This window comes from Tachyglossus aculeatus, chromosome 14, assembly GCF_015852505.1.
Source record: "Tachyglossus aculeatus isolate mTacAcu1 chromosome 14, mTacAcu1.pri, whole genome shotgun sequence".
Lineage (NCBI taxonomy): Eukaryota > Metazoa > Chordata > Mammalia > Monotremata > Tachyglossidae > Tachyglossus > Tachyglossus aculeatus.
Window position 1 is genome coordinate 20,563,436 of NC_052079.1, and position 51,372 is coordinate 20,614,807.

A 51,372-nucleotide genomic window follows, 5' to 3' on the forward strand; every position below is an offset into this window, starting at 1 on the left:
CCCTGCACACAGTAGGCGCTCAATAAATCTGATTGAATGAGTGAGTGAATGAATGAGAAGGGAGGAGAGTACTTTCCAAGCGCTCAGTCCAGTGCCCTGCACACAGTAAGCGCTCAGGAAATATGAATGAGTGAATGAATGAATAGGGACGGGAGTTGCCAACTTGTACTTCCCAAGCGCTTAGTCCAGTGCTCTGCACACAGGGAGTGCTCAATAAATACGGTTGATGATGGGGGGGGGGAGGGGGAGGGTGGAGGGGGGGAGGGGGAGGGAGGGAGAGGGAGGGGGGAGGGAGGGAGAGGGAGGGGGAGAGGGAGAGAGAGAGAGGGAGGGAGAGGGACGGAGGGAGGGAGAGGGAGGGGGAGAGAGAGAGAGAGAGAGGGAGAGAGAGGGAGGGAGGGAGAGAGAGGGAGGGAGGGAGAGGGAGAGGGAGAGGGGGAGAGGGAGAGAGGGAGAGGGAGGGAGAGGGGGAGAGGGAGAGGGAGAGAGAGAGGGAGGGAGAGAGGGAGGGAGAGGGAGAGGGAGAGAGAGAGGGAGGGAGAGAGGGAGGGAGAGGGGGAGAGAGAGCGGGAGGGAGAGAGGGAGGGAGAGTGGGGGAGAGGGAGAGAGGGTGGGGGAGAGGGAGAGGGAGAGAGAGAGGGAGGGAGAGAGGGAGGGAGAGGGGGAGAGAGAGAGAGGGGGAGAGGGAGAGAGGGAGAGAGGGAGGGAGGGAGAGGGAGAGAGGGAGAGGGAGAGAGAGAGGGAGAGAGGGAGAGAGAGAGAGGGGGAGAGGGAGAGAGAGAGAGGGAGAGGGAGAGGGAGGGAGAGAGGGAGAGGGAGAGAGAGAGAGGGAGAGAGAGAGAGGGAGAGAGGGGGAGAGGGAGAGAGGGAGAGGGAGAGGGAGAGAGAGAGAGGGAGAGAGAGAGAGAGAGAGAGGGAGAGAGGGAGAGAGAGAGAGAGAGAGAGAGAGAGAGAGAGAGAGAGAGAGAGAGAGAGAGAGAGAGAGAGAGAGAGAGAGAGAGAGAGAGAGAGAGAGAGCGCATGCGCCGGGCGGGGAGCGGGATGGAGGGCAGGCGCCCTTGATGACGTCACCCGTTGTGGCCCCGCCCCTCCGTGTCTGGTCACCTGACCCCCGGCGCGTGACGTAGGAGGAAGAAGGCGCCATTAGAGGGAGTGGGCGGCCGGGCGGCCCGCAGACCCTCCTCCTCATTCCCTCCTCAGCTCCACAGGGCCGCTCCCCTCTCCGGCCTTTCCTTTATCCGTCCGTCCTTCGGGAGCCTCCCATGTGACGGGGCGGCGGGATGGCGGCGGCGGCGGCGGGAGGAGGAGGAGGAGGAGGCGGCGGCGGCGGCGGAGGAGGAGGCGGCGGCGGCGGCGGCCGGGCCTACTCGTTCAAGGTGGTGCTGCTCGGCGAGGGCTGCGTGGGCAAGACCTCCCTCGTCCTGCGCTACTGCGAGAACAAGTTCAACGACAGGCACATCACCACCCTGCAGGTCGGAGCCGGGGGGCGGGGGCCGGCCGGGGGGAGGGGGGGGCCGAGGGGCAGGGCCCGCCCTTACACTCGGTCACTTGTTGGCTAGGGGCCGTCTCTACAGGTGGCCGGCTTGGCCTTCCCAAGCGCTTAGTCCAGCGCTCTGCACACAGTAAGCGCTCAATAAGTACGATTGAATGAATTCAGTCCTATTGATTGAGCGCTCACTGCGTGCACAGCGCTGGACCGAGCGCCGGGGAACGACTTCTAGTCATTCATTCATTCAATCGTATTGATTGAGCGCTTACTGCGTGCACAGCGCTGGACCGAGCGCCGGGGAACGACTTCTAGTCATTCATTCATTCAATCGTATTGATTGAGCGCTTACTGCGTGCACAGCGCTGGACCGAGCGCCGGGGAAGGACTTCATTCATTCAGTCGTGTTGATTGAGCGCTTACTGCGTGCACAGCGCTGGACCGAGCGCCGGAGAAGGCCTTCTGGTCATTCATTCATTCAATCGTATCGATTGAGCGCTTACTGCCTGCACAGCGCTGGACCGAGCGCCGGGGAACGACTTCTAGTCATTCATTCATCCAATCGTATTGATTGAGCGCTTACTGCGTGCACAGCGCTGGACCAAGCGCCGGGGAAGGACTTCCATTCATTCATTCATTCAGTCGTATTGATTGAGCGCTTACTGCGTGCACAGCGCTGGACTAAGCGCCGGGGAAGGACTTCTAGTCATTCATTCAATCGTATTGATTGAGGGCTTACTGCGTGCACAGCAGTGGACTAAGCGCCGGGGAAGGACAAGTTGGCAACATATAGACTAGACTTCTAGACTGTGAGCCCGCTGTTGGGTAGGGACCGTCTCTCTAGGTTGCCGACTTGGACTTCCCAAGCGCTTAGTACAGTGCTCTGCACACAGTAAGCGCTCAGTAAGTGCGATTGAATGAATTCAGTCCTATTGATTGAGCACTTGCTGCGTGCACAGCGCTGGACTAAGCGCCGGAGAAGGACTTCTAGTCATTCATTCATTCAATCGTATTGATTGAGGGCTTACTGCGTGCACAGCGCTGGACCGAGCGCCGGGGAAGGACTTCTAGTCATTCATTCATTCAATCGTATTGATTGAGCGCTTACTGCGTGCACAGCGCTGGACCGAGCGCCGGGGAAGGACTTCTAGTCATTCATTCATTCAATCGTATTGATTGAGCGCTTACTGCGTGCACAGCGCTGGAGTAAGCACCGGGGAAGGACTTCTAGCCATTCATTCATTCAATCGTATTGATTGAGCGCTTACTGCGTGCACAGCGCTGGACCGAGCGCCGGGGAAGGACTTCTAGTCATTCATTCATTCAATCGTATTGATTGAGCGCTTACTGCGTGCACAGCGCTGGAGTAAGCACCGGGGAAGGACTTCTAGCCATTCATTCATTCAATCGTATTGATTGAGCGCTTACTGCGTGCACAGCACTGGACTAAGCGCCAGAGGACTTCTAGTCATTCATTCATCCAGTCGTATTGATTGAGCGCTTACTGCGTGCACACCGCTGGACTAAGCGCCGGGGAAGGACTTCTAGCCATTCATTCATTCAATCGTATTGATTGAGCGCTTACTGCATGCACAGCGCTGGACTAAGCGCCGGGGAAGGACAAGTTGGCAACATATAGACTAGATTTCTAGACTGTGAGCCCAATGTTGGGTTGGGACCGTCTCTATAGGTTGCCGACTTGGCCTTCCCAAGCGCTTAGTACAGTGCTGTGCACACAGTAAGCGCTCAATAAGTGCGATTGAATGAATTCAGACCTATTGATTGAGCGCTTACTGCGTGCACAGCACTGGACCAAGCGCCGGGGAACGACTTCTAGTCGTTCATTCATTCAGTCACATTGATTGAGCGCTTACTGCGTGCACAGTGCTGGACCAAGCGCCGGGGAAGGACTTCTAGTCATTCATTCATCTGATCGTATTGATTGAGCGCTTACTGCATGCACAGCACTGGACTAATTGCTGGGAAACGACTTCATTCATTCAGTCGTGTTGATTGAGCGCTTACTGCGTGCACAGCGCTGGACCAAGTGCCGGGGAAGGACTTTTAGTCATTCATTCATCTAATCGTATTGATTGAGCGCTTACTGTGTGCACAGCGCTGGACTAAGCGCCGCGGGAAAGACTTCTATTCGTCCATTCATTCAATCGTATTGATTGAGCACTTACTGCGTGCACAGCACTGGACTGAGCGTCGGGGAAGGACTTCTAGTCATTCATTCATTCAATCGTATTGATTGAGCGCTTAGTGCATGCACAGCACTAGACTAAGCGCTTGGGAAGGACAAGTTGGCAACATATAGACTAGACTTCTAGACTGAGCCCACTGTTGGGTAGGGACCGTCTCTCTATGTTGCCAACTTGGACTTCCCAAGAGCTTAGTACAGTGCTCTGCACGCAGTAAGCGCTCAATAAATACGATGGAATGAATGAATGAACGACAAGCAGAGAAGCAGCGTGGCTCAGTGGAAAGAACCCGGGCTTTGGAGTCAGAGGTCATGGGTTCAAATCCCGGCTCTGCCAATTGTCAGCCGGGTGACTTTGTGCAAGCCACTTCACTTCTCTGGGCCTCAGTTCTCTCATCTGTAAAATGGGGATTAAGACTGTGAGCCCTCCGTGGGACAACCTGATCACGTTGTAACCTCCCCAGCGCTTAGAACAGTGCTTTGCACACAGCGCTTAATAAATGCCATTGTTATTATTATTATTATTAAGTCGGCAACATAAGGAGACGGTCCCGACCCAACAACAGGCTCACAGTCTGGAAGAATGAGAGGACGTGGGTTCTCATCCCGGCTCCGTCCTCTCTGCCGTGTGACCATGGCCAAGTCACTTCCCTGGGCCTCAGTTTCCTCATCTGGGAAATGGGGATGGAGGCCCGGAGCCCCACGGGCCGCAGGGACCGCATCCAACCCAAAGTGCTTGTAACCATTCCAGCGCTTAGCACGGTGCCTGGCACATAGTAATAATAACAATAAGGGTTCGGTTAAGTGCTTACCATGTGCTAAGCGCTGGGGTAGATGCAAGGTCATCAGGTTGGCCCACGTGGGGCTCACAGGCTTCATCCCCGTTTTCCAGATGAGGTCACTGAGGCACAGAGAAGTGAAGTGATTTGCCCTAAACCACGCAGCTGACATAGTAAGCTCATAATAAGCACTTAAACGCCGTAACTATTATTACTATTATTATTTTAACTTGGTTTCCATGCGGCCTTCCCTTCCTATCGAATTACGTGGTGGTAATAATAATAATAATGGTATTTGCTAAGCGTTTACTATGTGCAAAGCACTGTTTTCAGCGCTGGGTAGTTAATAATAATTATAATGATGGTATTCGTTAGGCGCTTGCTATGTACCAGATATTGTTCTGACAGCCGGGGTAGATACAAGGCAATCAGGTTGGACACAGTCCCTGTCCCACGTGGGGCTCAGAGTCTCGATCCCCATTTTCCAGTTGAGGAAACTGAGGCTCAGAGAAGTGACGTGACTTGCCCAGGGTCCCACAGCAGGCAAGTGGCGGAGCCGGGATTAGAACCCACGACCTCTGACTCCCAAGCCCAGGCCATGCTGCTTAACATAGTTCATAAAGGCCGCGCTGCCCAGGAGTCGCCTCGCAAAAAACCAGGAGCGAGCTGGAGCTATTGAGGTTTTTGGCTCCTCTTGCCTTCAAAATCCAGATAAGCTCCAGAACGGAATCCTTTTGAAGTCATTGGATTGAGCTCCACGCTGGCAAAATTAGCCCCAAATCGGAAAAAATGAGTGGGTGGCGTCTGCTTGTTGTATGCAGATGGGGTGTGCGGTAATGTTAGGGCGTCCTTAGGATAAACCTTCTTTTTTTTACAGAATCAAATGACTGGTAGGGTGTGACTGATGCTGTCAGGCAAATCCTCTTGTGTGAAACGCAGAGTAGGGGCAAGATCAACTGCTGTCAGTGCAGCATGGACAGTCGATTATTGGAAACTGACAGGTGGCGGGTCAGGAATTGCTAGTCTGTCAATATCCCGCACACATCAAGGATTGGAAAGAGTTGGGGTTGAGAGGTTTAGGGAGAGTAGAGGGTCCCAAGAGCGGGGGAGCCGCGTATTTGTACGTGGGACTAGAAAAAGACAAAGATCAAAATATGTTGAAGGTGGATGAAACTAAAGATTTATTGAGCACTTATCACGTGCAGAGCCCTGAACTAAGAGCTTGGGAGAACATACTATAACAGGATTGGAAGGCACAGTCCCTGTTTACAGCGAGCTTACAGTCTAGAGGGGAAATCCCTCTGAGAACTTAATGTCGTGGTCATTGAATTCCAGGCCCATTACAACATAAAATGTTTCCCTGACTCACTAGTGAATCGAACCAGCTTTTATTACGCGATTGAAAATGCCCTTTATTCCAAGTAGCATTTCTGTGGAATAACGTTCACGTTTTGAAGGTGAAAGTCCAGCTTTCATTTCAGGCAGGGGACTTAGTGTAGAAGGAAAACCTAGGGAGAGAGGTGCAGCCGGGTAAGGGAACTTAATTGGAGGCAAACTTCCACAATCACATTCAAGAAATAACCTGGAAATATACATTTCTAGCCTGCTGCTGGAATCCTTTTCAGTGTCGGTTTCCAAATGAACAGGTAGGGTTCTGCAGCAGATGTGCGTTGAAGGAGGGGTGACTGTTTCTCTGGTGTCAGGTCGGAGCTTGAGAGTCGCGATCTAAGAATTCTCCCTCTGACTCTGCAGATTGCTCTGTCTCGGGTTACTAGCCGGTTTCCTTGTCTATAAAGGAAAATCTGCAGGTCTGCTAAGGCTTGTGTTCATCCCGGCTCCGCCACATGTCTGCTGTGTGACCTTGGGCAAGTCACTTAACTTCTCTGAGCCTCAGTTACCTCATCTGTAAGATGGGGATTAAGACTGTGAACCCCACATGGAACAACCTGATCACTTTGTATCCCCCCCAGCGCTTAGAACAGTGCCTTGCACATAGTAAGCGCTTAACAAATGCCAACATTATTATTATTATTATTATTATTTAAGAAGCACGGAATCCCTTGGAAACATTAGTCTGACCGATTTTGATTACCCCATCTTTACAGAGTAGATGGTCTCCAGTATTTAATGTCACTGTAGAAGAAACTAAGGAATTTGAGTGGTTTATAGAAGGAGCTTGCCTGCTGTGGTGATTGAGTCCAACCTACTGGTTTCACTCCTAACCACCTCAATGTGTGGTTTGTTTGGGCTTTTTAAAAATAGTATTAACTGCTGTAGGCCGGGTCCTGCATGCAGCGCCGGGGTAGATACAAGACAGTCCGGTTAGACCCAGTCCGTGTCCCACACCCTTAATCCCTATTTTATAGATGAGGTAACTGAGGCACAGGAAAGTGACTCACCCAGAGTCACACGGAAGGCCTGTGGTATAGCTGGGATTAGAACCCAGGCCCCTTGATTCCCAAGCCCATGCTTTTCCCCCCGGGCCTTGCCGCTTCTTGGCGAGTGTTCGGTGAGATGCTGTTGTGCAGAGCCCAGTACCAGGTGCTTGGCTGCAGAGCGTAAACAGTAAAAGACCTGTTCCCTGCCAAGGAACTGAAATCTAATTCATTGTCGTATTTATTGAGCGCTTACTGTGTGCAGAACACTGTAGAAAGTGCTTGGGAAGTCCAAGTCGGCAACGTATAAAGATGGTCCCTGCCCAACAACGGGCTCTCAGTCTAGAAGGGGGGAGACAGACAACAGAACAAAACATGTGGACAGGTGTCAGAGTCGTAGAACAAATAGAATTAAAGCTATATGCACATCATTAACAAAATAAATAAAATAGTAATTCTGTACAAGTAAAACAGTAATAAATCTGTACAAATATATATATGCAAGTGCTGTGGAGAGGGGAAGGAGGTGGGGCGGGGGGATGGGGAGGAGGAGAGGAAAAGGGGGGCTCAGTCTGGGAAGGCCTCCTGGAGGAGGCGAGCTCTCAGTAGGGCTTTGAAGGGAGGAAGAGAGCTAGCTTGGCGGATGTGCATATTTGTACATATTTATTACTCTATTTATTTATTTATTTTACTTGTACATATCTATTCTATTTATTTTATTTTGTTAGTATGTTTGGTTTTGTTCTCTGTCTCCCCCCTTTTAGACTGTGAGCCCACTGTTGGGTAGGGACTGTCTCTATATGTTGCCAATTTGTACTTCCCAAGCGCTTAGTACAGTGCTCTGCACATAGTAAGCGCTCAATAAATACGATTGATGATGATGATGATGATGATGATGTGCGGAGGGAGGGCGTTCCGGGCCAGGGGAACGATGTGGACTGGGGGTCGACAGCGGGACGGGCAAGAACCAGGTACAGTGAGGAGGTTAGCGGCAGAGGAAATGGAAAGAAACGAGCGGAGAAGAAACATAAAATAGGGACGGTGGTGAAATATCTATTCTTCACTGTGAAGTTGGTGCAGAATAAGTCCGTAGTGAATTGCCTTCGATAACAAATTCTGGGTAAACATTCTTTCCTCTTAAAGCAGCTGAATGCACAAACCTTTTGCACTTTGATATTCTGGGTGAAAGGTTTCAATAAGTCTATAAGGACTCGTACTGCTGACTGATTTCCCAGGCCAACTGCAGGTGCTTCCTCCGACCCCTGGGGCTGGGGGAGAAGACACTGCTGGAGGGGGAGCGGGGAGAGGGCCAGAAACCAATGAGCGCTTACTATGTGCAGAGCACTGTACTGAGCGCCCGGGAGACTACAAAATAATAGTTGGTAGTCATGTTCCCTGAAGGAGATTCTCCTCCCGCCTTGCCTACCAGGAGGGCTCCTCGAGGGCCGGGACCACGTCTGTCAATTGTGCCGTAAGGTGCTCTGCAATAAATCAATAAATCCCTCTGATTTCATGCAGCACTCACTATTCCAGGATGGGAAGTGTGGGCTTCCCGCACCTCACTTCCCTGGAGGGTGGTTCTCGGCCCCGGCGAGCCGGGATCGGTGCCTAGGAGAGAAATCTCACTTCTCAAGGTGAGGTGCACCTGCAGCTCGGTTCCCTGGGCCCCCTGCTTAGAGGAATGGACGGAGAACCCGCTACACGGATTCCGAGTAAATCTCCCCGGCAACATCAGCTACTTCTAGTTACGGTATAAAGTGATAATTGTGTCCTCAACCACTTGTAAGAGAGGGGTAGACAGCCCCCGCCGCCAAAGGGCTCGTAGTCTAAGAGGTGGGGAGAGCAGTCGTATTTTGCCCATGTTGCAGATGAGGAAACTGAGACCCAGAGTGCTGAGGTTTGTTAATAACAATAATAATAATGATGGTATTTGTTAAGCGCTTACTATGTGCAAAGCACTGTTCTAAGCGCTGGGGAGGTTACAAGGTGATCAGGTTGTCCCAGGCCCGGGGGGTGCGGCTCACAGTTTTAATCCCCATTTTACAGATGAGGTCACTGAGGCACAGAGAAGTTAAGTGACTTGTCCAATGTCACACAGCTGACAGTTGGCAGGGCCGGGATTTGAACCCATTAGCGACTTGTACTTTCCAAGCTCTTAGTACATCATCATCATCATCAATCGTATTTATTGAGCGCTTACTATGTGCAGAGCACTGTACTAAGCGCTTGGCAAGTACAAATTGGCAACAGTACAGTGCTCTGCACCCAGTAAGCGCTCAATAAATACGATTGAATGAAGTGACTTGCCCCTGGTCATCTGGTAGAGCCGGGTTTAGAATTTGGGTTTCCTGTTTTCCTTTCTACTGGCCCATTTGATCATATTTGTTGAGCACTTACTGTGTGCAGAGCACTGTACTAAGCGCTTGGAAGAGTACAATATAATAATGAATAAACGCATTCCCTGCCCACAATGAGGTCACAGTCTAGAGGCGAGGATGCAGACATTAATGTAAAAAGAATTACAGATATGTTCATAAGTGCTGTGGGGTGAGGAAAGAGGAAGGAGAGAGGGAGTAAGTCAGGGTGACCCAGAAGGGAGTGGGAGAAGAGGAAAGGGGGTGCTTAATCAGGGAAGGCCTCCTGGAGGTGTGCCTTCAGTAAAGCTTTGAAGAGGAGGGGAGTAAACTGTCTGATTTGAGGAGGGAGGGTTTTCTGGGCCAGAGGCAGGATGTGGGCGAGGGTTTGGTGGTGAGATCAAGGCACAGTGAGAAGATTGGCATCAAAGGAGCAAAATGTGCCAGCTGCGTTGGAGTGGGAGAGTAGCGAGGTGAGGTAGGAGGGGCCATGGTGATGGAGTGCTTTGAAGCCAAGGGTGAGGAAGTTTTGTTTGATGCAGAGGTGGTTGGACAACCACTGGAGGTTTTTTTGGGGTGGGGGGTGACATGTCCTGAACGGTTTTGTAGAAAAATAATCCAGGCAGCAGAGTGAAGTAGGGGCTGGAATGGGGAGAAACAGGAGGCTGGGAGGTCAGCAAGGAGGCTGATGCAGTCATCCGGGTGGGATAGGATGAGCGATTGTATTAACGTGGTAGCGGTTTCGATGGAGAGAAAAGAGTGGATATTAGCAATGTTGTGAAAGTGGGACTGACAGGATTTATCATCATCATCATCATCAATCGTATTTATTGAGCACTTACTGTGTGCAGAGCACTGTACTAAGCGCTTGGGAAGTACAAGTTGGCAACATATAGAGACAGTCCCTACCCAACAGTGGGCTCACAGTGATTTAGTGATGGAGTGAATATGTGGGTTGAATGAGAGCGGAGTCGAGAATGACACCGAGGTTACGGGCTTGTGGGACAGGAAGTTTGGTGGTGCCGTCTACGGTGATAGGGAAATCAAGGGGGAGGACAGGGTTTGGGTGGGAAGATACGGAGTTCTGTTTTGGACACGTTAAGCTTGAGTTCAAGTGTATTTATTCAGTAATATTTATTGAGCGCTTACTGTGTGCTGAGTATTATACTAAGCGCTTGGGAAGTACAAGTCGGCAACATATAGAGACAGTCCCTACCCAACAATGGGCTCACAGTCTAGAAGGGGGAGACAGACAACAAAACAAAACATGGAGACAGGTGTCAAAATCGTCAGAATAAATAGAATTATGGCTATATGCACATCATTAACAAAATTAATAGAATAGTCAATATGTACAAGTAAAATAGAGTAGTAAATCTGTCCAAATATATACAAGTGCTGTGGGGAGGGGAAGGAGGTAGGGCAGAGGAGGGGGATGGGGAGGAGGAGAGGAAATGGGGGCTCAGTCTGGGAAGGCCTCTTGGAGGAGGTGAGTTCTCAATAGGGCTTTGAAGGGAGGAAGAGAGGTAGCTTGGCAGATGTGTGGAGGGAGGGCATTCCAGGACAGGGGAAGGACGTGGACCAGGGGTCGACGGCGGGATGGACGAGAGTGAGGCACAGTGAGGAGGTTAGCGGCAGAGGAGCGGAGGGTGTGGCCTGGGCTGTAGAAGGAGAGAAGGGAGGTGAGGTAGGAGGGGGGCGATGTGATGGACAGCCTTGAAGCCCAGGGTGAGGAGTTTTTGCTTGATTCGTAGGTTGACAGGCAACCACTGGAGATTTTTGAGGAGGGGAGTAACGTGCCCAGAACGTCTCGGTAGAAAGATAATCCGGGCAGCAGAGTGAAGTATAGACTGAAGTGGGGAGAGACAGGAGGAGGATGGGAGATCAAAGAGGAGGCTGATGCAGTGATCCAGTTGGGACAGAAGGAGAGCTTGAACCAACAATAGCGGTTTGAATGGAGAGGAAAGGGCGGATCTTGGCGATGTTGTGGAGGTGAGACTGGCAGGTTTCGGTGACGGATTAGGTGTGTGGGGTGAATGAGAGAGCGGAGTCGAGGATGACACCAAGGTTGCGGGTTTGTGAGACGGGAAGGATGGTAGTGCCGTCTATAGTGATGGGAAAGTCAGGGAAATGGAAAAGAGATGACTGGAGGACATCCCAGCAGAGATGTCTTGAAGGCTGGAGGAGACCGCAGAGAGAGAGAAAGATCAGGGCTGGAGATGGAGATTCGGGTATCTTAGTACTTGAAGCCATGGGAGCGAATGAATTCTCCAAGGGAGTGGGTGTAGATGGAGAAAAGGAGGGGACCCAGAACCGAGCCTTGAGGGGCTCACACAGTTAGGGGGTGGAAGGGAGAGGAGGAGCCTGCGAAGGAGACTGAGAATGACTTTACTGCTTTCCTAATGGGAATAAATGGCCGTACATGGGGCTGGGAGTAGCTAGTGGGATTGCCTGTGATGGGAGTTAGTGTGGAGAAGGTAGGGTTTTGAGCACCGGCACGTTTGCGGTTGGGTGGATTTGAGGGAATGGAAAATTTCAGACAAAGGAAGGGGCTGAGCCATGGGGTTGTGAACAGGAGAGCTAAGTGAAAGGTACAGATAAGAAGTTGGCTTGGGATTTCTAGAATTGATTGAAACTAGTCTCACTTTGAAAACCTTTCACCCTTGACCGCAACTTCCAAGTAGGTGAACAGGGACTGCTGAGAATCTAGAAATAATGGGTGAGCGTTAGGGAAGTTTGGTGATGGTATCTTATTTTGAAACAACTTACAAAATGAAGCCTGCTCGAATCCTCTGGTACGGTTAGAAGTTGTAAAGAGTTCAATAAGTTTACCTAGTATTTATGAGCCAGATTGGCATGAACATTTTGATGAGACTGCAAATTGTCGGTAATTCTTTGGGGATGCCTCAGTTCACTGGAAAGTGGGAAACCATTAGCTTGGTATGAAAACTCCTCACAATCAATCTTAAAGGTGACATTTTGTATTTGAATAAAAGCCAAAAGCATAGGTTCTGCCATTGCTGCTTTTTAAGGAAGGACACAAAGCTGGAGAAGGCCGCTTCCTTAGGAGTGTGATGGAAAAGATTCAGCCTTTTTGGTCTGCAGAGATAAAGGCTGGGTGGGGATCTGATCAATTCATGAAGGGAGATGATACTAAAGGAGTGAATTGTTCATCAAATTGAACTATACTGATAGCTTTGAGCACTCATTGACGCTCGGTGGAGGTTAGATTGAAAGCCGAAGAAATCGCTTCACATAGGCAGTAAGCGTATCGAGTGTGCCCTAGCTGGAAAAAAAAAATCCATCAACAGTATTTTTTGAGAGTTTGCTTTTGCGCAGAACACCGTAATAAGCACTTGGGAGAATTTAGCAGAATGAGTTTCAAGGGGCTTACAGTCCAGTCCAGCTGCAGAGATACTTGTTCAGATGACTTGTAGGGAAAACAGTGACCTATAGAGAGGTATTAAATGAGTGGAGTGAGTACCTAAAGGATTTGGCTCAGTGGGAGGGGAGGACATACTGTGGCGAAATGATGGTCAGGAAGGCTTCCTGGAGGAGACCTGGTTTTTAGGGGAGATGGGGAGAATAGTGGACTGTCGGCTGTGAAGGGGAAGGTCCAGATCAGAATGTAGGGTTGATGGCGGGAGCTGTGAGAGGGAGGTACAGTGAGTAGGGGGGCAGAGCATGTGGGTTGGGTTGTAGTGAGTGAGGGGGAGAGCTAATTGAGCCCTTTAAAGCCAGGTGGTTAAGGAGTTTCTGTTTGGGCAATCACTGGAGATTTTTGAGCCGGGAGATAGCTATGTGTTCATGAAGGTGTTAGTCATTATATGAAAGATCCATGTGGGTTATTAGATAGGGCTATTAGGCTGGTAGAGTTTAATCCTCCATGGGCCATCACTCATGAATCTACTAGAGGTAAAATTGGGGGACAATGCAGGAAAGCTTCAGGAGCTTTTTCTGAGGTCAAACATCCCACTGCCTTCAAGTCTCTTGGTTACCGGTATGTCGGTACTAGGCTGGTTGGACCATTGGCCTTGATTTGGTATGAAACTATCAATCAATCGATGGAATCGATTGAGTGCTAACTGTGTGCACAGCACTGTACCAAGCACTTGGGGGAAGTTCAGTACAAGAAAATCGGTAGACAGGCTCCCTGCCCACAAGGAACTTACAGTCCGGGGGAACTTGTTAGTATTTAAAGTTATCAGTAGTGTTTATTGAGTGCTTACTTTGTGTAGAGCACTGTACTAAGCACTGGGGGGAAGGTAAAGTACAACGAAGTTGGTAGATGCACCTCCTGCCCACAAAGAGTGTACAGTCTGGTGAGGTAGTGTTCTTCAGTCAGTGGTATTTATTGAGCACTTACTGTGTGCAGAGCCCTGAACTAAGCACTTGGGAGAGTACAATGCTAGAGTTGGGAGGCACGTTTCCTGTCCCCACGAATGCCAGTATGGAGGGTCTGTCAGTGTTTTTCGGTGTTTCAACAGTGGCGCTTAACAGCAGACAGTACAAATGTTTAAGTTAGTAATATGCAGTGCCCTGCACACAGTAAGCGCTCAGTAAATAAGACTGAACAAACGACAAAGTCTGTATTCAACATGGAGATGACAACTGTGTTTCTTCTGGAGACCATTCATTCATTCATTCATTTGCAGCTGCTCATTCGTTTGCAGCTATAATTCTGAATTTCTTTTTATTCATTTTTTTTGCTCCCCTAGCCAAGATTTCCCTTTAGTGCGTGTGATTTCAAATAATTGAATTTTGATACTGAATAAGTGACAAGAGGCAGTTGAGCACTTTGTACCAATAAGATTAGTTTTTTAGTGTTTCCAGACACTCAGCTCTGCCATTCGTGTTTTCTCTGTGCTGCGGCTGGAAAGTTGCAGGGGAATTAGGGAACGTTAAGCGGCAAGAGCTTGCATGGATACATCGCAGCGGCGTCTGAAGAAAAGGTTGGCTGCATGTGGCGTTGACATCTGAATGCTACTTGCAGAGTGGGGTGGAGCAAGAAGGCAACCCCTTGTTCTGGGAGAACTGGAGGTGGAGAGAGAGACAGAGAGAGAGTGCATCAGGGGAATGAAGCCAGGTGGAAATAAAGGCACAATTATACTTCACCTCAACGCAGCTTTCAGGGAATAAATGATTGTCCCAGTTTTGAGTAACCTAAGCCCCACCTCTTTCTGGAGGGTTGGGGGGCATATTGGATTGCAGGAGTTGTCCTGTTTTATGTTCCCAACTGAAATCTGGTTACCCAGGTAACAGGTGTGGTAGGAATAGTGAGTGCTGACTATTTGTCAAGCGCTGTGCTGAGGTACAGAGTAATCAGTTTGGCACAACCCCAGTGTCAGAACCAGCCCTTCCCTTCCTGTCTAACCTTGCTGGTTTCCTGCAGCAGCCCAGCCTTCAGACTTCCCTCCTCTGTTACCAACCTACTCTCTGTATGTTGACTTCATCTGTCCTGCCACCCGCCCTCCTGGAAGTCCCACCCTCTTCATATCCTGCAGACCACCACTCTCCCCACCTTCAAAACCCTCCTAAAATCACATCTCCAAGAGGCCTTCCCAGACTAAGTCCTTTATTTCCCCATACGCCTTCCGCTCTGCATCCACCGTGCACTTGGCTGGGTTCCTTTTAAACACTCTTGACACTCACCCCAGCCCCACGGTACTTTGGTAATATTTTTATAGTCTCTTGTTTCCCCTATCCTTAATCTGTTTTAATGGCTGTCCCCCACCACCCTACCTCCCCGCCCCCTCACACGCTCCTCGTGGGTGGGGATCACATCTACCACTGTGTTGTACTTTCTCAAGCACTCAGTACGGTCTCCTGCACGCAGTAAGTAAAATCGTCCACGGAAGGGGCAGTCCACAGGTTCCTCTCCGCTCCGGATGAGCAGTCGTTGATTATAAATAGCTGCAGTTGACTCACTAATTAATAATGGTGGTGTTCTTAAGCTCTCACCATGTGCCAAGCAGCGGACCAGAGTAGGTACAAGATGATCAGTTTGGTCACGATCCCTGTTTCATACGGGGGCTCAGAGCTTAAAGAGAGGGAGCACCAAGGCTCCCCATTCTATAAACAAGGAAACTGAGGAAGAGAGAAGTGACTTGGCCAGTAGGCAAGTGACAGGAATTGAAACGCAGGTGCTCTGATTTCCAGGGCCAGTCTCTTTGCACTGAGCCGTGCTGCTCGTCAGCCGTTGGAAGGCAGGCGTCACGCTTTGGGCGCAGGCCAAAAAAAGTCAGGTGGACTGTGGTAGACCTTCCCTTCCAGGAGTGAGTGGTCTTTATTGAGCCGCTGCCAAGAGCGGGGCACCGTAGTAACTGCTTGGGAAGTTCATCGGAAGTACACGTTCCCCTCCCACAAGGAGCTTGCAGTCTAAAGGGACTCAAGGCTCAGCCATGCATGGCGATTTCAGTTATTTTGAGGTAGCATCTCAGAGCTGATCAAGATGGCACTAGTTTTTTCAGTAGTAACAGGAGAATTTAAGCACTACTGAACTCTGTAAATATATTAGCGCACCTAACCAAATGTAGTCTGGTCTCCAATTTTGCCCTTCTCCTTTCCTCTTTCATTTCCTTCGGGAAGTATGAGATTAAGGCGTAATAGTTGGATTTCACCTTGCTTTTTTCTGGGGCTTATAGCCGCAATTCAGACTTGGACCTCTGTTTGTCCCTTGCTTTATGGGGTCTACTAATTATGTTATTTTGTACTCTTCCCAAATGATTAATGCAATGCCCTGCACGCACTAAATGCTCAATGAATACCACTCATTTGATAAAATTCATTCAATCGTATTTATTGAGCTCTTACTGTGTGCAGAGCACTGTACTGAGCGCTTGATAAAATGCCATTGAGCGACTTGTACGTGACTAAACACTGCAGTCACAAAATCAGTCATAGTTATTGAACGCTTAGTGTGTTTAGAGCATTGTACTAAGGGCTTGGGAGAGAGCAATACACCAGAATAAGAGAGTTGGTAGATGTATTCCCTGCCCACAAGGAGCTTACAGTCCAGAGGGGATGTGAACCTATGATCCAGTCATTCTCAGAATTTAAACCTTTCCAGCTCAAGTCCAAAGTCCAACTTTTTCCCTATAAGACTTAAAATTGCCAAACCACTTTTGAATCTATTCAGGTTTTAAACTGTTCTTATAAGTCCTGGCCGAGGGTGCGACACAGCATCATTTCGATGGTTTCTCATGCGCAGCATTTCCATCTGAGAATCATCCTCCAGACTGTAAGCTCCTTGTGGGCAGGGAACTTGTCTCCCAACTCGAATTGAACTCTCCCAAGCTCTGCACACAGTAAGTGCTCTATAAATATGATCGATTGGGAGCTCCCTGGTTAGAAGCCAATGGATAGAAGTTTGGGGAACCATTGGGGGTGTTTCAAGAGTAGAGGAATGGGTCTTCCGTAGCATTTTCAGATGATGATCCGGGCAGCAGGATGCAGGCTGAACCGGAGAGGGAGAAAGCATGGAGCAGGTAAGCAGGCTGATGCAGTTATCCTCCCTAGTTAAGGCGATGACCGAAACAAGGAGAGAAAAAGGAGGTTATCGGGAAAGTACCTTGGAGGAGACTGGGAGGGGTGAGAAGCAGCGTGGCCCAGAGGAAAGAGCCTGGGCCCGGGGCTCAGAGAGCCTGTGTTCTGATCTCGACTCTGCCCCTTCCCTGCCGTGACCTTGGGCAAATCACTCTCTCCGCTTCAGTTTCTTCATCTGCAAAATGGGGATTCAATACCTGTTTTCCCTCCCGCTTTGACTGTGAGCCCCATGTGAGACAGAGTCTGACCTGATTATCTCTGTATCTGCCCCGGCATTGAGTATAGTGCTTGACACACGGTAAGCGCTTGCCAAATATTATGAGTCGTTGTTGCTGTTGTTGGGATGATGATGTGAAACCAGAGAGGAATGAGGTGGAGTCGACTGATGGGAAAGCCGGGAGAGGGTTTAGGGTGCTGGTGGGTTATCCGTTGGGAGATACCCAGGAGACTATTGTGAGGTAGATGAGGGGGTCACCCCCATAGAGGTGGTGGTTGAAGCTAAGAGGATGAGCTCCCCGAATATATGGAGCAAGAAGACAACCCCCAGAACGAAGCCTTTGAGGAGGAAGAAAAGCCAACGAGGAAGACGAAGAAGGAGCTGTGATGGTGGGGAGGAGAACCACGAGGAGAAGCCAAGGTTGGAAGGGGGGCGGGGGTTAACAGTATTTAGGAAACATGGCCAGGAGGAATCTTTTATTTGCTTATAAATCTCAGTTATGTTGGACCTGGTTCTGGAATGGAACCTAACAAAGATCTATAGGGAGTCTAACTAAACCAGCATCAATAAAAGTATTTCTAGCATCCCTACCTAAAGAGCACTTTTACTGAGTACAGTGTGGGCAAAGGTCAGCTCTCTGACTTACCTCTCTTAACCCCCAGAGTCACAGACTCTGCCTCCAATGGCAGTCTTAGTGTTTCCATAACACCGAGAGTGTTGTCGATGAAGGAAACCGTAAGGCTTAGCTAGTTGTTATTGCCCTCCCAGCCTCTCTGTCCCGCTTTTTTTAATCGAGCCGCTCCTCTGAGACACAGTGCCAGATTCTCTCAATTTAATCTACTCTTGTTCAGTACTTTTGCCAGCTGTGTAACTGTGCCTTTGCAAGTTTCAGGTGTTCCCCATGGTACAGCTCTGATGGGCTCCTCAAACGTGGATGTGTCGTGAACAGCTGAATCGTAGGGTACGTTCTCCCAGACATACACACAGTTTGTTAGGTTCCATTCCAGAACCAACCCCACCCGATGACCGAGGTAAGTAAAAATGACCCCGTCCCCTTTAGTTTTCCCGGGGACTCTTCCGACCTCGGGCTTCCCGGTCTTATCCGTCCCGAATGATGAGGCGGCTCCTCCGTATTTCGTTGTTGTTACTGGCATTTAAGTGCTTATTATGAGCCAGCCTCCGTGCTGGGGTACAATCTGCTCAGATTGGACACAGCCCGTGTCCCACATGAGGCTCACAGTCTTAGAACAGCGCTTAGAACAGTGCTTTGTACATAGTACGCGCTTAATAAATGCCATCATTATTATTATTATTATTTGGAGTCAGAGGTCATGGGTTCAAATCCCGGCTCCGCCAACTGTCAGCTGGGTGACTTTGGGCAAGTTACTTGACTTCTCTGGGCCTCAGTTACCTCATCTGTAAAATGGGGCTGAAGACTGTGAGCCCCTTGTGGGACAACTTGATCACCTTGTAACATTCCCAGCGCTTAGAACAGTGCTTTGCACATAGTAAGCGCTTAATAAATGCCATCATTATTATTATTATTATTTGGAGTCAGAGGTCATGGTTTCAAATCCCGCTCCGTCAAATGTCAGCTGTGTGACTTTGGGCAAGTCACTTCACTTCTCTGGGCCTCAGTCACCTCATCTGTAAAATGGGGATGAAGACTGTGAGCCCCTTGTGGGACAACTTGATCACCTTGTAACATTCCCAGCGCTTAGAACAGTGCTTTGCACATAGTAAGCGCTTACTAAATGCCATCATTATTATTATTATTTGGAGTCAGAGGTCATGGGTTCAAATCCCGGCTCCGCCAGTTGTCAGCTGGGTGACTTTCGGCAAGTCACTTGACTTCTCTGGGCCTCAGTGACCTCATCTGGAAAATGAGGGTGAAGACTGTGAGCCCCTTGTGGGACAACTTGATCACCTTGTAACATTCCCAGCGCTTGGAACAGTGCTTTGCACATAGTAAGCGCTTAATAAATGCCATCATTATTATTATTATTATTTGGAGTCCAAGGTCATGGGTTCAAATCCCGGCTCCGCCAGTTGTCAGCTGGGTGACTTTGGGCAAGTCACTTCACTTCTCTGGGCCTCAGTTACCTCATCTGTAAAATGGGGATGAAGACTGTGAGCCCCTTGTGGGACAACTTGATCACCTTGTAACATTCCCAGTGCTTAGAACAGTGCTTTGCACATAGTAAGCGCTTATAAATGCCATCATTATTATTATTATTTGGAGTCAGAGGTCATGGGTTCAAATCCCAGCTCCGCCAGTTGTCAGCTGGGTGACTTCGGGCAAGTCACTTGACTTCTCTGGGCCTCATCTGGAAAATGAGGGTGAAGACTGTGAGCCCCTTGTGGGACAACTTGATCACCTTGTAACATTCCCAGCGCGTAGAACAGTGCTTTGCACATAGTAAGCGCTTAAGAAATGCCATCATTATTATTATTATCATTTTTACAGTAGAGGTAATGGAGGCCCAGGGAAGGGAAGTGCCTTGCCCACGGTCACACAGCAGACACGTGGCGGAGCTGGGATTAGAACCCAGGTCCTCCGGGCCCGGCTGCTGCTTAATTCCCTGTGCCAAGTACCTCGCGCCTCTCTGTCTGGCTCTGAGCTCCGTCCCCCAACCCCGGGCCCCGCTGAGTGCAACGTCCATCCGTCCTGGCTTCCCAGAAACTCCACTTGCCTGGGGTGGAGTCCAGCATCCCCACGTGCCTCCTCCGTCGTCTCTTCTCTGCCCGCGTACACCGAAGCTCTCCGCCTCAGCCGGCAGCTCTGAGTTGTTCCGGCTCCAGGGACTAACCGCATCCTCAGTCAACCTCACGCTGCCTCCCTTGGCAACTGCTGAAGATGGGCAGGAGCTGGGAGGGCTGGTGAGAGCCGCCTTATCAGTACGTCTCCATTGCTTTGGGAAAAAACGTAGGCAGAAGGCGAGACGGAAGGGACAGTGCCAAGCTAGGGAATCGGGCACGGCAACTCAGGGCAGAGCAGAGACAGAAATGGCGCCGGGGAGGTGGGAATTGATTTTTCTGGCGGAGATTGGACCCGCTTGCAGGAAGGGCTTATCGTTCCTTGGCCACGTCAGCTAACGGTGCGTGACGTATCTCCAGATCCTAGGCACCTTAGTCATCGGGACCCAGAAGGACGCCTGTATTCAAAAAAACATCTCCTTGAAACGTGACTGCATTCTGCCTAACTACTTGCTTTTGCTCCCCCATCGGCGTTTCACTGTCTGTCTTCCTTGTTAGACCCTTCGGGGACAAGGATCATTTCCCTTACTACGGTCGTATTCTCCTGAAGTTCTTAGTACATGGCACTAAATGAATTAAGGTGTAGTAATTAATGTGATTAAGGTGTAGAAGAAAGGGTTTTGTTCCAGCCAGGTGCCAGAGATGTCATCGGTCCTTCCCACTTGCTGTACCGGGGGACAGTACATTGAATTACATTAGAGAAATAGTAATTAAATCATGTTAATGCTGTGATTCACTCATTTAGAGGCCCTTTCCCGACTAAGCCCTCATTTCCTCTTCCCCAGCTTCCTTCTGCGTCACGATCGCATCTGGATTTGCACCCTTGATTTACCCCTCCCTCAGCCCCATAAAACTGCTGTACGCATTCGTAATTTATATTAATGTCTGCCTCCCCCTCTAATCAATCAATCAATCAATCAATCGTATTTATTGAGCGCTTACTATGTGCAGAGCACTGTACTAAGCGCTTGGGAAGTACAAATTGGCAACACATAGAGACAGTCCCTACCCAACAGTGGGCTCACAGTCTAAAAGGGGGAGACAGAGAACAGAACCAAACATACCAACAAAATTAAATAAATAGGATAGAAATGTACAAGTAAAATAAATAAATAAATAAATAGAGTAATAAATATGTACAACCATATATACATATATACAGGTGCTGTGGGGAAGGGAAGGAGGTAAGATGGGGGGATGGAGAGGGGGACGAGGGGGAGAGGAAGGAAGGGGCTCAGTCTGGGAAGGCCTCCTGGAGGAGGTGAGCTCTAGACTGTAAGCTCGTTGCGGACAGGGAACGGGTCTACCAACTCTGTTATATTGTACTCTCCCAAGCTCTCAGTACAGTACTCTGCCCCCAGGAAGCACTCAGTAGATATGATCGATTTAATTTTTGTAGAATTCTAAGATTAGATTCAGCGTTTGTGCCCGGGCTCATTTGTATGCCTGGCTTAGAGCCAGATTTCTCTCCCGTTGCTTTATTCGTAACTTCGAAAGAAGTAATTTAAGCAGAAGGTCCTCATACCTGAAATTCTGTCCTGATGAAAGCATATTCTCCGTTTTGAGTGGTGTTCTTTGTGGGGTTTGCAGTGGGTGGGAGGACGGGATCTATTTTTACTGTATTTCAGTGAAAACACTAATTTTCCCCACTGCTTGTAACGTGAGCTAGAATCTTATTCAGTCTCGGTATCCAACCTCTAGAATGTCCAACAAAATACCCCACTTGTTCTTAATCTAGTTTTAGAAGTCTCAAGAAGAATGGTTGGTCCGTCTTTCAGTCGGTTCAAGAAGGACAAAAGAGCCATGATTCTAGATAGATAAGGCAGTTAGTAGAATATAACGTAGAGCTGGGGCAAGATATGGCTCGGAGTCTCAGTCCAGCCTGCCAAGTAATTTAATTCGAAATGGCCCAGGTTCAAATGCTTCCAACCGCAGGTGCAGGTAGTATCCTCCCCCTCCCCCTGACCCCAAGAAGTGGCCAGAAGGCCTGGATTGGTGGCCCTCCACAGACTTCAGCGAGGTCCCTATGTAGCCCTCCAACCAAAGTGGTTGCCCACGCCTCTAGTGTGCTGTAGGGTGGTGGATTGAGCGCCAAATTGACCCCCAGATCCTTCTTCCGATACTGACTTACTGTGTGATCTTGGCCAAGTCGTCGGGAAAACCCAGCGGGTGAGAGTACCTTGTCCCTGTCTTACCCACTGGAGTATTCCTGGATGCAAGTGATGTAACTGATGTGAGAAGAGTGTTCTTGAGAAAGGCGTCATGACGGTCCGAGGTATTCCACATGGAGAGTTCGGAAAAATCTGTGGACTACTACATATCCAAAGGCTAGGCTCTTAATGTGGCAGCGAGCTGGGTCTTGAATTGTCGTATTCCCTCGGTCTTGGATTTTTGTCCAGAGAGCAGTTTGTTCACGTGTCTATCAGTGGTAAAGATGCGAGATGAAGGGTCTTGCTGCTGCTTTCTTTCCCCTCCCTAGATGGGTACGGATTTGTGTCATCTTCAGGTAATTTAAGACTCGTTAGATGCCAGTTGAACCTCCGGGGATGGGTTTGAAGATCACGAATACTCATTGAGAGGATTGTCCTAGTTAACTTAATTGTAATGTAACCTTTCTTTGTTCTAGGCATCTTTCTTAACAAAGAAGTTGAATATTGGTGGAAAAAGAGTCAATCTTGCAATATGGGTAGGTTAACCTTATCTGATATATTTTGAAAGGTCCTTGGTCATTTAGCTTTTGTGTCTTGAGCAGGATAACGTGTTCATTTTTTAAAAGAGATGTTAGTTTTTCTAAGATTTCAATTTGATTAAAAATGAAGTGTTTTTAATCCATAATCTTGCTTAGCAATTATGTTTGGAAAGTGGACGTCTTCAGTAAACTAACAAATTGTCTGTCGCCCTTGTCAAATTAGGATACTGCTGGTCAAGAGAGATTCCATGCCCTGGGTCCTATTTACTACCGGGATTCAAATGGAGCCATTTTAGTTTATGACATAACAGATGAAGACTCTTTTCAGAAGGTATTGTATGGTTTATAGATCTATCATTGACTCATTTCTAGGCTTTAGTTCCCAAATGTGGAAGGGTGCAGTTGTTAGCTTCGTTTAAGAAAAAAGCAATCTCATCAATACAAAGAAGTGTAAAGCAGTAACTTAATGATCCTGGGATTGATTAAAAAATACTTGTAGAGATATTAGGATTGTTTTTCAGAGTGAAACGGTACTTAGCTATGTACATTGCTTTTCCTAGTGTTCAAGACGATGTGTTTGGTCCTCTGGTGGAGATTGGCTGTTGAGAACTTAATGGCAGTAGACATCTTCAGTGATGATTTGGGGCCGAAATAGACTAAAGGGTGGAGCAGGGAAAATTAATTGGCGGGGCCAGGAGAATGAATGATCCTGGAATGTAGTGCCGCATGCTATGATCTCATGCCTGTCCATTTCATAAACCAGTGCTTCCGTGCACTCCTGGCCCAAATCCAGTCAGTTCTTGTGGAGGGACTGTCAAGGAGGGAGGGAGCAGGAGAGGGTGTTTTCTTGAGCTTTTTGGGGGGCGCAGGGAGGTCATCGGTAGAGAGCCGGGATCAACCGGACTCGGATGGCTAGACGGACTTCATTTTGGGGGCCTTGGTACCGAAGCTACAGATGCGCAAATGAATTGGCCAAACAGAATTTGGGTCAAAACTCACTTCTGTGCGTGTGTGTTGGGGCGGGGGGGTGGTTTCACACCATCTGGACGTCATCCTTCGGGCCCACAGGTCATTGGTGGTCCCGTGCCAGTGTTCCTATGAGTGACATCGGGGTTACCTTGTTCCCAGCTAGGAGGATTTATTGTTTGGCTACCAGTAGGACAGAATCGGTGCTAAATCCCGAGATCTGTTGGCTCTGCTGGGATTGGGTGTTTTCTCTCTTCTTCCTCTGGATCCAGGGCGTGGGAATGGGTGGCATCAGGGTCTTCCGGGGATAGGTCTTCGTGTGTGCAGAAAGGGACTTCTCATATTTAGCAGTACTCCCCTTGGAAGCAAGCGTGTTTCCTATGTAGGCCTTCCCAGATCCAGACACCAAGGTCTCAGGGTCTGGGATATTAGATGAGCTTGATTGACCAGAGTTTGAAGCTGTTTCTTCAGTAGATTCCCTATGATATCCAGTCTTTATCTCTCTTCACCCCTCCCTACCCCCATTTCTTCTTCGAATGCCTCATTTGGTTTCTGTTGCTTGATGGATATAGAAACACTGATTCGTGTTGTGTTGCAAGGCGCTTTGAGTTCCTTGGATACCGCAAATAGAGAAAAAATGTGCCTTACGGGCACTGTATGTGAAATTCCTGGGATCCCGGAAGCCATACTGACTCTTGGTTTCTTGAGCCATGGTGATTTTTGAAGAATTCCACAAGTCATCTAGTACTCTTCAAAGGTGCTTTAATCTCCGCTTTTATGGGCCCTACCTCATCATCGTAATGGGGCCAGTCAGTCGTTCAGATTTCCCCACTCCCAGTATGCAGGGGTTGGATGAGTGGGTGTTCAAAAGAGGCAGAGAGATGGGTAAGTAATGTTTCATTTCCACGTTAAACTTCTGACCCTTGTTTCTACCTGCTTTGACGTGTGGTGTTGAGGATGAAGTTAGAAAGTTGTTGCTTTCATTATTAATTCCACAGGTTTGCGTCCCCTTTTGGTCCTTACTTTTTATTCCTTCTACTTGTTATATTTGTGGGTATTAGAGCGGCTCTGAAGATCAGCACATAACCACTTATCACGTGAAGAGCGCGTGGCCATGGGAACAGACTAGCCGGAGTGAGTCCGCAGTGGCCAAAGTTTAACAGAACTGATGACTTTGGAAGAGGGAGTGAGAGCTGTGTGAAAGCGTGTTTTTTAGATGAGGATGGGCTTGGGGTGGGTGCGTTTTGCGAAAAACAACCTATACTGTTTGGGTGATGATCGTTGAAGTCGGGCTCAAATGAGTGTGCGATGCCTGGAGACATTTTGAAGGGATGGGAGAGACTATTGGGCCATCTTTGAGCCTGTGAAAGTGTGAAGTGTAAGTTAGTAAAATACTCACTGAGCTTCTGTTATACTTTGAGCATGCGAGGGTGGAGTCTCTCTAGTTTTACTGTCAAAAATTCCCCTGGGAACATTCCTTGGAGTGACTCACTGGAAAATGTAACACCCATCTGTGGCTGAACAGATGCCCAAGAAGATTGAAAGAAATGTGGGACAGTGATTTTCCCGAGCTTAGGTGTGCAGCTTTCCTTTCCTTTCTTGACCATTAGATTTTCTGACCTACTGAAGCAGATTACTTTGCGCGACCTACACACAATCCCTTTGAATTGCTCTTCCGTATCTTATAACGGACTCCACACTAATACCTGATATTTATTCACACAGGTAAAAAACTGGGTCAAAGAGTTGCGGAAAATGTTGGGAAACGAAATCTGCTTGTGTATAGTTGGTGAGCATTTTTTTCCGTTCGTTGAAATTCTGAAAATCACAGTCATGTTCAAATGATATAATAATAAAAATGGCACTTGTTAAGCGCTTACTATGTGCAAAGCACTGTTCTAAGCGCTGGGGGGGATACAAGGTGATCAGGTTGTCCCACGGGGGGCTCACAGTCATCGTCCCCATTTTACAGATGAGGTAACTGAGGCCCCGAGAAGTTGTAACTTGCCCAAGGTCACACAGCAGACATAATAATAATAATAATGATGGTATTTATTAAGCGCTTACTATGTGCAAAGCACTGTTCTAAGCACTGGGGGGATACAAGGTAATCAGGTTGTCCCAGAGGGGGCTCACAATCAATCCCCATTTTACAGATGAGGTAACTGAGGCACAGAGAAGTTAAGTGACTTGCCCAAAGTCACACAGCTGACAATTGGCAGAGCTGGGATTCGAACCCATGACCTCTGACTCCAAAGCCCGGGCTCTTTCCACTGAGCCACGCTGCTTCTCTGCAGCGTCCATCTGATTGTTAAAGAAAGGTTCAGCATCTTTTTCTGAATTTATATCAAATAGTGAGCATTTGTAGTTGAATTTTTAAGGAAAATCATTCATTTAACAAAAAGCTGTCTTAAGCATTTGCATAAAGAAAATTCAGAATGAGATTTGATTAAAAACCCAGCCTCAACTGAGGAAAGAAAATCTTTTTTTTTTTTACTTGTATTAATGAGAGCACAAGTACAAATTTTATTTAGTCTCTCTACAATAGTTTATGTTCAGTTTCAGAAGCCTGACAAAATCTCAGTACCTTTGCTTTTAAAAGGCTACTTTTTGAGTAGGTTTTTGGTTTTTAGACCTAGTTGCTCAGAAGACTTTTACAGTAGTTTCCACTCTAGTGTCATGGTACTAACCACAAGGGGATTCATGTTATAATAATAATAACGTTAATAATGATGGTATTTGTTAAGCGCTTACTATGTGCAAAGCACTGTTCTAAGCGCTGTTATCCCCATCTAATGCATTATTTTCAGATTTAATGAACATTATCTTGAAGAAATGGTTTTTTTTAGTTGCAAAGGTGTGTACTGAGCACCTAAAGTGTGTTGCACACAGTGTTTAGAGCTTGGGAAAACACAAGATATGTTCCCCGCTGACGCTTGGTTGCGAGTAGTGAATATTTAAATAGCTCAGGTCTTATCTCAGCCATTCTGATTCCCCAAATCTACGTATAGAAACCTGAAACTTTTTGAATAGTCTGAACGGATAAAAGGCATCTAATATGATGAGATGTCACTTCTGAATTTGACTAGAAGAGATCTCTTTATGAATAATAGAGATACCAGGATAAGCCAAAATGGCCACTGAGGGTAAAGCGCTAGTTGCCAGGTTTTTCCTGCCTCTTTCGGAGCTTTAGTGTGGTCTTTCTGGGATTTGGGAAGTGATGGTGAGGATGACTTCATTTTTATATATGGCATTTTTTGTTATTGTTAGGAAAAAAAAATCCTTAACCAGACCTAGGTTTATTGGTACCTGTTTGATACTTAAGTGAAATTAACCTTGCATTTCCATCGCCTTTTGGTTGAGTTTAAGGAAATCTGTGTTGGGAGGAAATAATAATAATAGTAATAATAATAATGGCATTTATTAAGCGCTTACTATGTGCGAAGCACTGTTCTACGCGCTGGGGAGGTTACAAGGCGATCAGGTTGTCCCACAGGGGGCTCACAGTCTTAATCCCCATTTTCCAGATGAGGGAACTGAGGCACAGAGAAGTTAAGTGACTTGCCCAAAGTCACACAGCTGACAATTGGCAGAACAGGGATTTGAACCTGTGGCCTCTGACTCCAAAGCCCGGGCTCTTTCCACTGAGATCGGAAATTAAGGATTCTGTGTCAGTTGGATTATGGGCCTATGCTTTTGTATTTGACTTAATAATACGAGTGGCAATTTGAGAGGCTACAGAGAAACTCTGATAATAGGTTGAAGACAAACTACAGGACTGTAGCCTCTTCACTAAATAGAGTGAGAATATGGCAGGATAACAGGGTAACATTTTCAGGATAACACCGACAATGCTGACAGTTGACTTCGCTACCACTCTGGTTGAGCCCATGTATGAAGAAATGGCCAGAGTCACGAGCCAGAATAGTTATATTTTGATTTATAAAAGAGTCCTAAACTGTTATTGCTAAACTATTATTGCAAGAGTTGCCCCCCATGGGACAACCTGATCACCTTGTAATCTCCCCAGCACTTAGAACAGTGCTTTGCACATAGTAAGCTCTTAATAAATGCCATTATTATTATTATGTGAGAGTCATGTGAGTTATCTTTAGTGTGCCGGGCTGCCTTTTAGCGAAGGTGGCCTGAAAACTGGAGTAGGGAAAAAGAGTCTTCTAGTGGAAGGGTACAAAGGGGGAGAACCTGTTTCTCAACTTGTGTGGCAAGATCTAAGTAATGTCAGAGATTAATGTTTAACTGTTTTCACCAGGTAATAAAATAGACTTGGAAAAAGAGAGACATGTTTCAGTTCAAGAAGCAGAAGCGTAAGTTGATCTCTTCTTGTGTCTCATTTTGGGAGGGGGGGGTTTTCTTCTCGCCAGTAATTGAGAATTAACCTCAAGGTTAGGTAACAACTGGTTTTACTCCAGGGATAGAGACTGCTTGTGAATAGGGTGGTGATATATATCTATGCATATCTATAGGTATAGGTACATATATATATACACACACACACACATATATATATATATATATATATATATACACACATATATATATATATATATATATATATATATATGTATTTCAAATGTGTTACTCCACTTCTTACCAATAAAAATCATACTACTTTGAATTAAAAGCATGACAATTACGTTCAGTCAGTTCTCCTATACCAGGGAGAGTTATGTTCCTCAAAAGCCTCATGTTCTAGAAAACTGGTATCACACAGATGCACAGAACTCCAACTCCATTTGTGGCTCGCATTGCAGCTGGACAGGTGCGTGTAACGGAAAAGGTTCCCTAATTCCTCTCCAAACTGAAATAAAAGCATGTCACAAGGGAACTGACTAGTAATTAGCACTTCCCCTGGAAACTGGAAAAGAGGAGAAACAGCGGCTCGCCTAAGCAAATCGAATTTATCACCGACACTCAAGGCTTCCTATGAAGGCTCAACCAGATTGTTACAAGAAAGCGGTACCTGTTTTGAGTATGATCTTCAATCAGAGCCTTGCGGTCGGTAGCCCCGGTTAGCTTTCCATGTAACGAAGTCATTAAAGTTAAGCTGAAGGCAGTTCCTCTGGAGATTAAGTTTGGGAGACCTAGAAAACTGCTTTGTCGAGAATGGGATAATTCAGCAATTGAGATGGCAGGGATCAGGGCTTCCTGCTTAAATCCCTTTAACCCAGAGCAGAGCTGATTGGAATTTTTCATTTGCTGGCATATTGCATTCTTGCAAATGCTGAGGAATTTGGTATTCAGTGATCTACTTTGTACATGCAAAATTGCATGCAAGTAGACACAATAGAGTAATAATAATAATGATATTTATTAATGATATTTAGTATGTTTGGTTTTGTTCTCTGTCTCCCCCTTTTAGACTGTGAGCCCACTGTTGGGTAGGGACTGTATATGTTGCCAACTTGTACTTCCCAAGAGCTTAGTACAGTGCTCTGCACACAGTAATCGCTCAATAAATACGATTGATTAAGCGCTACTATGTGCAAAGCACTGTTCTTAACATCTGAAGTTTTGTGACAAGTAGAATTTGTTTTGTTGGCTTTGTTTAACCCTCTGGTAGATCCTTCCGAGAGAAATGTCAGGGATGAAGTATGACCAAGTAAACATGACTTGCGCCCTTGCTAGAACTGTAGTTTTTCTTTTTTCAAGTCTTAGTATCGTTTAAAGTTGTCTTTTGTTTTCCCCATAGGTATGCAGAATCAGTGGGAGCAAAACATTATCATACTTCTGCCAAACACAATAAAGGAATTGAAGAACTCTTTCTTGACCTGTGTAAAAGTACGTATTCATTCATTCATTCAACCGTATTTATTGAGCGCTTACTGTGTGCAGAGCACTGTACTAAGCGCTTGGGAAGTACAAGTTGGTATTGTGGAGTCGTTCTGTCATCTTTTACGTTTTTATAATCTAGAATTGTATTCTTATTCAAGAGGTAAAAGGCCTTTGTCTTGGGCAGAATCCAGCACAATTTTTAAAGCAGAATTATTTTTTTCCCCCTTCTTCCCGTGGAAGCGCGTCAGGTCGCAAGAGCAAGCATTGTTGTCTGTACCTTAAAAAAACAGAAAAACCTGTGTCCCTGAAATTTGAGCTAACTGATTTTTCTCTGGACAAGTAAGCAAATATGACCTTTCTTAGATTGTAAGGTCCTTTAGGGCAGGGATTGTGTCTACAAAGTCTGGTGTTCTACTCCCCAAATGCTTGATATAGTGCTTTGTCCACAGTACTCACTCAGTAAATACCATTGATATGCCAAGTCAAGTGCTTTTTCTTATAATAATAATTATGGCATTTATTAAGCGCTTACTATGTGCAAAGCACTGTTCTTTATCCTAATTACTTTCATTTACCTCAGGCGAAAGTAGCAAATTCTGCATTTAGAGACTCTATCATGAAGGTAGGCGTCTCTTTGGAAAACAGTATTCAATATATGCAGGAAAAAACTCCTGCAAATGTAGCCTTTTTTTGGTTTTTGTTTATTTTGGGGGTTGTTTTGGGTTTTTTTTTGGGGGGGGGGATATTTTTATTTGTTTTGGCTGGAGATTCAGTACTTATTATTGTCGAGTACTGGGGTAGTCCTCAAGTCAATCAGGTGGAACACAGGCCCAGTAGAAGGAAGAACAGGAAGCTCAATCCTCATTTTAACAGATGAGGCAACCGAAGTGACTTGCCCAAAGACACAGCAGGGCGGAGTCAGGATTAGAACCCAGGTCCTAAGACTCACAGGCTTACTCACACTTACTTCTACACATGAGAAGCAGCGTGGCTCAGTGGAAAGAGCCCGGGCTTTGGAGTCAGAGGTCATGGGTTCGAATCGCGGCCCCGCCAATTGTCAGCTGTGTGACTTTGGGCAAGTCACGTCACTTCTCTGGGCCTCAGTTACCTCATCTGTAAAATGGGGGTGAAGACCGTGAGCCCTCCGTGGGACAACCTGATCGCCTTGCAACCTCCCCAGCGCTTAGAACGGTGCTTGGCACGTAGTAAGCGCTTAATAAATGCCATCATTATTATTATTATTATTTCGATTTGTAAATGCCAAGTACCTTCGAGGTTCCTTTTTGTCGTTGAACATCGGCGTTATTCCAGGGACTTCGGAGGTGTCTTCATCATCATCAATCGTATTTATTGAGCGCTTACTATGTGCAGAGCACTGTACTCAGCGCTTGGGAAGTACAAATTGGCAACATATACAGTCCCTACCCAACAGTGGGCTCACAGTCTAAAAGGGGGAAGTAAGTAAGGAGGTAAGCGGTGGCCTAACGTTTTCTGATTTTTCTTTTTCCTCCCCTTCTTCCTCTTTAAGGAATGATAGAAACAGCTCAAGTGGATGAACGAGCGAAAGGCAACGGTTCCAGTCAACCAGGCCCGGCGAGGAGAGGGGTACAGATTATTGACGACGAACCACAAATACAGAGCAGCGGCGGCTGCTGTTCGTCCGGATAACTTCAAACACTTGCAGACAAACCAACGAACAAAAAGGAAAACAAACAAAAATGACAGAACTGTGTTTCATCGCCCCCAACACGAAGACTGCCATATTCCACGTCACATTCTTTTACCGGTGGAATCATAGAATTAACAGTATTTTAAAAGAATTACATTTATAACACTGCAGAGACCTTAAGTGCTAAACTAGTGGAGTCTGTGACCAGAGAATTGGCGTTTTCTACACTGTTAACAAAGCAATTACCAATGGCCTTTTTACATTTTTTTTTTTTCTTTAATGAGGAATAATATTGCATGTAGAAAAGACCTCCTACTTAAAGGCTTCATATATATTCTTTTAAATCAGATCATTATTTAATAACTTATATACATTGTTGTTGGAATGGTATACATTTTTGAAGCCCTTTGTATTTTGTGGTAGATTGAACTGTATCACTTCTAAACTGCAGATGGATTTTTTTTTTTTTTTAATTAGCAGATACCCGAAGTACTATTTTTGCAGGGTTTGCACAAGCTCATACATGTCAACTACTTTGATATACCCTATATTCATCCTGTATGCTGAGCTGGTAAAAACATGTTGTAAATGACACATTAAATATTTTATCTGCTTTTACGAGTGCAGGCGCAGAAATATGTACAGCAGTCCTGTCAGTGACTGCGAATTGAGTGGACATTTGTGGAAAATCGGCAAGCTTTTTGAGCTCAAGTCCAATGCAGGCTGTTTGGTTCCTTCACCCGTTGAGTCTTAGTAGGGAAATCGTGTGGCTTTTTCTTTTTCTTTCTCTTTTTAAATTCACAGTCGAACGGCTAACTTAGGTGCGTGTTCCCCTTTCAATCCTTTCCACTGAAGAGCAGCATTTTTGTCTCTGCGGCGAGAACATTGACTATTTCCGCGCTTCCCTACAGTAAAGCGGTAAAGCCATCGGTCAGTGGTGTTTATTGAGGGCTTGCGGTGTGCAGTGCACTGTACTAAGCGCTCAGTAGAGCACTGAGCTTTTCGAATCTGAAACTGCTTTAGCTTCCTCTTAACCTTTTCATGAGACTGTGTGTGTGCACACTAGAGAAAGTTGTTCCAAAACGCATCAGAACCAAGACCATCTTATAATTTATTAATACAGCGCAGGGCTAACCTTCCTTTCGTGAGTAAGCTAGACCTCTCCCAGGGCCGGGGCTGAACAAGGGAAAAAATGTCAGCTTTAGGAGTTATCGAGGTGGGCCTTGCAGGAAAAAGCTGCATCATTAACACTGGAAAGAATTTATTAAAGCTCTATTCTTGCATACTTACATAGTGGGGACTCGTTTATCTACTAAGCCTTCCGGAGAAAGTGGAAAGTGCTCAGAAGTGTTCATTTGAAAATGTGCAAGCAGTAGTGCTTGCAGAAGGAATACATCATGTGGAAATTAAAAACAAAACAAAACCGTGTCCTGATCGTTTTTAAACAATCTACCTTGGCGGGGGGAGAAAAAGTGCAGGGTGCAGTAACTCCTTATGAAAAGAGCAGAAATTTCCTATTCGAATCAGTAGGTGACATGGAATAATAATAATAATGGTATTTATTAAGCGCTTACTATGTGCAAAGCACTGTTCTAAGTGCTGGATAACCTAAGTGGGGTCTGAAAAGAATAAATTTAGGAATGTACAGAATATGACTGCGTGCTTTTGCTTTGTATAGATAATTTAGAGGTCTCGAGAGAAGTCAGGTGGAGTAAGGGACAATGTTACTATTTTAAAGCCTGTTTGAGCATTATTTTTCAAAATGTGGAGGCACGGTAGTGTTCATTAATACATTCAGTCCTTTTGGGCGCAAAGCACTGTACTGAGCACTTGGGAGAGTGCAGTAGAACAATCAGCTAGTCCAATAGTGATATAAAAGTCATTCCTCACGAACATGAAAACCCGTAGTTGACTTGATTGGACAATTTGGGATGTGTTTGGGGCGGGAGGGGAAATTAGGTCAGAGGTAAGACGGGAAACCACTCCATATTTTTACCAAGAAAACTCTGAATCCGCTACCAGAACGACTGCAGATGGAGGTGGGGAGTTCTGGGAGAGATGTGTCCTGTCACTGGGGGTCGGAGACGGCATAAGGCGAGGCTAGAAAATACCCATTAAATTGATATATTAAAATCTTGTTTCTTTAGGAGTGAAATAAACAACTGTAGGTGATCAGGAGGGCCACTAATTCCTAAAGTGCTTTAATGGACACGCGTCTTAGGGCGACAGTGGTAATAAAGCAAAGTTAGAAAGAGGCCCAGCAGGCTATAACGCAGTGCAGCTCTTAAAAAATCGTCCATAACTCTTTCCTGAATCACTTTAAGACTTGTTTCTGTATTTTCATAATGAAAGTGCCTATGTTTTGATTTTTAGGGAGGCTGCATTCAATCTAGTAATCAACTTCACTGCACCGTGGGTGACAAAATCACCATGACGTATCAATAATAATAATAATAATAATAGTATTAAGTGCTTACTATGTGCCAAGCACTGTTCTGGGGAGTCGACTGAATTTAACTGTATATTTGCCAAGATACTGTGTGGTATGCATGCCCAAAAATATGCCAAAATTCACCTCGGAAGTAATCCTAGTTTATTTGGCTTTTTTTTTTTTTTTGTGACTAGGAAACGATTGAAAAAGCGCAGTGAAGGATGAACAAAAAGGAAAGTGTACGGTTGGGACAAATGTATCTGAGGGCTGTGATGGCGTATTTAAAGAATTAAGGGTAATGATAGAGTCCCTCACTTCCCTCTCTGTATTTTCCGAAGCAGCAGAACCCCAGTAGTGCAAAATGTACTTTATAGGGAAGAATACTCAATAATAATAATAATAATAATATTTGTTAAGCGCTTACTATGTGCCAAGCACTGTTCTAAGCGCTGAAGAAATGGAATCATTGCACCATCGTAGTTTTTACTGGTTATTTTCCTGAAATAATAATAATGGCATTTGTTAAGCACTTACTGTGTGCGAAGCGCTGAGGGGGATACAAGGTGATCAAGTTGTCCCACGAGGGGCTCACGGTCTTCATCCCCATTTTCCAGATGAGGGAACTGAGGCTCAGAGAAGTGAAGTAACCTGCCCAAGGCCACACAGCTGCCAAGTGGCGGAGGCGGGATTAGAACCCATGAACTGATGGACCGATCCCTGATATTGAGTATCTTTTGAGTGCAAAACGCTGTACTAAGCACTTGGGAGACTACGTCAGAAGCAAGTCATATATCCCCTGCCCTGACAGACTTTACGATCTAATGGGAGGGTACAAGGAACATTTACAAAAAGAGAGCTAGATCGTTTCTAAAACAATAATAATAATAATGATGATGGTATTAAGCGCTTACTATGTGCAAAGCACTGTTCTAAACGCTGGGGAGGTTACAGGGTGATCAGGTTGCCCCACGAGGGGCTCACAGTTTTAATCCCTATTTTACAGATGAGGTAACTGAGGCCCAGAGAAGTGAAGTGACTTGCCCAAAGCCACACAGCTGACCGTTGGCGGAGCTGGGATTTGAACCCGTGACCTCTGACTCCAAAGCCCGGGCTCTATCCACTGAGCTGTGCTGCTTCTCCAGCAAGGAGAAATGACATAAAAAATAACACTCCTTTCCCTTCTACCTTACTCTAATGCCTTTTTTTATTTGTTTAGAAGTTAGAGGCGCTTTAAGCAACTTGTACTTCCCAAGCGCTTAGTACAGTGCTCTGCACACAGTAAGCGCTCAATAAATACGATTGATGACGATGATGAAGAAAAAAAATTTAGAAATGAAGAATGTTTTCTGCTTAGAACAGTGCTTTGCACATAGTAAGTGCTTAATAAATGCCATTATTATTAATGGGTTCTTAGCGTGGCTCAGTGGAAGGAGCCCGGGCTTTGGAGTCAGAGGTCATGGGTTCAAATCCCAGCTCTGCCACTTGTCAGCTGTGTGACTTTGGGCAAGTCACTTCACTTCTCTGGGCCTCAGTTCCCTCATCTGTAAAATGGGAATTAAGACTGTGAGCCCCCGTGGGACAACCTGATCACCTTGTAAACTCCCCAGCGCTTAGAACAGTGCTTTGCACATAGTAAGCGCTTAATAAATGCCATCATTATTATTATTATTATTATTATTTCATTCAATCGTATTTATTGAGCGCCTACTGTGTGCAGAGCACTGTATTAAGCGCTTGGAAAAGAAGCAGCATGGCTCAGTGGAAAGAGCCCGGGCTTTGGAGTCAGAGGTCATGGGTTTGAATCCCGGCTCTGCCACATGTCTGCTGTGTGACCTTGGGTAAGTCACTTAACTTCTCTGAGCCTCAGTTACCTCATCTGTAAAATGGGGATGAAGACTGTGAGCCCCACGTCGGGCAACCTGATCACCTTGTACCCTCCCAGCGCTTAGAACAGTGCTTTGCACATAGTAAGCGCTTAACAAATGCCAACATTATTATTATTATTATTATTATTATTATTATTATTATTATTATTATTATTATTAGAAAGTGCAGCAGAGACAATCCCTACCCAACAACGGGCTCCCAGTCTGGAAGACAGCTGTCCTAGAAAAGAATGATTTTATCCCAACTCTTAGTAGGGTATCTTAAATATTATTGAGACTTGGCTTAGTACAGTGCTAAGCGCTTAGTACAGTGCTCTGCAGATAGTAAGCGCTCAATAAATACGATAGATTGATTGACTTGGACCATCCTAATGTGCTCCCCTTCCAGCCCAACCCCTAAATTATGACATCAGTCAGTGGTATTTACTGAGTGCTTACTGTGTGCAGAGCAGTGTACTAAGCGCTTGGGAAAGAACAATGTGGCAGAGTTAGTAGATGCCTTAAAATGGCCTACAGATGAGATATAGAGTAGGAGGATCTGTGCAGAAGGAGAAGCAGTGTGGCTCAGTGGAAAGATCCCGGGCTTTGGAGTCAGAGGTCATGGGTTCAAATCCCGCCGCCGCCAACTGTCAGCTGTGTGACTGTGGGCAAGTCACTTCACTTCTCTGGGCCTCAGTTACCTCATCTGGAAAATGAGGATTAAGACTGTGAGCCCCCTGTGGGACAACCTGATCGCCTTGTTTCCTCCCGAGCGCTTAGAACAGTGCTTTGCGCATAGTAAGCGCTTAATAAATGCCATCATTATTATTATTATTATTAATAAAATGGCCTACAGATGAGGATATAGAGTAGGAGGATCTGTGCGTAAGTACTGTGCAGAAGGAGAAGCAGCGTGGCTCAGTGGAAAGAGCCCGGGGTTTGGAGTCAGAGGTCATGGGTTCAAATCCCGGCCCCGCCGATTGTCAGCTGTGTGACTTTGGGCATGTCACTTCATGTCTCTGTGCCAGTGACCTCATCTGTGAAATGGGGATGAAGACGGTCCTCCGTGGGACAACCTGATCACCTTGTAACCTCCCCAGCGCTTAGAACAGTGCTTTGCACGTAGTAAGCGCTTAATGAATGCCATCGTCATAATTACTGTGGGGCTAGGGTGAGTGAGCTCCACCACTTGTCATCTGTGTGACTTTGGGCAAGTCACTTAACTTCTCTGGGCCTCAGTTCCCTCATCTGTAAAATGGGGATTAACAGTGTGAGCCCCACGGGGGACAACCTGATCACCTTGTAAATTCCCCAGCGCTTAGAACAGTGCTCTGCACATAGTGAGCGCTTAATAAATGCCATTATTATTATTATTATTATCAGAGTGCTTAAGGGGAAACCAGCTTGGGGGTACACCTCAAAAATGGGAGAAGCAACGGGGCTTAACGGAAAGAGCACAGGTTTGGGAGTCAGAGGTGATGGGTTCTAATCCTGACTCTGCCACTTATCAGCTGTGAGACTTTGGGTAAGTCACTTAACTTCTCTGCGCCTGTTACCTCATCTGTAAAATGGGAGTAAGACTATGAGCCCCACGTGGGACAACTTGATTACCTTGCATTTACCCCAGCGCTTAGAACAGTGCTTGGCACATAGTAAGCGCTTAACAAATGCTATTATTATTATTATTATTATTATTAATAAAAATCGTGAAGACATTCAGCCCAGTTCACCCAAGGAGTGATAACACTGTCCATGATCTCTTTTTTGGACCAACCATCAGGTTTATCCTGCGCAGACTTGTACTTCCCAAGCGCTTAGTACAGTGCTCTGCACACAGTAAGCGCTCAATAAATACTATTGAATGATCGCAGACTTGTACTTCCCAAGCGCTTAGTACAGTGCTCTGCACACAGTAAGCACTCAGTAAATACGATTGAATGAATGAATCTGCAGGGAGCTCCTAATTTTAGCAGTTTTAATTCTTAAAATTCTAATCCCAGCTCCACCGCTTGTCTGCCGTGTGGCCTTGGGAGAGCCACTTCCCTTTTCTGTGCCTCCCTTCCCTCATCTGAAGAACGGGGACTCTGATAGCTGAAATCCCTCTTTCTAGACGGTGAGTCCGTTATCTGCCCCATTGCTTAGGACATTCCTTGACACCCGGTAAGTGCTTAGCAGATGGAGCGGCTATTAATTATTAACACCTCCATCACTAATAATAATAATAACGGCATTTATTAAGCGCTTATTATGTTCTAAGCACTGGGGAGGTTACAAGGTGATCAGCTTGTCCCAAAGGGGGCTCACAGTCTTAATCCCCGTTTTACAGATGAATTTACATTTTATTTTGTTAATATGTTTTGTTCTTCTAGACTGTGAGCCCGTTGTTGGGTAGGGACCGTCTCTAGATGTTGCCAACTTGTACTTCCCAAGCGCTTAGTACAGTGCTCTGCACACAGTAAGCGCTCAATAAATACGATTGAATGAATGAATGAATGAATGAAAGTAACAGGCACAGAGAAGTGAAGAGACTTACCCAAAGTCACACAGCTGACAATTGGCAGGGTCAGAATTTGAACCCATGACCTTTGACTCCAATACCCGGGCTCTTAAGTGCTATGAGGCAGCATTTATGCTTCATCTGAGGTGTAAAGAAATAGTTCTAATTCACACTTGGCAGAAGAATCAGATTCTTAATGCTCTTCCTGACTCTTGATATTTTTATAAATTACAAAGCAAGATTCATCAGGCGCCTCTACTTATGGGTGCATGACTTGGTTTCTCCAAAAGCAGAATTCCATTCATTTCCATTTTTTGAACCACACAGTTTCAAAGGAAAATTCTGGGAAATTATTAAAAAACAAAATTTAACCTGAACATCAGTCAATACAGCAGCATTGAATTCCATTACTTTTTGAAGAGGAAGCATAAAATGGAAGGATATTTCAAATAACACTTTTTTCCAATTTTCTCTAACAAGCTAGGAATTACACTAAGTAGTAAAATCTCTTTTTTGATGATGATGATGGCATTTATTAAGCGCTTACTGTGTGCAAAGCACTGTTCTAAGCACTGGGGAGGTTGCAAGGTGATTAGCAGGTGATGAGAAGCAGCGTGACTCAGTGGAAAGAGCCCGGGCTTTGGAGTCAGAGGTCATGGGTTCAAATCCCGGCTCCGCCAGTTGTCAGCTGTGTGACTTTGGGCAAGTCACGTAACTTCCCTGGGCCTCTGTAAAATGGGGATGAAGACTGAGCCTCTCGTGGGACAACCTGATCACCTTGTAATCCCCAGTGCTTTGTGCATAGTAAGCACTTAATAAATGCCATCATTATTATTATTATCAGGTTGTCCCACGGAGGCCTCACAGTCTTAATCCCCATTTTACAGATGAGGCCACTGAGGCCCAGAGAAGTGAAGTGACTTGCCCGCAGTCCCACAGCTAAGTGGCGGAGCAGGATTTGAACCCATAACCTCTGACTCCCAAGCCTGGGCTCTTTCCACTGAGCCTCACTGCTTCTCTACTAGGAGATCCAAAGATTATCTAATTATTTCATAAATGGCAAATCTGTTTTACCCAGGCCTTTCTTCCAAAGATCGAAGGAAAAGCAATTTGCGTGGGATTTGTTGTCATTCGTCACCTTGTTGCAACCTTAAATATTGTTGAGTTCTCAGATCTTGGTGTCCGCTCGCTGATGGAAAAGCCCCAGGGGCCGGGAGCTGTCACAGTAATAATAATAATGATGGCATTTATTAAGCGCTTACTATGTGCAAAGCACCATTCTAGGCGCTGGGGAGGTTACAGGGTGATCAGGTTGTCCCACGGGAGGCTCACAGTCTTCATCCCCATTTTACAGATGAGGGAACTGAGGCCCAGAGAAGTCAAGTGACTTGCCCAAAGTCACACAGCTGACAATTGGCAGAGCCGGGATTTGAACCCACGACCTCTGACTCCAAAGCCCGGGCTCTTTCCACTGAGCCACGCTGCTTCTCTGAACTTTCAACTACTGTAGGGCAATATCTTACTTTGTATTTTACCTTATAAAATCTATAGCATATAGATGCTAGAACATCTATAGCATATAGATCATATATATAGCATATATATATGCTATATATAGCATATATATATCTATATAGCATATGTATAGCATATATATATGTAGGGCAATATCTTACTTTGTATTTTACCTTATAAAATCTATAGCATATAGATGCTAGACCATCTATAGCATATAGATCATATATATAGCATATATATATGCTATATATAGCATATATATCTATATAGCATATATATAGCATATATATATATATATATATGTAGGGCAATATCTTACTTTGTATTTTACCTTATAAAATCTATAGCATATAGATGCTAGACCATCTATAGCATATAGATCATATATATAGCATATATAGCATATATATAGCACATATAGCATATATATAGCATATATATAGCATATAGCATCTATAGCATATATATAGACCATCTATAGCATATAGATGTCTCGTGTTGTATTTTAGATTTTAGGAGTAAGGCACTAGTTTTATATTTCTATTACAGTTATAAATGTGTCCATAGGCTATCTGGTGGTAGGTGGATCCAGTAAATATAATGAACTTATAAAATATTAAATAGAAAAAAGAGAGGCGCTATAAAGTGCCTTGCGTGGTTTCTCGAGAAATAGGGAAGGTTAGAAGCTTTAAGTCTATCTGTAAATTCAAATGTAGATAAAAGAAAAAGCCTTTAAGAAGAAAACCTCTAAGATGACAGCTTATTTCATCGCGAAATGCATATGGCACGCAGTTAAGGGTTTTTTTTATGAAAAAAGGGATTATTATTAGACATCTAAGAGGCAAAGTGGTGCTTTAATTCTATAGCAAAGCCAAAAATCAATTCTTTTTGTTTTTGATTAAATTTAACCAGAGTGATCTGACACTAACCACACTTATACCAAGATTAGAGAATTGGAAGCAATTTTCCACTTCCATTTTCACAATAGAAACCACTTTGCTCTCCCTGCATCCATTTTCACGAAGACTTTTCAACCTCAGCGAACTACTATTTATCGAAACTACATTTCAGTTGTTCTTTGTTATGTCTTATGAACTGCACTCAAGCTACAATTGCCCAAACGTGATAAGGAATCAATTATCGGCCTCTTTCAGAATTGGTAAAACAGCTCCATGGCCATAAAGCCCTCCTTTCTTCTCATAGAAAGTTGTCTGCTGTGTGAACTTAAGCAAGACACTACTTCTCAGTGCCTCGATTTCCTCATCTATCTAAGGAGGATTCAATACCTGTTCTCCATCCTGTTTGGACCGTGAGCATCCAACCTGATTATCTTGCATCCACCCCAGCGCTTAGCACAATTGCTGGGCAAATAAATAGCACAATTACTACTGCTATTAAGTTACCATTTATTTTAACCCAATTTTAAGTGATGCAAGCTAATGACGCAAGTGTCGAAGGGGGTCATACCCGTGACTTTGTCTTCGCAGCAGAGGACTGAAGAATTGTCTTCTCTTGCCCAGGCCTAAAGTAGCCTGATTATCTTGAATCTTCCCCAACATTTAATACAGTGCCCAGCTCATAGTAAGCACTTAACAAATGCGATTAAAAGAAATCTGGTCAGAGTCTGAATCCTTTAAAGATGTATAAAACTCTGGTCACACGTGTCCGCTAACAAATAATATTTGAGATACAATTGCAAGATACAAAAAAACCCTCAGTTCGTTCAGTGGGAGAGTTCAGGCCACAAAGTACAAATCACACCACAGAAACACCACAAATGGCTTATCAATACACCCAATTCTCTGGCTTTCCTTCCTAAAAGTTTAATTAATGGAGACATCTTACCTATTTGGAACCTGTATCTCAGAGCTGTAAAGTGTCTAACAGGGGAAGTGACTGCCGTGTGAAGCCTCGGAGCACCCTAAGAGCAGACACCGCTGTCCTCTCATCTGTTTCCAAAAAAAAAAAAATGATGGGGGCTCCCTCATGTTGGCCAACTGCAACTTGGGGTTCATCACTCTGGTATGTCATGGGACAACCACCACCAAGGATGACTTCCTTCCCGCCAAATCTAACGGACTCTACTCCGTCCCCGTCCTCTTCAACCTTGTTAACACTCCCCCCTTCTCCTGGAAATGCAACCTAGCCTTAGTTTCCCTGTCACTGTCACAGTCTTCATCATCATCATCATCATCAATCGTATTTATTGAGCGCTTACTATGTGCAGAGCACTGTACTAAGCGCTTGGGAAGTACAAATTGGCAACATATAGAGACAGTCCCTACCCAACAGTGGGCTCACAGTCTAGAAGGGGGAGACAGAGAACAAAACCAAACATACTAAACATGTGGGACAACCCGATCACCCTGTAACCTCCCCAACGCTTCGAACAGTGCCCTGCACATAGTAAGCGCTTAACAAATGCCATCATTATTCTTCAGGTCATTCCTTCTTGGTGTCTTTCATCGCCTATTCCTCTGGCTTCCACTCCTTATCTATGGGGAATCCTCTCAGACTCACTTCTGTGTCCCCTTCTATTGTCCAACGTATACTTTCCGCCTTGGGAAACTCATCCACTCTCACAGCCACCTCGCTGGGGATCACAGAGAAGCAGCGTGGCTCAGTGGAAAGAGCCCGGGCTTTGAAGTCAGAGGTCATGGGTTCAAATCCCGGCTCCACCAACAATCAGCTGTGTGACTTTGGACAAGTCACTTAACTTCCCTGGGCCTCAGTTCCCTCATCTGTAAAATGGGGATTAAGACTGTTAGCCCCACGTGGGACAACCTGATCACCTTGTATCCCCCCAGCTGTTCTAAGTGCTATTAGACAAACTCCTTTCATGGGACAAGGACCCCCGCACTAAAATACCTAGAATGAGAAGCAAAAGCAGCCCTTAGTCAAACCAAGCATTCCCCAGGAATAAAGGAGATGTGGAATCATGAAGGAGATGAGAAGCAGTGTGGCGTGGTGGCTAGAGCCCGGGCGTGGCAGTCAGAAGGCCCTGGATTCTAATCCTGGCTCTGCCACTTGTCTGCTGTGTGACCTTGGCCAAGTCATTTCACTTCTCTGTCCCTCATCTGTAAAATCGGGATTAAGGCTGTGAGCCCATACGGGCTACGGACTGTGTCCAAACTGATTACCTTGAATCTTCCCCAGCATTTAATACAGTGCCCAGCACATCATCATCATCATCATCATCATCAATCGTATTTATTGAGCGCTTACTATGTGCAGAGCACTGTACTAAGCGCTTGGGAAGTACAAATTGGCAACATATAGAGACAGTCCCTACCCAACAGTGGGCTCACAGTCTAAAAGGGGAAGACAGAGAACAAAACCAAGCATACTAACAAAATAAAATAAATAGAATAGATATGTACAAATAAAATAAATAAATAAATAGAGTAAAAAATATGTAATATGCACATAGTAAGCACTTAACAAATGCCATTAAAAGAAACCTGGCCAGAGTCTGAATCCTTTAAAGATGTGTAAAACTCTGGTCACACGTGTCCGCTAACAATTAATATTTGAGATACAATTGCAAGATACAAAAAAAACCTCAGTTGGTTCAGTGGGAGAGTTCAGACCACAAAGTACAAATCACACCACAGAAACCCCGCAAATGGCTTATCAATAGACCCAATTCTCTGGCTTTCCTTCCTAAAAGTTTAATTAATGGAGACATCTGACCTATTTGGAACCTGTATCTCAGAGCTGGAAGAAGCCCATCTCTCTCTACCGAGGCCAGGAGGGGAGAGAGAGAGATTCCATTTCTGCGCTCTTTCTCCAAGAGAACTTGAAGCTTGGCTCTTAGTTTTGCAAAATAATAATGATTGTGGTATTTGTTAAAGTTTTCATATGTGTCAAGCACTGTATAGATTCAACGCAATCAGCTCATATACAGTCCCTGTCTCTCTCTGGGGCTGACAGTCCAAGTCGGAAGGGGAACGGGTTAGGAACAGTTAGGGAGGCAGTCGGTCCTTCGCTTTCTAAGAAATGTCATTTATTTGTGAGCCCACTGTTGGGTAGGGACTGTCTCTATATGTTGCCAATTTGTACTTCCCAAGCGCTTAGTACAGTGCTCTGCACATAGTAAGCGCTCAATAAATACGATTGATGATGATGGTGATGATTCCTTGCTTTCTCTTCAATTCCCTTGCCGACTTTTAAGAGGCCCCCTGGCCGGACGACTCGTAAACCCACAGCTCACACCAGAGACTGACAGAGAAACGGCGTGGCTTAGTGGAGAGAGCCCGGGCTTGGCAGTCAGAGGTTGTGGGTTCTAATCCCGGCTCCGCCACTTGTCAATCAATCAATCAGTTGTATTTATTGAGCGCTTACTGTGTGCAGAGCACTGGACTAAGCGCTTGGGAAGTACAAGTTGGCAACGTATAGAGACAGTCCCTACCCAACAGTGGGCTCACAGTCTAAAAGGGGGAGACAGAGAACAAAACCAAACATACTAACAAAATAAAATAAATAGAATAGATAGGTACAAGCAAAATGAATAAATAAATAAATAGAGTAATAAAAATGTACAAACATATATACAGGTGCTGTGGGGAAGGGAAGGAGGTAAGATGGGGGGATGGAGAGGGGAACGAGTCAGCTGTGTGACGTTGCGCAGGTCACTTCACTTCTCTGGGCCTCAGTTCCCTCATCTGGAAAATGGGGATTAAGACTGTGAGCCCCACATGAGACAACCTGATCACCTTGTATCCCCCCCAGCGCTTAGAACAGTGCTTTGCACATAGCAAGTGCTTAACAAATGCGATCATTATTATTCATTCATTCATTCATTCAATCGTATTTATTGAGCGCTTACTGTGTGCAGAGCACTGTACTAAGCGCTTGGGAAGTACAAGTTGGCAACATATAGAGATGGTCCCTGCTCAACAGTGGGCTCACAGTCTAGAAGGATCAATCAATCAATCATACTTATTGAGCGCTTACTATGTGCAGAGCACTGTACTAAGCGCTTGGGAAGTACAAATTGGCAACATATAGAGACAGTCCCTACCCAACATTGGGCTCACAGTCTAAAAGGGGGAGAGACACAGAAAAAAAAAAAACCAAACGTACTAACAAAATAAAATAAATAGAATAGATATGTACAAGTAAAATAAATAAATAAATAGAGTAATCAATATGTACAAACATATATACATATATACAGGTGCTGGGGGAAGGGAAGGAGGTAAGATGGGGGGATGGAGAGGGGGATGAGGGGGAGAGGAAGGAAGAGGCTCAGTCTGGGAAGGCCTCCTGGAGGAGGTGAGCTCTCAGCAGGGCCTTGAAGGGAGGAAGAGAGCTAGCTTGGCGGATGGGCAAGGAAGGATATTATTATTATTATTATTATTCTCCGGGCCTCAGTTCCCTCATCTGGAAAATGGGGATTAAGACTGAGCCCCACGTGGGACAACTCGATCACCTTGTAGCCTCCCTCCATACACAGCTGGCAACTGGCGGAGCCGGGGTTTGAACCCATGACCTCTGACTCCAAAGCCCGGGCTCTTTCCACTGAGCCACGCTGCTTCTCTTGTACTTCCCAAGCGCTTAGTACAGTGCTCTGCACACAGTAAGCGCTCGATAAACACGGCTGAATGAATGAAAGGTGACGGGAGGCTATCCAAACAGAGGTGTCTTGAAGGCGGGAGGAAATGCGGGGCTGCAGAGAGGGAGAGGGATCAGGGCGGGAGGTGTAGATTTGGGAGTCTTCCACGTGGAAGTGTAGTTGAAGCCACGGGAGCGGATGAGTTCTCCTAGGGAATGTCGATGGAAAATAGAAGGAGACCCAGACTGAGGGACCCCCACAGTCAGGGGGGGAGAGGCAGAGGAAGACCCCGCGAAGGAGGCTGAGGATGAACGGTCAGAGAGATGAGGAGAACCAGGAGAGGACAAGTGTCGGTGAAACTGAGGTTGGATAATGTTTCCAGGAGAAGGGGATGGGCCCAATCAATCAATCAATCAATCAATCGTATTTATTGAGCGCTTACTATGTGCAGAGCACCGTACTAAGCGCTTGGGAAGTACAAATTGGCAAGACATAGAGACAGCCCCTACCCAACAGTGGGCTCACAGTCTAAAAGGGGGAGACAGAGAACAAAACCAAACATACCAACAAAATAAAATAAATAGGATAGAAATGTACAAGTAAAATAAATAAATAAATAAATAGAGTAATAAATATGTGCAACCATATATACATATATACAGGTGCTGTGGGGAAGGGAAGGAGGTAAGATGGGGGGATGGAGAGGGGGACGAGGGGGAGAGGAAGGAAGGGGCTCAGTCTGGGAAGGCCTCCTGGAGGAGGGCCCAAGTGTCACAGCTGAGAGGTTGAGGAGGATTAGGATGGTATAGAGGTCAACCCTTCTAGACTGGAAGCTCACTGTGGGATCACATCTACTGATGCCTGTATATATATATGTATATATGTTTGTTATCAATCAATCAATCAATCGTATTTATTGAGCGCTTACTGTGTGCAGAGCGCTGTACTAAGCGCTTGGGAAGTACAAGTTGGCAACATAAGTTGTACGTATTTATTTTGTACGTACTTATTTCTACTGTATATATACTTATTTATTTACTTATTTACTTAAATATTTATTTATTTACTTATTTATACTGTATATATGTTTGTAATCAGTCAATCAATCAATCATATTTATTGAGCGCTTACTGTGTGCAGAGCGCTGTACTAAGCACTTGGGAAGTACAAGTTGGCAACATAAGTTTGTACATATTTATTACTCTATTTTACTTGTACATATCTATTCTATTTATTTTATTTTGTTAATCAATCAATCAATCAATCGCATTTATTGAGCGCTTACTGTGTGCAGAGCACTGTACTAAGCGCTTGGGAAGTACAAGTTGGCAGCACATAGAGACAGTCCCTACCCAACAGCGGGCTCACAGTCTAAAAGGGGGAGACGGGGAACAAAACCAAACATACTAACAAAATAAAATAAATAGAATAGATATGTACAAGTAAAATAAATAAATAAATAGAGTAATAAATATGTACAAACATATATACAGGTGCTGTGGGGAAGGGAAGGAGGTAAGATGGGGGGGTGGAGAGGGGGACGAGGGGGAGAGGAAGGAAGGGGCTCAGCCTGGGAAGGCCTCCTGGAGGAGGTGAGCTCTCAGTAGGGCCTTGAAGGGAGGAAGAGAGCTAGCTTGGCGGATGGGCAGAGTTTTGTTCTCCGTCTCTCCCTTCTAGACTGTGAGCCCACTGTTGGGTAGGGACCGCCTCTATATGTTGCCAACTTGTACTTCCCAAGCGCTTAGTCCAGTGCTCTGCACACAGTAAGCGCTCAATAAATACGATTGATTGATTGATTGGTGCTGTTGCATTGCCTTCCCCCAGTACCAGTACAGTGCTCTGCACCCAGTAAGCATTCAATAAATACCACTGATTTAAGTGATTGTTCTGCGTCCCTTTCGGAGCTGGGCTGGACTGTCTGATCCTCTTTGCTTAGTGCAGCAGGGATTGTGTTGGCTCCTCCCTTCAGTTTAATAAATTGTCAGAAAGCTCCAAAATGAAGCAGTTTCGCCCACCACGGTGTTTTTCAGATCAAGTAACGGAGTCCATTCAGCAGTTCTGTATGTGCTATTCTTTTTTCAGCGTGTCTGTGATTTTCATTTTTCAATGACTCCTCTTGCCCGATCCGCTCTATTTTCTGCTTGGCCCACTGCAAGTGAGAAAAGAGGCTGGCACAGTCTCCGTTGGCAATTTAGTATTAATTGTCACACCGCACTCTAAATAACGATCTAAATACCAATCTGTTCTTTCCAGGCTGGAGGGGGAGTCGCAGTAATTCTATTTTCAGAATGCCACCGGCATTGATCGTAGCCACCCCATTTGGGTTTTAGTTGGCCCTGAAGAATTTATGAATGGAAATCGGATTTTCACTGAAGATAAGGACCAAGCATTTGTTCTTCCTATTATTTCTGGGAGATAACAGTTCCTAACAAATGAAGAGGCAGGAAGATGAGATTGTAAGGAGATAGAGATCCGCTCCAAAATCAATACCCAAACTGATTTGAACTCTTGCTCACCCCCGCTAATGGAAAACAGGAATTCCCAGATAATCCAGACATCTCCTTTTAACGATAAATTTCAACCTCCCTCGAGCCTTTCACCCCAACCGCGGACAAGTAGCAAAACTGACTTCAGATTCTCCTCCTCTGAACACACTCTATATGAACTCAATCAATCAATCAATCAATCGTATTTATTGAGCGCTTACTGTGTGCAGAGCACTGTACTAAGCGCTTGGGAAGTACAAGTTGGCAACATATGGAGACAGTCCCTACCCATGAAACAGTGAGATGAGAAGCAGTGCTGCCTCGTGAGCCAGAGGACCTGGGTTCTAATCCTGCCACTGCCGCTTACCTGCTGTGTGGCCTTGGGCAAGTCATTCATCTTCTCTGTGCCTCAGTTACCTCAACTGTAAACTGGAGATCAACAGTGGGAGCCCTATATGAGAAGCAGCGTGGCTCGGTGGGCTTTGGAGTCAGAGGTCATGGGTTCGAATTCCGGCTCCGCCAACTGTCGATCAATCAATCAATCGTATTTATTGAGCGCTTACTGTGTGCAGAGCACTGTACTAAGCGCTTGGGAAGTACAAGTTGGCAACATATAGAGACGGTCCCTACCCAACAGTGGGCTCACAGTCTAGAAGGGGGAGACACAAAACAAAACATGTTAACAAAATAAAATAAATAGAATAGATATGTACAAGTAAAATAAATAAATAGAGTAATAAATACGCACAAACATATATACATATATACAGGTGCTGTGGGGAAGGGAACTGTCAGCTGTGAGACTTTGGGCAAGTCACTTCATTTCTCTGGGCCTTAGTTCCATCATCTGTAAAATGGGGGTTAAAACTGCGAGCCCCCCTCGGGACAACCTGATCACCTTGTAACCTCCCCAGCGCTTAGAACAGTGCTTTGCACATGGTAAGCGCTTAACAAATACCATCATCATTATTATATGGGACGTGGACTGTGTCCCATCTGATTAGTTTTTATCTACTCCAGCACTCAGTGCCTGGCACATAGTAAGTGCTTAACAAATACCATTAAAAAAAAAATACTGTTGCTCCCCTCAGGGAGTTTACAGTCTGACGGGAGACTTAAAATTTCATCTCATGACATGACTGAATTTTTCAGAGGACATGGTTTGGAGTTCACTGCTCAATTCCAAAATGATAATCCCATCTAAGCAACTATTTCTCATACAGACATACCCAGAGTCTGGTGGAATAGCCTCATTTAAAAGGGCACCTGCTAAGAAGGGGATAATAATGATAATAATAATAATTATGGTATTTGTTAAGCACTTACTATGTGCCAGGCACTGTACTAAGTGCTGGGGTGGATACAAGCAAATCGGTCCCTGTCCCACGGGGGGCTCACCGTCTCAATCCCCATTTTCCAGATGAGGTAACTGAGGCTCAGAGAAGTGAAGTGACTTGGCCAAGGTCACACTGCAGACAGTGGCGGAGCTGGGGTTACCACCCATGACCTTCTGACTCCGGGGCCCGTGTTCAGTATGCTACGCCACGGGATAAGAAGAAATCTGCCGGGAATTTTTTTACGGAGCATGGGAGAAATATTATCCTAGCTGATTAATTAAATTCCCTTTGTAAGGAGAGATCTCCTCACCTTCAAAGCTTTATTTTTTTATTCTTTTCGACTGTGAGCCCACTGTTGGGTAGGGACTGTCTCTATATGTTGCCAACTTGGACTTCCCAAGCGCTTAGTACAGTGCTCTGCACACAGTAAGCGCTCAATAAATACGATTGATGATGATGATGATGCCAGGAATTTTTTACGAAGCGTGGGAGAAATATTATCCTAGTTGCTTGATTAAATTCCCTTTGTAAGGAGAGATCTCCTCACCTTCAAAGCCTTATTTTTTTATTCTTTTAGACTGTGAGCCCACTGTTGGATAGGGACTGTCTCTATATGTTGCCAACTTGGACTTCCCAAGTGCTTAGTACAGTGCTCTGCACACAGTAAGCGCTCAATAAATACGATTGATGATGATGATTTTACCTGTACATATCTATTCTATTTATTTTATTTTGTTAATATGTTTGGTTTTGTTCTCTTGTCTCCCCCTTTTAGACTGTGAACCCACTGTTGGGTAGGGACTGTCTCTATATGTTGCCAACTTGGACTTCCCAAGCGCTTAGTACAGTGCTCTGCACACAGTAAGCGCTCAATAAATACGATTGATTGATTGATTGATTAACAAATGCCATCATTTTTATTATTATCCCAGCGCTTAGAACAGTGCCTGGCACATAGTAAGCGCTTAACAAATGCCATCATTATTATTATTATTACCCCAGCGCTTCGAACAGTGCCTGGCACATAGTAAGCGCTTAACAAATGCCATTATGATTGTTATTGTTATTATTATGATTATTATTATTACCCCAGCGCTTAGAACAGTGACTGGCACATAGTAAGCACTTAACAAATGCCATCATCATCATCATCATCATCATCATTATTATTATTATTATTACCCCAACGTTTAGAATAGTGTCTGGCACAAAGTAAGCACTTAACAAATGCCATCATCATCATCATCATCATCATTATTATTATTATTACTACCCCAGCGCTTAGAACAGTGCCTGGCACATAGTAAGCGCTTAACAAATGACATTATTATTATTATTATTATCATTATCATTATTATTATTATTATTATTACCCCAGCGCTTAGAACAGTGGCTGGCACATAGTAAGCACTTAACAAATGCCATAATTATTATTATTATTACCCCAGCGTTTAGAACAGTGCCTGGCACATAGTAAGCGCTTAAGAAATGCCATTATTATTACTATTATTATTATTATTATTACCCCAGCGCTTAGAACAGTGCCTGGCACATAGTAAGCGCTTAACAAATGCCATCATTATTATTATTATTGTTATTACTACCCCAGCGCTTAGAACAGTGCCTGACACATAATAAGCACTTAACAAATGCCAGTATTATCATTATTATCACTATTATTATTATTACCCCAGCGCTTAGAACAGTGCCTGGCACATAGTAAGCGCTTAACAAACACCACCATTATTATTAACGCGGTGTCTCCCCACCCGGAAGAGAAGCGGCGTGGCTCACTGGAAAGAGCCCGGGCTTTGGAGTCAGAGGTCGTGGGTTCAAATTCCGCTCCTCCACTTGTTAGCTGGGTGACTTTGGGCAAGTCGCTTCTCTGTGCCTCAGTTCCCTCATCTGTAAAATGGTATGAAGACCGTGAGCATCCCCGCCCCGTGGGACAACCTGATCACCTTGTAACCTCCCCAGCACTTACGACACTGCTTTGCACGTAGTAAGCGCTCAATAAATGCCATCATTATTATTATTTAACTTCTCTGTGCCTCAGTTCCCTCATCTGGAAAATGGAGATGAAGACTGTGAGCCCCCCGTGGGACAACACGATCGCCTTGTAACCTCCCCAGCGCTTAGAACAGTGCTTGGCACATAGTAAGCGCTTAATAAATGCTATTATTATTATTAGTCTCTGGGCCTCAGTTCCCTCATCTGTAAAACGGGGATGAAGACTGTGAGCCCCCCGTCGGACAACCTGATCACCATGTAACCTCCCCAGCGCTTAGAACAGTGCTTTGCACATAGTAAGCGCTTGATAAATCCCATTATTATTATTATTATTGTTATTCTCTATGCCTCAGTGATCTCATCTGTAAAATGGGGATGAAGCCTGTGAGGCCTCCCCCCCCCCCCCACGCCCCGTGGGACAGCCTGATCACCTTGTACTCTCCCCATTGCTTAGAACAGTGCTTTGCACATAGTAAGTGCTTGATAAATGCCATCATTATTATTAGTATTATTATTATTCTCTGGGCCTCAGTTCCCTCATCTGTAAAATGGGGATGAAGACTGTGAGCCCCCCCCGTGGGACAACCTGATCACCTTGTAACCTCCCCAGCGCTTAGAACAGTGCTTTGCACATAGGGGAAGCAGAGCCAGTGGAAAGAGCCCGGGCTTTGGAGTCAGAGGTCAGGGGTTCAAATCCCGGCTCCACCACTTGTCAGCTGTGTGACTTTGGGCAAGTCACTTAACTTCTCTGGGCCTCAGTTCCCTCTTCTGGAAAATGGGGATTAAGACTGTGAGCCCCACGTGGGACAACCTGATTACCTTGCATCTACCCTAGCGC

The 51,372-nt window shown here is 45.6% G+C and overlaps 1 protein-coding gene across 1 annotated transcript; it reads left to right on the forward strand.

Moving 5' to 3' along the window:
- The first annotated feature begins 1,280 nt into the window (after window positions 1-1,280).
- Window positions 1,281-32,118, forward strand: RAB21 (RAB21, member RAS oncogene family). The gene is made up of 7 exons (XM_038756141.1): window positions 1,281-1,472; window positions 22,343-22,402; window positions 22,629-22,736; window positions 25,097-25,160; window positions 27,642-27,696; window positions 29,082-29,170; window positions 30,693-32,118. The coding sequence occupies exons 1-7, from the start codon at window positions 1,281-1,283 to the stop codon at window positions 30,830-30,832; spliced, it is 708 nt and encodes a 235-aa protein (XP_038612069.1). The 3' UTR covers window positions 30,833-32,118.
- The last annotated feature ends 19,254 nt before the right edge of the window (window positions 32,119-51,372 follow it).

Bases quoted from the DNA above. Each gene is read 5' to 3' on its own strand.
- RAB21 (XM_038756141.1), top strand. From the start codon at position 1,281: ATGGCGGCGGCGGCGGCGGGAGGAGGAGGAGGAGGAGGCGGCGGCGGC. The intron at 1,473-22,342 runs GTCGGAGCCGGG...TCTTTGTTCTAG, and splicing joins GGCACATCACCACCCTGCAG to GCATCTTTCTTAACAAAGAA. The intron at 27,697-29,081 runs GTAAGTTGATCT...TTTTCCCCATAG, and splicing joins TCAGTTCAAGAAGCAGAAGC to GTATGCAGAATCAGTGGGAG.